The 72,089-nt window shown below is 35.9% G+C and overlaps 3 protein-coding genes across 6 annotated transcripts in view; 2 read left to right on the top strand and 1 right to left on the bottom strand.

Annotated features, from left to right (window-relative positions):
• LOC132311653 (beta-glucosidase 42-like) overlaps window positions 1-8,198 on the top strand; it is a 15,258-nt gene extending 7,060 nt beyond the window's left edge. For both annotated transcript variants that reach the window (XM_059809664.1, XM_059809665.1), the window contains 7 exons: window positions 2,416-2,531; window positions 5,658-5,896; window positions 5,989-6,023; window positions 6,127-6,229; window positions 6,890-6,998; window positions 7,676-7,885; window positions 7,988-8,198. In XM_059809664.1, the coding sequence (XP_059665647.1) occupies window positions 2,416-2,531; window positions 5,658-5,896; window positions 5,989-6,023; window positions 6,127-6,229; window positions 6,890-6,998; window positions 7,676-7,871 (798 nt within the window). In that variant the 3' untranslated portion in view covers window positions 7,872-7,885; window positions 7,988-8,198. The remainder of the gene's footprint in view (window positions 1-2,415; window positions 2,532-5,657; window positions 5,897-5,988; window positions 6,024-6,126; window positions 6,230-6,889; window positions 6,999-7,675; window positions 7,886-7,987) is intronic.
• A 1,721-nt stretch (window positions 8,199-9,919) lies between these two features.
• Window positions 9,920-25,428, top strand: LOC132311652 (beta-glucosidase 42-like). The gene is made up of 13 exons (XM_059809663.1): window positions 9,920-10,189; window positions 12,512-12,578; window positions 12,693-12,751; window positions 13,324-13,399; window positions 14,040-14,114; window positions 14,186-14,273; window positions 15,883-16,105; window positions 20,600-20,715; window positions 23,490-23,731; window positions 23,825-23,859; window positions 23,933-24,035; window positions 24,344-24,452; window positions 24,950-25,428. The coding sequence occupies exons 1-13, from the start codon at window positions 9,929-9,931 to the stop codon at window positions 25,143-25,145; spliced, it is 1,650 nt and encodes a 549-aa protein (XP_059665646.1). The 5' UTR covers window positions 9,920-9,928; the 3' UTR covers window positions 25,146-25,428.
• Window positions 25,429-26,860: 1,432 nt separating this feature from the next.
• Window positions 26,861-58,080, bottom strand: LOC132311654 (sister chromatid cohesion 1 protein 4-like). Of its 3 annotated transcripts, none has more exons than XM_059809668.1 (16): window positions 57,798-58,080; window positions 57,243-57,417; window positions 40,774-41,035; window positions 40,225-40,322; window positions 40,086-40,129; window positions 36,657-36,721; window positions 36,351-36,462; window positions 34,810-35,911; window positions 34,283-34,717; window positions 33,354-33,501; window positions 32,631-32,767; window positions 30,999-32,086; window positions 29,586-29,619; window positions 29,097-29,205; window positions 28,215-28,344; window positions 26,861-27,273 (listed from the first exon to the last, which is right to left on the bottom strand). In XM_059809668.1, exons 2-16 carry the CDS (start codon window positions 57,364-57,366, stop codon window positions 27,175-27,177), a joined length of 3,987 nt encoding a protein of 1,328 aa, XP_059665651.1. In that variant the 5' UTR covers window positions 57,367-57,417; window positions 57,798-58,080; the 3' UTR covers window positions 26,861-27,174. The 3 variants fall into 3 exon arrangements, with proteins under 3 accessions (XP_059665651.1, XP_059665650.1, XP_059665649.1); XM_059809667.1 differs by having other exon boundaries at window positions 57,243-57,420; XM_059809666.1 differs by having other exon boundaries at window positions 57,243-57,456.
• Between the last annotated feature and the right edge of the window lie 14,009 nt (window positions 58,081-72,089).

The following is a 72,089-nucleotide window of genomic DNA, read 5'->3' on the forward strand; positions in this document are numbered from 1 at the left end:
AAATAATTTATGATCAATTAGTAAAAGATAATTTATGATCAATTATTTTCTTAGCAAAATGGTGGCAGTGCACCACTGAGTCTTGGCTTGAGTTGTATGTTCTCCATCTCACTGAAGGGAGGTTAAGCCCCAGTGGGAGCACATGTGATGTGAGTGTGCATTCATATCAAAACACAAAAATGAAAAAATTAAAAAAATAGTGGCAGTGTAAGATAGGAAAACTATGTTGGATGATAGGAGTAACTAGAAGAGATAAGATGAATAATGAACTTGTGCAGGGAACACTAGGTATAGCGCCTCTGAGTGATAAAATTAGAGAAAGTAGATTTAGGTGGTATGTGATATTCAATGTAGACTCAATGGTGCACTGATCAGAACAGCTAGTTTTGTCCTTTATGACAAATGAATGCCAAACAAATTAAAAGGAAAATTCTATAGAACGGTCATTAGGCCAGATATATTATATGGAGCAGAGTGTTGGGCGTTGAAAAAGACACAAGAATGCATTCATGTTGCGGAATGAGGATGTTATGTTGGATGATAAGAGTAACTAGAAGAGATAAGATTAATAATGAACTTGTGCAGGGAACACTAGGTATAGCGCCTCTAAGTGATAAAATTAGAGAAAGTAGATTTAGGTGGTGTGTGATATTCAACGTAGACTCAATGGTGCACCGATCAGAAGAGGAAGAGTTGTTTGCCTAAAAGGTAAGTGACAAAGAGGCCAACCAAAACTTACATGGGATGAATTAATAAAGAGCAATCTTAAAATATTAAATCTAAGAGAATGCATGGCACATAATAGAAAATAATGGAAAAAGAGAATTCAGTTGCTAAGGGCAAGGATGATGATGATGATGATGATGAGCTGCAGTGCTTCGTTTGAAAATTTGTAATTTTTTGCTTTTCTTCTTTTTTTTCCTCTTCTCTATTTTCTTCTTATCACTATTCTCTAATTTTTTTTACTAAGCTTGTTATTTTCTTAAACCAAAATTTTAAAGCAGTACAACTTCTTCTTCTTTTTCTTTTTTTTTTTTTTCTGAAACCCTCCTACCCAATTCTCAACCATATGTAATTTAATTCTCAGCAACCCTTACCGTGATTTTATATGGAAGTGCTGAAATTTTGGAAGTCCTGCATCACAAATTTAATTCACTATTTCTTTCCTATTTTGTAGACTGATATTTTCCATGATTGGGAACACAATCAATTATCATTGCTACTTGATGGGGTACAGACAGGAACCCTAAATATCAATCATTCCGTCATGCTAATCATAGCAATCATTCGGTCAGAAGTAAATTGAAGCAATATAAAGCATGAACAATGGGCATCAAGAGTTTTACATAGAAAAACCAAACGGGGAAAACCATGAAACATAGTCCAGTTATATAAAAAAATCCACTGTCAGAAAGAGATATTACACTATGTTAAAGTTCACGTAACTCAGAACTCCTGATTACCTCGAGACTGACTAATCCATCAAACTAACACACACAGTCTCCAGGCACAGACTCAGATCCGTCATTAATCTGCTTCTCTAAAAGCAATTCTAATGTCTAGACTAGTCGTCTACTCCAATCTGATTAATTGATTATATGTTGTTGTTGAACTCTTCAAATCAACTCCACAGAAGTTCTGATGTCAACACACTAAAATAACACATAGCAATCTAATGCAATTGATGAATGCTAAAAGAAAAATATAAGAATGCACTCAAAAGTATGCTGCAAAACTCTCTATCTTATGTATCTCTCTATGTTTATTCTATGTGTCTTAGGGTTTGTACTTTATTATTTATAAGCAAACCAGAGTTGTCTAGAGAAGAGGATTTTAGTGTTCTAAACTGAAAAGGAAACTTACTTCCCAAGTGGCTCAATCGATTGAAGAACATGTTCATGGATCGACATGAGTCTAGTAGCCTTCAAATAGATCTGTTGATCGATCAACGTGCTTGGGAATCCTATATCTTGAAAATTTTAAGTAAAAAAGTTTCCAAAAACACTTTGACGCATGTCACTTATGATTTTCCAGATGAAGTCAGGAATTCTCAAAAGCCTAATGCATGAACAGGTGAATGCATAGTAGTGTCAATTTACCTTTATACCATTGAAGTTGAAAACTACTCTTGTGCCCTTGGTTGAAGCTTGAATTCCATCTTTGACTATGACCAAGAGGTTATTATTTGACAGCAACTTTTAAAATTCTAATTAAACTAATAATAATAAAAAAAACATTACATACTCTAGTTTTGAGTCATGAAATATGCCAAAATAAGTCCTATTTAGTATTTAACGACCACTACTTTTATTTTCTATAATCCTCATATTCACAAATAGCTATTCATGTGCTTTAGCTAGCTAAAATAAGACTTACTTCTTATTGTCATTGTTTGATGTTTGTTTGTTCATATAGGAGGAGCAAAGAGGACAGATAGGCTTGGTGGTAGATTGTGAATGGGCTGAGGCTGTGTCAGATAAAATGGAAGACAAACTTGCTGCAGCAAGGCGTATTGATTTTCAACTTGGATGGTATTCCATCTTATCCTTGGTTTATTCTCTGGTCGCTTAGCTTATTGAAAGTGCCATGGTATATATGTTTTACTTGCATTGGAGAGTTATTTTTTTGCAAAGACTGAAATTCTTTCAATACAATTCTTTGTGAAATGTAGCAGACCCCAATTCTTTCCATTCTGCTCTATTTAAGGCCATAGCCTCAGTCAATTCACATGTTATCATATATTTGTGTACTAACTCTACCTACTTTAAATTTGGTCTTCCTATTTCCCTAGCATTACCTCAATGTGGAATATGTCACTTTTCCTAGCCGGTGCACTTAAAGGTCTTCTTTGCACATGTCCAAACCATCTAAACCTATTTTCTCTCATTTTATCCCTAGTTGGTGCTACTCCAACCATCTCTCGCATGCGATCATTTCTAATTATATCCTTTTTAGTCTTATCACACATCCATCTCATCATTCGCATTTTTGCCACAAACTTTATGCAAATGTTGTTTCCTAGCTGCCCAACATTCGGTACCATAAAGTATGGTTGGTCTAATAGTTGTTTTATAGAACTCCCCTTTCAGTCCTAAGGGGATACACTTATCACACAATATACTAGATAAACTCCTCCATTTAACCTATCCTGCCTTGATTCTATGATTAATGTCTTCCCCAATTTCTCCCCAATTTTTTTGTACCTCTTCATTCTCAATCCTCACTACATCCTCATTTGTGTTTCTAGATTTACTAAAGTTACACTTTGTATATTCAGTTTTATTTCGACTTATCTTAAACCCCTTTAGTTCTAAAGCTTCTCTCCAAACTTCCAATTTGGCATTAAGTCCTCCTCTAGTCTTATCAACTAAAACAATATCATCGGCAAATTACACCATGAAATCTCATCTTGGATGTGTCTTGTCAGCTCATCCATAACCAAGAAACTGAAACACCCGAATCTTCTCCACAATCCCCACGTATATTGCATCATCTGAATCCTTCCAATAGTGGAAGGAATCATAATATGGCATCTCCTCCCAAGCACAAAGCTTGGCGATGTGACCTGAAATTGTACCCCGAGTAATCTTGGTTATACATCTCCCTAATTGAAAAATCCTTGCATTATTTTACCTTTGAAAATAAGATCTGCTTAGCGGTCTTCATAAATATATAGCCAACTACTAGATTTGATTGCATTGAATTGACTAGCCAAAACATAACCATGACGTTATTTGCAAATCATTGTGAATATGTCTTCTCTGACTCAGCTGGCTCTTTCTCATAACCAGTAATATCGCTAATCTTGCATTTTCCGCCAATGAACATCTTGACAGAGTATGCCCAAATCAAATAGTTGGAACCATCCAACTTCACTATAGTGATCTGAAGTTCTAGATTCTCTTATGAGTTGGTGAGAAAAATGGCACCACCACCCACAGAACTCGAGCCATGAGAATTAATTGTCCAGGACTCTGAAGTTGTTATTCTCTATCACAACACAGTAAATAACTCCAAAACACCACAAACAACTAATTAAAGTGTTTCCTCACTCCATAAACAATCGACATTTTTTTATTTTATTTTTTCTTAGTTGGTACTGACACACACATGCTTCCACCGAGACTCGAACCCTTTTTTTTTTTTTGATAAGTAAAATTGTATAAAAGCGCTCAAAAGGGGAGCGAATCCCAAGAAAGTACACAAGGCCACAAAGGACCTAAGCCTTCAAAGAGGCCAAAAAATCAACAATCTCCTCTAAAGATCTATAATCTCTCCCTGAAACCCAACAAAAAAAGAGTGGAAAGAATAGAGAATTTAAGAATAGAAATCGACATCTCCTGCCCTTCAAAATATCTCCTATTCCTCTCGAGCCATATACACCACCACATACACAGAGGCGTAGCCCTCCAAGCATCCCGAATGAGAGCTCCCACAAAGCAACCACTCCAGGCCTCAATCAACCCTCTTACGGAACAAGGCATAACCCATGGAAACCCAAACAAACCAATCATCAAATCTCAGTAGGCTCTAGCAATGGTGCAGTGTAAGAGAAGATGATCCACTGTCTCCTCATCGCGAAGGCACATATAGCAACGATTAACCACCGCCTGATTTCTCCTCCTCAAGTTATCCTGGGTTAAAATCTTTCCCAGAACAGAGGACTACGCAAAAAAGGCCACCTTAAGAGGAGCCTTTGAGTGCCAAACAGACTTCCAAGGAAAGTAATCCCTAGGATCATCCGTGAGGCACTTGAGAAGGACCTAACCTCGAAACACCCCCCTGGGAGTTATCAGCCCAAGTCCAACATGGCCTACCTATCCGTAGCAATCCTGAAAAGCTAAGGAAAAGCGAGAGCGAAAGGAGTATCTCCACACCAAACATCCTCCCAAAAACTAACCATCCTCCCAAAAACTAACCGAGGCTCGAACCCTTGACCTTCCTTTGGGAAGTAGGGGCCTGGTACCGCTAGGCCACTGGCGTGTTGGTAACAACAATCAACAATCGACAATTTCTCCTTAGACCATTACCAAAAACTCCAAATACAAACTTTTTGAGGAGTGTTGTCCGCTTACCTATAGCCAAACAACCTCCTCCTCAAAATTTTAAGTGGTTGTTTAATCAGGCGTTGTTGAGGAAGTGGCTGTGGAGATAAGGTGTGGAGAGAGACAAATTGTGGAGGCAGATCATAGAGAGTAAGTTTGGAGAGGATGAAACTGAAGTAGATGCATAATCAGGGAATAGTTAGGAGGTGGATAATAAGTGGGTTAATCAGGGAATGCATCCTTAGAGGTAATGTGGTGTAAGTTCAAGAGAATACAAGGACATAAGGATGTCCATGAATGTGTGGATTGAGGCCGTGAGAAATGATTGGATATTTTTTTAATAAAGAAAAGATGCAATCCCAAGATTTGGCAAATGGGAAATGGATAACAGCAGTAGCTAGGATAAGGATTTATTGAGTTGAGTTGAGTTGAAAATTAACATATGTAATTGTCAGTTAAAACTATCTGCTAATATTTCTCACTGTTGGGTAGATCTCTTAAATTTCAGATATCTCCTAGAAAAAAAGTTTTATTGTCTCAATTTTCATGAACCCGTTTCTGATTCTTATTTCTATCTCTTAACTTTTTCCTTAATTACAAGTTGTGGTGTAGGTACTTGGATCCTATATTTCTTGGTGATTATCCTGAATCTATGCGTGAAAGACTTGGAGATTGGCTTCCAAAATTCTCACAGAAAGATGTAGAGTTGCTTAGGAATTCAGTAGATTTTGTTGGTCTGAATCATTATACCTCAAGGTTTATTGTCCATGGGACAGTGAACTCAGCAGACTTTGTTGGTGTGAATTATGAAGAAAATGATTATTACAGAGCACAAGAGATGCAGAGAATTGGTAACTGTGAACACCTTCATCACTTATTTTTTTAATTACTGGTTCTTTAGAAATTCTCTTATTAGTATACTTTTTGTTTTCTATTGTCATAGCGGAATGGGAAGGGGGGGAGGTGATTGGTGAGAAGGTATGTATCATCTCCTTCTTTCTCTCAATTACATGTATGCATTTGGTTGTTTGCATAGGCACAATGAATAATTCCATTTCACTGAAAGATTTTATACATGCAGGCGGCATCATCATGGCTGTATGTACTTCCTTGGGGTATACGGAAAGTTCTTAATTACATAGCACAGAGATACAACAATCCTCCAATATATGTTACCGAGAATGGTATAGATTTCCTACAACCTTGAAAGGGAAAAAGTGGTTATAATGTCAGTTATGCCTTTCTATTAATTTTTCCTTTGTCATACATCCGTATGTTTTTTTTTTTTGAAATATTTCTAAGCTTAATTGCACATTCACACCATAAGCTTACACAAAAAATTGGCGAAGGGAATAAACTGTTCAAGTAACACTTTGAAAGGAAGATCTTCTAATTTTGATCAATTGATTGACTAGTAACTGGTGCAAAAGCACTCTGTAGGTACTTCTGCATTCTATCAGTGTGGACATGCTATACACATAAATGGCAGTTTTTGTCCCAATGCAATTGCAGAGTGTGGAGGAAAAAGTGAGACCAGATTGGTGAATTGTTTGTTTTTTCCTTTTAAAGTTACACTAACAAACTTGTGCAATTCTTTTGTTGAGAATTATTAAGGGGGTTCTACAAACTAGGAAAAGTTGTGTCATGAGTGTCACTCCCCTTTTTATAGTGGTATATATCTGGATTTAAGATGAATGGGTAAATGTCTCTTAAGTTACGTGTTTAATTGTGAGAAAATAACTTCATGCATAGGTCATCTAATTCCTAACATATGAATGCTTACAAGTATTCGTCAATATTATATTGAATTATATTTTCTAAATCCTTTTGTCCACCATCTACAGGTATGGATGATGAAGACAGTGATACTTCCACACTCTCTGAGATGTTAGATGACAAATTGAGAGTTAATTACTTTAAGGGATACCTGGCTTCTGTTGCACAGGCAATTAAGTGGGTTACTGTTACTTCTCGCCGTTTTTCATAAACTTGCATGTTTGGTATCTCCTTATTTTGAGAGTGACACAGAGAGAGGTCCATTTTCCTATTTGCTTCATTCATATATCTGTTTGCATTATGCAAATACATGCATAGACTTCTCTGTACATATAGTCATATTTATTTCTATGATTTTGAGACCCTCTACAATCATGTGAATCGCATGCCAAGTCACTGTACCTAAAAGGCCACCCCAGTACTTGTCCTTCCTATGCAACATGTTGGAAAGGAAAGACTGAAAGAGACCGAACTTTCGGTATTATTTTGCACAAAATGGCGCTACTCTTTACACCCAAACCCATGTCCTCACACTTGTGAACTCAACCTTTTTACTACTGCTGAAGGATGGGGCTCAACAATATTGTTTTTTATTGATGTTACCTTGAGCTGAAACCTTGTTCCCCAAAATGGTATGTATAGGTAGGATCAATTGTAGGTTGTGATATAGTTTCATGAATGTGGTTAAGGTAGGATGTATGATTCTACCATCAACTAGCTCTGATATCGGCTTGAATGGGTTTTTGTTTACGCGTGTGGGTGGGCAGGGGGCATGCCCATGTGTCAATATGTTGTCTTTATGATGAAATACAAGATGAAAATGAACTAATGTTGTGTGTGTAATATATGGACAGGGATGGAACGGATGTGAGGGGTTACTTTGCATGGTCTTTATTGGACAATTTTGAGTGGGCTCAAGGTTATACCAAGCGTTTTGGTTTAATTTTTGTGGACTACAAGAATGGTCTTTCTCGGCACCCGAAATCTTCTGCTTATTGGTTCTCGCGGTTCTTGAAAGGTGGAGAAGGGAAAAAGAACAAAGAAGAGTAATTGAGTTCCTTGTGGTAAGCCACGGACCAAACTTTTCATCTCGCACCTTTGTGCTGAAAGTTCCCGTACCTTTTATTTCCCTTTTTGCTCAAGTAGCTAACTTAATGCTGCTGCAGAGAAGGATATTTGGCGGGCTAGGGACTCCTCTTCATATTACGGTTTTCAATAGTTATTACTGTTGTTCAAGTCTTGTATTCTCCCGAGTACGATAGAGGATATCTTGTAAGAGGTTGTATTCTGCTACTGAAGTCCTTGTTTCGCAGTCAAGCCAATGAAACCAAGTTTGAGGACGTATGTGCTAATTTGAAATCCCTGTATTCTTTATCAGATCGATCCACTTAAGTGCCGGTATATGTTTCTGTAATGCTAGAAAAATCCTGTCTCGAACAATAATATAGTTAGATAAGTTTCAAATGTTGCCAACCACAGCCCCCGTGCGCGCGCGCGCGCACACACACGCACAGGTTACCCTCTGCTTTCACTTACTGCATCCTCTGAATTTACTTGCAGCACTGGATATTAGGCATAGCATAGCCACTGAATTGTGGCCTGATCCTGTTAACTACATATCTCAGTGTTTTTGTGCCTGAATCTCTGCATACATAAGGTGAATAATGCATGGATCGAATCAACGGACTCCAAAGCATTTACACCTTTCCAAAATGCAGGCCTTATAAAGGTTAGAATCGGAATGAATTACTCTTAAAATCCATATGAGCTGTTTGAAATCCATATAAAGCATTTATAAGACAAGAGGAAGATTTGCTTGGGCCAACAATGTAGCTTAATACTTGGTTCCCCAGAAATATTAATTATTATTATTATTATTGAAAGGTAGAAATACCAATTATTAAGCATCATTAACTCGAGGGAGGTGTTACTTGCATGCCAAATAAAACACCTCAGGTGCTCCACTCATACTTCTTGGATCCGTTAATAGGATTACAAAATTTACCTTATAATTCAATGTTAAATTAAATATTGATAATTGTTATTTTAAAATTATTGAAAGCAAACACTCATTCTTGAAGGTACTAAACAACCTTGTTTTGGTCACCAAATGTGGGCACTAAACACGGTCATTTTTGTATATTTTAAATCAATAATTTTCAAGTCATATGTGTAAGAAATGAAATGCATACAATAAATATATAACTAATAAATTTCAAAGTTTCAAATTGAAAATGAATGTGAATGGGGCAAACGTTAGAGTGGTTTATTGTGTGAGAGTCTTAAATGTTTTTTTAGGTCAAGAGTCCAGCATTTTTAGTGCACAATGTTTTAGTACTCTTTTAATGAAAGGATAATGATCCTCATTTTTAGTGCACAATGTTTTAGTACTCTTCTAATGAAAGAATAATGATCCTCTCTAGATGTGGTGTGTGATCGTCCAGTGGTAGGGCATGTGTTGTTTGTGGCCAAAGATTCAAGTTCGAATCTCCATTCTATCAGTCAGTTGCTTTAACTTCAAAAAAAAAAAATTGTTCCTCTTCAACCAAATTTCTCTTCTAAACTCGGTAAACTTCACATTAAAATCGTGCTGATGTGGCTAAATATGCACCACATGATTAAGGTCTGCATAGTTTTAGATTGGCTGGAGAGGATCCAAATCCGGAAAGAAATTACTTTTAATGAATGTTAAAAATGTTTTTGCTTTAATTTAATGTAGTATCAAAAACTCTTTGCTAGTAAACTTTGTATTAATGTACTAAATAATTAATAGATATTAAATTTTCATATTAAAAATGAATGTCAATGGGTAGACATTAAGTGTAAAATGTTTTAATTAAGCAAGAGTTTTAGGTACAATTTTTTAATTCTCTTTAATGTAGTATTGTATAAAAACTCTTTGCTCATAAGTAAATTTTGGAACTCCTTTGATCATGAGTAAACTTTAAACCAGAACATAATTCTCACTTTAATAAATTTTAAAATTAATAATCTTCAGGTAATATGTATAAGAAATGAAACGTCGATAATAAATATATCATTAATAAATATTAAAATTTCAAATTAAAACTGAATGTGAACCGTCAGACGTTGGAGTAGTTTGTTGAATGAGAGTGTTAAATGTTCTTTTTTTTTTTTTTTTTTTTTTTTTTTTTTTTTTTTTTTTAAGGGCGAGAGTAACAGTGGCAATTCCTTTCTCTCTCCTCTCCGTTTCTCTCTCTCCTCTGTTTACGAAAACAATGGCAATGGCGAGCATGAAGAAAAACGCATTGGAAGAGGAATGGAGGTCTTTCATCAAAGATAAAGAAGTTTCTCGAAGCGATTTTCCTTCGGACTTCGTGTTTGGCGTCGCTACTGCCGCTTATCAGGTAACGATGAATCCCCATCAATTTATCATTTTAGTATTTTAATACCATTTTTAGCTCTGATTTACTAATAATTATGTTTGTTTCTGTGTTTATATACCTACTATATAAGCGTTTATATATATATCTATATATATATTTGTAAAATTTTGGATTAAATGAGGTTGTCACCATCTCACGTACCATATTTCATAATCTCATTTACCTACCCTATCAATGACGGTGGTGCTCGCCTAAGGCCCCCATCCAATAAAAAGGCCCCAAAATATTATAGTTACCTTGTATATATATAGTGTATTGTAATTGTTTCCTAATTGAACAATAATTCTAAAGAATTTATCTCCTAAAATAAGCTTCTTTTTTTATCTTCTCTCTCCTTATCAATTCAGAGAGAAATTATTTATCTCTTAAAATATCTCATTTTTTTTCACAATTCCTCTCTCAGCCTCATTCACAGTTGTTTAGTAAACCAAACCCTAACCATTACACACTCAATATGGGCCCAAATATTTATATTCTTAAATAATATATTTTTTCTTTGTCATACACTTTTTTTTTTATACACACTATTTTTTACACCAACACTATATATATATTTTTGATAAGTTGCACAATAATAAATATTTAGCCGTCGTATTGGGAAGTGAATATTCTCTTTTTTTTAGATTTTATTTTATTTTATTTATTTTTTCTTATTCCTAATCCTCACGTTCATTCTCTCCTCTCTCAGCAAACTCAACAAATTACAAGTCATCTCCCTTCTCAGTCCTCTCTTATTACAACTTTACAATTTTCTTTCTTCTCGACTCAATATTTCAAATCTCAATTTGAACGCACTTTTTTTTATTGAAGAATTTGCAACAGCATTGAATTGGGGCTTTCTAAATCAGGTTATATTATTATTTTTCTTTAATTATTTTTTAGTTTTACTAACTTTTGTTATTATAAATTTGTCTATATCTATATTTTTTTTATATTTGTATATTTATTTGTGAGTTGTGAGTCTTGCGACTATTTTTATCCATATTTTTTAAAACAATGGATGATTTTTAATTAATTATTATTTAATAATTAATATATTACATATTGTGAAATGAAAAGGCCTTTTTTTTTTTTTTTTTTTCCGCCTAAGGCCCCGAGTTACATCGAGCGCCCCTGGTGCTACTTGATAATGATAGTATGCTATTTTACCATTTTTAGCTCTGATATACTAATAATTGTGTTTGTTTGTGTGTTATATACCTACCATATTAGCATTTTTATACACACACATATATATATATATTGTAAAATTGTGAGTTAAATGAGGTTGTTACTATCTCACATAAACCGTGCATGTTTCATAATCTTACTTACCTACCCTATCAATGATGGTGGTTCTACTCGGTAATAATAGTATTATTTTTTACCATTTTGCCCTTGGCATTTCAGGTTGTAGAAAGGCTGAGCTAAACCGACGTTCTATTAATTTTTTACTTACATATTTTGTCCCCATTAAGTACCTAACCCGCGGGTAAGTGGAATTATGAAACGCAGGGAGGGTCCATGTGACAAATCTTAGGGAAGACGAGAATTTACCTAAATTTTTATTGATAATGAATATGAAAAGAATTAGTCATTACAGAGTTTTATCACTATAAGCCATAAGGTAAAGGGCTTATTTGTCATGACTGTTGGGTCACTACTAAAAGATAAACAGTAGTTTAGATTTGATTTGATGAATGGGTACTAGTATTCTCTTACAAATCTGATGGAATTTTCAACCACAAGAAAAATAACTTATAAAACATGTTGTAGTTCTGTTAAGTTATTAAAATAACTTGTAAAATTTAGATCACATTTTGATGAATTAACGTGGTACTAGTATTCTTTGATGTATCTCTATGAGGCTGTCCCTGTGTCATTTGAACATGTTTTCTGTTTTGTCTGTTGTGTTTGGTGTTGTTCTGTTTGTGTTGTTTTGTTGTAGTTGACTTGGAGTCTCAGTGATCTGAGGTGTTTAGTTGGATAGGCTGTGTTGGTTTGTATGTAGTTCTGTTTACTTGGTTTTTTTCACCCCTCTTCTACTTTTTTCTCCATCAATTAATTATCTTACTTGACAAAAAGATACATGTATATATATATATAGAAACTTATATCATAAAGAAAGATATTAGTGAGTTGACTAGATTACCAGTTATACCTACTGCACAAAAGATAAATAGCAGAGGAAGTATCCATTAAAACTGTAAATAAGAACCTAAAAATGTAGGGTAACATTAAAAAAATGAAAAAATGAACTCACAAAATTCTCCATATATTTTTTTTGTTTGGGTCTAATTCTAGGTTGAAGGAGCAAGCAATGAGGGTGGTAGAGGTCCTTCCATTTGGGATGCATTTTCTCATACTGAGGGTATGCTTTCTTACATGCTCAAATCTGTTATTTCCCTTCACAGCGACGTCTCGGCTTTATATTCTCAAATTTGGTTTTGTTTCACTTGCTAATAAAACTTTCTTGTTCTATCAGGTAAAATTTGCGATGGAAGTAATGGAGATATATCAGTTGACCAGTATCATCGTTATAAGGTTATTCTTTACAAATTTGGCAACAAGCGATTACCCTTTTACTTTCATTTTTAATACATGTATAACAGTTGATTGTTAATCTTTTCTATGAGTCTTATCATTATAAAACTAGAGCAATTGTGAACTTGTATGAGGTTTTAGGGATGGTGACAGAAAGCTGTACACATTTACTTATTTATTTATGTTTAAATTCTTTCCTTCTAGTTTTTAACTTTGTAACTTCTGCCCCAAGATGTATAAATACTTATTTATACAATATATATATATATATATATATATATATATATATATATTGATGAAAACGGATTATAATGCATTTTCTGCCAGTGCAATGGCTTGTTAGCTTTTGTTATATTTACTAATGAGTTTATGATTTCAAAATGGGAATATAAGCAGTTTGATCTTGTTCATACATGGTCATTGCTGACTGTTTGCACATAAATTTTTAAAAAGGTTAGTTCAAAAAATTTAATGGTCATGAGCTGGTTAATTCTTCTGATGTCATTTTATGTCTTTTCTTTCTCCTTTCACCAAATTTCATTGTTCTTAAATAAGAAATTTACAAATTACAGGAAGACATCGATCTTATAGCGAAGTTGGGGTTTAGCGCTTATCGTTTTTCCATCTCTTGGTCTCGTATCTTTCCGGGTAATCCCCCATTTCCCCCAATACGCATGATGCAATTCAATGTATTCAATAATAGAATTGAACTCAGCTAATATTGAGGTGGATACGTTTGACAATATATCAATTATTTATGTGGAGTGAGCTAAACAAGACTATAATGATCACTTGAATATGTTGACCATTATCAACTCCCAGTTAGAAGGCAATTTCATATTTTCATGATCTTCAAGTCCTATGACCTTCCTTGTGCAAAGTTGTTAAATGGAGTTTATGTTTACCACCAGTTGTTAGCTTAATGGCATCTCCAAAAATTCAAGTCCCAATGGGGACATAGGTGCTTGTGTGCTAATATCGGAATTTATTTTTGAATGGAAGTCCATTCACACTATTTATTTTTCTTTTATTATTTATTTTTTTAACTTTTTATGAATTGAACTCTGCGGTTTTGACACTTCAAAATCACTTGTTTTCCTTCTATGCCTCTATTTTTTATATTAAAAAAAATCAGTTTATACTATCTTCGATTCTTCGTCATGTTTTTATATATCATGAAGAATTTAATTATAAATTGTGTTGTTCGTTGCCTTGCCGTGCCTTAGCTTTATTATGATGAGTTGATGACACAAGTGGACTGCTGCTTTGGTTTTCTCCATGCTTACAGATGGTTTGGGAACAAAAATCAACGACGAAGGGATCGCTTATTACAACAATGTCATTAATTACCTTCTCGAAAAGGGTATGAAGTCATTTGTACTTGATTTCCTTCTACTAGCAACAGTAAAACTAAATAGGAGCTATGTTCTGCAGGTATCCAGCCTTTTGTAACTTTATACCATTGGGATCTTCCTTTGAATCTTCACGAGTCAATGGGAGGGTGGTTAAATGAGCAAATCGTGTAAGATCCCTATTGTTGCTCGTTTTACACACTGATATTAAAAGATAATTTTAGTTCTTACTGATTCATTCTTTGATATCAATGGAATAGTTTTGTTTAAATGGGTTTTGGTTTCAGTAAGCTTTGAGAAGTGGGATGGATTTGTGGCTTAACACTTCAAACCTTACAGAAAATTTTTTTACCATATAGAACGAGAAATAAAGAATGCATCACATGCCTTTGTTGTTTGGAGCTTATGTGGTGTAGTAATAAACTTTAAAAAGGTAACAATGTCGAGTTTTTGAAGAGGTACCATAGATATATAACTTTTTGGTTGATAGATTCAGTAATTATATTGGTTGAAGAAGAGACGAAAACAACGAGTATAGCAAGGAAGAAGTTCCTTCAAGGACCCTTAAAATGGAACATGAAGATAGAATGCGCAAATGATTTTAAACTTTACTACTTTTTTCCCCTTGTGGTTCTTAGAGTGGCAAGCACAATTGTTTATTATTATTATTATTATTATTATTATTTATTTATTTATTTTTATGGACATCTGGGATTTTAAATGAGAGTTGTTGTCCCTTCAAATCAAATTTCAATCTTATATGGTACTCTTATCAATGATCAGAATGACTAATAGCTTTGACAAATTGTTCCTTAGTACACTTTTCCTCAAGTTATTGAATAGATATTTATCATGCGTTCTCAGATAAAGAGGTTTTGGAAACTCGTTTTCTGAGGAGCTGACGATTCTGAGGGAATTGGCTTACCAAGTGCTTATTAGTTTAAAAATAAATAAATAAATAAATCATGCAGGTTCTACTCCTTTTGTGAGGAACTGGGATTCTGAGAATTTTCAGAAATGTGTTTTCAGATAAAGAAAATGTTTATCCTCCTCCATGTGCTTCTTGCAATTGTGCTAATGAGTAATTCTAGTATCAACTCTCATACGAGGCATAGAAATAGAAATAGAAATAGAAATAGAAATATAGATATGATATATCCTTGTGCAACATTCAGTAAAGCTACAAGCTGTGTCCTTGTCGCAATTCTCTTTGATGGTGTTGAAGGATATAAATATTATAGTTACACCCTCTCTAAAAGCTTAAGCTTTTGGAGTAGATAGTAGTTAACATGGTATCAGAGCCAAAGGTCTCAAGTTCAAACCTCATCGTCACCTTAATTAAAAAATTGAAAAGCACGTGTTGGACCAAAAGAAGGCCACACGTGAGGGGGCCGTGTTGAAGGATATAAATATTATAGTTACACCCTCTATAAAAGCTTTAAGCTTTTGGAGTAGATGGCAGTTAGCAGGTGGAATCCCACTTTTTGTTGATTTGTCCATAGTTATACTATCGAACTTAGTATATATATATATATATATATATATATATATATATATATATATATTTTTATGTTATTTAGATAGTTTCCCTGTGGATTCTTGTTTCGCAATATTAAGTCCATAAATAGATATCTAGGCTAATGAACTCAGTTTCTCATCCCTGGTAAATTTACACTTTATTTGGTTTCCTGCAAGATACAATGCCATATATTTTACCCAGAAGATTCAATTTACTTGCATATTAATGATTAATAACTTCTATTTTTGGCAAACCTCCAGAAAATACTTCGCCATCTATGCAGAAACTTGCTTTGCCAGGTTTGGAGATAGAGTAAAGAATTGGATCACAATTAATGAGCCTCTTCAAACTGTGGTAAATGGATATATTACTGGAGTATTTGCCCCTGGAAGACTATATTCAACGACAGAACCATATTTGGTTGCGCATCACCAGCTCTTGGCCCATGCAGAAGCTGTTTCCATATACCGAAACAATTACAAGGTAGGTATGCTGTTTGTGTTTTGGAATCATTGATTACGCACTTTAGAACATAAATTATGCTAATATAATATTTAATCATCACTTGGTTTCTTAATTTCTCTATCCGGTTAGATCATAGTAAAAAATAATTTATGATCAATTATTTTCTTTAGAGCAAAATGGTGGCAGTGTACCACCAAGTCTTGGCTTGAGTTGTATGTCCTCCACCTCACCGAAGGGAGGTTAAGCCCCAGTGGGAGCACATGTCTAGTGAGTGTGCTTTCCTATCAAAACATAAAAAAAATAAAAATAAAAATATATAGTGGCAGCGTGAGAGAATTTTGGAAAATGTATATTCAAATCAATGATGCATTAATTCTAGTTAATATATAGAGTACGTAATACTGATATATAGAAGTTATATTAAAGGATACTCTAGCTTGGTAGTTTGTTTCCACTTCGTGTCCAGGGCTGAGCCGTGGGATTTGACGGCGGACTTAAAAGACCTACAGATGCTTTATACCCAATCATTCCGGATATCGTTTGCATCCTCTGTATATGTATTGCCCATGACTAAGGGATCTGTAAGTTTTTCAGGTTTTATAAACAAGCTTGCCATAGGAAATTATCAAATGTTGGGGTCATTCTAAGTTCGTCACATTCTCTCTCCTTCTCTCTCTCTCTCTCTCTAAGGAACTTCACATGATAAAATTATTGACCTTTTAGCTAAGAAGCACGGACACTCCAAAATGGGCGAAGAATCCGTGTCCGACACGGACACGCGTCGGACACGCCCCGACACGTGTCGGACACGCCAAAAAACGTGTCTGGAATTTTTTTTATTTTTTTTAATTTTCGGACACGGCTCCAACAGCTCGGACACGGCTCGGACACGGCTCAGACAACTCGGACACGGCTCAGACAGCTCGGACACGGCTCAAACACGGCTCGGACACACTTTTCTGGAATTTTTTTCTTATTTGTTAATGCTGATATGTTATTTTTTATTTTTTATGCTGATATGTTCTAGTTTTTGTTTTTTACTACCCTAAAGATGCTGATATATATATATACTAACCTAAAGATGCCACAATTCGCCGTGTCCGTGTCCTAAAGATGTTGATATATATATATACTAACATATCAGTGATATATATATATATATTCCAACCTAAACATATCCGTGTTTTTTTTTTAAAATTATTAATGCATATATATATATATATACTATTCGCCGTGTCCGTGTCCTAATTTTTTTGGATTTGCCGTGTCGTATCGTATCCGTGTCCGTGCTTCTTAGCCTTTTAGAAAGAAGGTGGTGGATCAGATAAGAAGGATTGTCGAACCTCTTCATTATTTTCTCCTTTCTATTTTTTAAATCCTAAAGGTATTTTGTCTGGGCCATGCTAGTGGCAGGTATGCTCCAGTCATTGTCGAATGTCGCGCACGTGGCATGCGTATGGGGTGCCCCTCCATAGGCCGCGACGACGTTCAATTTTGTTTTTGCCCTTTCTTCTCCGTCCGGCCTCCAAATCAAGTGATTCTTGAGTCTAACTTTGTTAATTTTTCATTGTCTATCCAATGGTGTGCTCGGTAGCACCCATATCTTTTTAGAAATTACCATTTTGCCCCTAGGGCTAAACTTGTCCGTTTTTAAAACGTCGTTTCCGCACTTTGTTTACTTTTAAGTTCCGTGGCTTCATGGGAAGTCATGCTTGTGTCTTAGGGATGACGTACATATCTCGAGACTTTGTTTCCGAGTGAAAAGACCATTTTGCCCTTGGGGGCATACTTGGTCTATTTTCAGTATTTTGCTTCCGCTTTCGTTCTCGTCGAGTTTCGTGACTTCATGGAAAGTCACCTTGGCGTCTTAGGGATTCTGTATATCCCTAGAGACCTTGTTTTTGTTTTCGCTTCCGCATTCCGGATCCGTTATCGGATTAACTTTCGGGTCACATTGACGCATCCGGGTTAGTAAAACCAGGGCCGTCACAGGTGATAACAAATCCACTGTTATGATCAAAATCCGAAGTCGTGGAATTTTAATTCATTCAAGGGACTGACGTTCTCTGTCTTTCTCATTGTCTTAACTCTCTAGTCTCATCATTCTTCCTTTCTTTCTGTTTCCTCTACAAAACCTAGATAACTGATTCACATTATCTTCGCTTTTATATAAAAAATCATTGAATACTCACATTACTTATCAAAAAAATAGTTACTCTATCACATTATTCTCGTTGATTATTGTTGACAATACAATAAACAGATTAATTTTTTTTTGAGGGATAGGATTTATTATTATTAGGTGTTTAAAGCAATAAAATGGCTTGTAATAATCTCTAATGAAGTTGATGTATAAATTGAGGAATTTAGCCGTAGTGCTTCAATCCTCAATTTAGGATTGCAGCAGGGTGGACCAAATGGAGGCAAGCTAGTTGTGTCCTTTGTGACAAACGAATGCCGAATAAATTAAAAGGAAAATTCTATAGGGCGGTTTATTAGACCAGCTATATTATATAGAGAAGAGTGTTGGGCATTGAAAAAGACACAAGAACAATGCATTCATGTTGCATAAATGAGGATGCTATGTTGGATGGTAGGAGTAACTAGAAGAGATAAGATTAATAATGAACGTGTGCGGGGAACACTAGGTATAGTGCCTCTAAGTGATAAAATTCGAGAACATAGACTTAGGTGGTATGTTTATATTCAATGTAGACCCAATGATGCACTAGTAGGAAGAGTTGTTTGCCTAGCCATATGGGATAAAGGCAAGGATGATGATGATGATGATGAGCCATAGTGCTTCGTTTGAAAGATTGTAATTATTTCGCTTTTCTTCTTAGTCCCTTTTTTTCCCCCCTATCTTCTTCTTATCACTTATCCTCTAATCTTTTACTAAGCTTGTTATTTCTTAAACCAAAATTTTAAACCAGTAAAGCAGTTTCTAAAAACTTAGTTTGTTTTCTGAAACCCTCCTACCCAATTCTCAACCATATGTAATTTAATTCTCACAAATTTAATGCACTATTTCTTTCCTATTTTGCAGACCGATATTTTCTGTGATTAACACAATCAATTAATATATGAAAATTGTAAAGACTGGAACCCTAGGCTCTAAAAAAGAGTTATTGCAAAGTCCATGATCTAGACCTCAGGAGCTACTGGATGGGGAATGACTCAAGCACGACAGATGGATTAGCTTGTCATCTTTTTTTTTTTATTTCTGCCTCTCCATGCTGAACCATGAATCGGACAACATGTTCTACTGTGGATTGTTCACCCGTGCTACTACTACCTGTCTCCACTCCTGCTGGCTAGAGAAAGCCACAGAGAAGCAGTTCACCTATTCGACCGATCAACAGAAGTTTGTTTTTCGTTAATAGACTGATTTCTCTTGTTCACAGGGACTTCCATCTCAATCAGAAGGGGAGACCTAAAGGAGGGGCAAATAGGTCTTGGTAGTAGATTTAACTAATTCTAATTACTTTTTTAATTTTTAATTAACCTACCAAATTACTATGTTAAAAGTTCACATACCTCAGCACTGCCAGTTACCTCTTGAGATTGACTGATCCATCATCAAACTAAACACATGGTCTCCGGGCACAGAGTCAGATCCATCACTAATCTGCTGCTCTAATAGCAACTTTAATGTCCAGCCTAGTCATCTACTCCAATCCGATTAATTGATTATATGTTGCTGTTGAACACTTCAAATCAACTCCACGGCAGTTATGATGTCAACACACTAAAATATCACATAGCAATCTAATGCAATTGATGAATGATAAAAAATATATAAGAATGCGCTCAAACTATTCTGCAAAACTCTTTATCTTATGAATCTCTATGTTTATTCTATATGTCTTAGGGTTTGTACTTTATTAGAGTATTTAAGAGCAAACCATAGTTGTATAGAGAATAGGATTTTAGTGTTTTAAACTGAAAATGAAACTGACTTCCCGAGTGGCTCAATCAATCAAGAAACATGTTCATGGATCGACATGAGTCTAGTAGCCTTCAAATTGATCTGTTGATTGATCGATGTACTCAGGAATCCTATATGTAGAAAATTTTTAGTAAAGAAGTCTCCAAAAACACTTTTGATGCATGTCAGTTATGATTTTCTAGATCAGGTCAGGAATTTTCAAAAGCCTAATGCATGAACACGATGAATGCATAGTATTGTCAATTTACCTTTATACCCCTAAAGTTGAAAATTACTCTTTTGCCCTTGGTTGAAGCTTGAATTCCATCTTTGACTATGACGAAGTAGTAACCATTTGACAGCAACTTTAAAAATTCTAACTAAACTAATAATTAAAAAAAAAAATTACAGACTCTAGTTTTGAGTCGTGAAATATGCAAACGTAAGTCCTATTTACCGAACACTACTTTTATTTTTATGATCCCCATATTCATAAGTATTGCTATTCACGTGCTTTAGCTGGCACTAAAATAAAAGTTACTTGTTATTGTCATTGTTTGATGTTTGTTTGTTCTTCATCATAGGAAAAGCAAAGAGGACAAATAGGTTTGGTGGTAGATTGTGAATGGGCTGAGGCTATATCAGATAAAATGGAAGATAAACTTGCTGCAGCAAGGCGTATTGATTTTCAACTTGGATGGTATCCATTTTATCCTTGGTTTATTCTCTGAGCTTATTGAAAGTGCCTTGGTTTATCTGTTTTACTTGCTTCTTTTATTTTTTTCCTAGTTTGTTTTACTTGCATTGGAGAGCTTTGTTTTTGCAAAGACTAAATTTTTTTTAATACAATTCCTAGAGGAGTGTATTTAATGGAAGTCTTTTTCAATGCTGCTGATTATACATTTTTACCAACTAAAATGCAATTATGCGGGATATTTTTCCATAACCTTGAAAGATTTTTAGATCCATATATCAATGTTTTCTTCTTTCTTTTAATGTGCTTGGCTAAAATATAACTCCCCATGTGCATATGAAGTATACATAATGTCAAGACGCTTTGTAAATATTGCCTTTTTTGCACACTCTCTGTCTTACGGTTTTCAAAACGTGTCTACATAATTAGGACCCCCCCCCCCCCCCCCCCCCCCCACCCCACAAAAGGAGATGTGGGACGTCACACATAACCAAGCTTTACAAAAACTATACACTCATATCATCCAAAAACTAATAATCCTCACAAGAAGATCTCCCTGTAACTCAACTATACAGAGAACTCACAACAATGTACAATTTCAATATCGAGATATCAATTATTGTCTTTTGTGGATAACTTGAGGCTATTGTTTTTATGCAGTTGTTTTGGTCACGTCCCCTTTTGGGGGCTCTTCTATGAATACTTATAAAATAAATATTGAGAAATTTCAATATCGAAATCTCAATTATTTTGTCTTTTGTGGATAGCTTGAGGCTATAGTTTTTATGCAGTTGTTTGGGCCACATCTCCCTTTTGGGCCACTATGAATACTTATCAAAAAAAAAAAAAAAAAGATATCCATGCCCTCAAAAGAGCACCTAAAGGCATAAAGGCACTACTTACCACGCAAAATATATTCTCCTGCCAACCTGGTAGTATTCCAAAGAGCCAATGTAACAGCCACTCCACCACATGGTATGATATTGTCTGATTTGGGGTTGATGGGTAATAGTTTACGGGTTGGTAGAGTAGAAAAAGCACTGAAGATCACTCGTAGCGAGGAAATAGACTTGTGGAGTGGTACATGGTAAAAAGACATGTACGTGGTGTTGGTACTCGACAATTGTAATCTCTCTACGTATCATAGGGGAATCTCTCTACGTATCATAGTCTCTCTACAGTCTCTCTATGTATCATAGGGGAATCTCTTTTCATCTATGGATGTAGGCCGGTTTTGGCTGAACCACGTTATATCTCGTGTTTTTGTGTGATTTTTTTTTGGCTGAACCATGTCATATCTTGTGTTTGTGTGTGATTGCTTTGTTGGCTTTCTTTCTCGTTGTTCGCTTGTTTCCGCTACCCCAACATATATACTAAAGGAGCACATGTTAAATATTACTAAAGGAGCACATGTTATTTATATGCATAAATAAAGTCAAATTTTATGATTCTAGTCCATCTATATTGGCTAATATAGCAAGTCACATCCCATGATTCTAGGCTATCATATCTCGGATAACAACATGTGTTTCATGGAATCAGAAAAGGGCATTTATAAAGGCAAGCCTAAATCTAAGGCTAAAAATATGGTAATAGAAGATGTGCAAATATACAATCTAATATCGAGCCTAGATCTAAGGGAGCTTTCTCACATAGCCTATAATTAGGCCTAAACATATGTAACAGAAGATATGCAAATATATAAGCTAATATCAAGCCTAAATCTAAGGGGGTTGTCTAACAAGGGGGGATGGGAGACGATTTTAAATGTCATTTAGTGAGTTGGGATAAGGTGTGCAAGCCTAAGCAAAGGGGAGGTTTGGATATTCGGGATCTTAAGTGGCTTAATCAGGCAGGTGTGGAGAGAGACAAATTGTGGAGGATGAAAGAAATGAATGCATAATCAGGGAATAGTTAGGAGGAGGATCATAAGTGGGGTCAAATCCTTAGATGTAACCTGTTGGAGCCTTGTCTTTTGCATTGCCCTGTAGCTCACAACTGTTGGAGCCTTATCTTTGGCATTTTCGGCGTCCATTGGGTTATGCCACGGTCCTCGAGGGGGTTGATTGACGCTTAGCGAGGCTGTAATGTGGGATCCCACGCCTATGAGTGTTGGAGGGTGGTTCCCCTTTGTGTCTAGTGGTGCTTATGGAAGGAGCAGAATAAAAAATCTTTTGAAGGGGAGGAATCTTCCTTAGGGGCCTTGAAGTTTCATAATATTAGCTTTCTTTTTAGTAGGGTTTTGGAGAGAAATTGTACATCCTGATGAGTTTATTGATTTTTTGGATTCGGTGGGTCCTTCGGACCTTGTCTCTGGCTTCGGCCTCTGTATAGCTCTTGGGACGCGTTCCCTGTTTGAACGTCTTCTAATACATTTTTCTTATCAAAAATATATATATATATATATATATATATTTCAATAGAATACAAGGACATAAGGATGTCCATGAATATGTGGATTGAGGCTGTTAGAAATGATTGGATATACAATTAATAAAAAAAGATGCAATCTTAAGTTTTAGCAAATGGGAAATGGATAACTGCAGTAGTTAGGAAAAGACTTTATTGAGTTGAGTTGAAAACTAATTTATGTAATTGTCAGTTAAAATTTCTCTATTGCATGGCCTCGCCAAACCCATTGCAGCTTGCTCACTGTTAGGTAGGTCTGTTAAATTTCAGATATCTCCTAGAAAAAAATGTGTCGTCTCAATTTTCAATAACCCGTTCTGATTCTTATTTCTAGTTCATAACTTTTCCCTTAATTACAAGTTGTGATGTAGGTACTTGGATCCTATATTTTTTGGCAATTATCCTGAAACTATGCGTGAAAGACTTGGAGATTTGCTTCCAAAATTCTCACAGAAAGATGTAGAGTTGCTTAGGAACTCTGTAGACTTTGTTGGTCTGAATCATTATAGCACAAGGTTTATTGTCCATGGAACAGTGAACTCAGCAGAGTTTGACGGTCTGAATCCTTATGAAGACAATGATTATTACAGGGCACAAGAGATGCAGACAATTGGTAACTCTAAACACCTTCATGACTTGTTTTTTAAGTTACTGTTACTTTAAAAATTCTCTTACAATTACACTTTTCGTTTTCTGTCTGTCATAGCGGAATGGGAAGGGGGGGAGGCGATTGGTGAGAAGGTATGCATGCATTTGGTTGTTTGCACACACACAATGAATAATTCCATTTCAATGATTTTTTTTATGCATGCAGGCGGCGTCATCATGGCTGTACGTAGTACCTTGGGGATTACGGAATGCTCTTAATTACATAGCACAGAGATACAACAATCCTCCAATATATGTTACTGAGAATGGTATAGACTCCCTACAACTTTGAAAGGGAGAAAGTGGTTATAATGTCAATTATGCCTTTCTATAAAATTTTCCTTTGTCATACAAACTAGGAAAAGTTGTATCATGAGGGTCAATCCCCTTTTTATAGTGGTACATATCTGGATTTAAGATGAGCGGGTAAATATCTCGTAAGTTAATCGTTTAATTGTCAGAAAATAGCTTCATGCATAACTCATCTAATATCTAACCTATGAAAGCTTACAAGTATTATTTGTCCATATTATATTGACTTTTATATTCTCTAAATGCTTTCGTCCACCATCTACAGGTATGGATGATGAAGACAGTGATACTTCCACACTCTCTGAGATGTTAGACGACAAATTGAGAGTTGTTTACTTTAAGGGATACCTGGCTTCTGTTGCACAGGCAATTAAGTGGGTTACTGTCACTTCCTGCCGTTTGCCATAAGCTTGCATATTTGGTGTCTCCTTATTTTTAGAGAGACACAGTCTCACATAGAGAAGTCCTTGTTCCTATTTTGTTTCATTCATATATCTGTTTGCATTATGCAAATACATGCAGAGACTTTTTTGTTTATCTCATTGAGCCCTGTACATATATATATATATATATATATATATATATATATATATATATATATATTTATGAATCGCATGCCAAGTCACTATACTAAAAGGCCACCCCAGTACTTGTCCTGCCTATGCAACATGTTAGGAAGGAAAGACTGAAAGAGACCTAACTTTCTGTATAATTGTGCACAAAATGGCTACTCTTACACCCAAACCCTCGTCCTCACAATTGTCTAGTATGGTTCTGCTATCATCTAGCGCTAATATCTGCTTCAATGGGTTTTTGTTTACATGTGATATGAAAATGAATAATAAGTTTTGTATATGTAATATATGGACAGGGATGGAACGGATGTGAGGGGTTACTTTGCATGGTCTTTGTTGGACAATTTTGAGTGGGCGCATGGTTATACCAAGCGTTTCGGTTTAATCTTTGTGGACTACAAGAATGGTCTTTCCCGGCACCTGAAATCTTCTGCTTATTGGTTCTTGCGGTTCTTGAAAGGTGGAGAAGGGGAGAAGGGCAAAGAAGAGTAATCGACTTCCTTGGGGTAAGCCACGGACCAAACTTCTCGTTGAAACAAGTGAAGGAAACAAATTTTGAGGTTGCAGGTGCTAATTTGAAGCCACTGTATTCTTTCTCAGATCGATCAACTTGAGTGCTGGCATAAGTTTCTGTAATGCTAGAAAACTCCTATCTCGAGCAATAAATTGGTCTAGGGATATCATAATAAAATTCTCTCTCATTTTGAGTTTCAATCTTTAAAATTCTACTCTGATTTCCTTTTTCTTGATTCGCACGTCTTTCCGGATGTGATTGGCTAGCATGAGACATTTTTGCATATGACATTGTCGTTGCTTATGGAGTGTTTTTGAGCTTCAATGGTCCTGGCCTGTAATATTTGGCAAGATTATCATCTGCTTTCTCCCCTAAGACTCAGCTCAGGTGGTTAAGGGTGGAGTTGGCACGCGCACACACATAGGTTACTGTTTTCACTTACAGCCTCCTCTCTAAATTTACTTGCAGCACTTGATATTTAGCATAGCCAGTGAATTGTGGCGTGATTTTGTTAATTATTGATCTGTTTTTTTGTGCCGGAATCACTGCCAACACAAGGTGAATAACGCATGGAAATACACCTTTCCAAAATGCAGAAGGCCATGTGAGGTTAGAAAAGGAGTGAACAACGATATTTTCAACTTCATTCCAGTCCATTTTCTATTTTGGCAGCCATTTTCGTACATAAGAACGATGATCTCCGGCTCAACCACAACACGGAGTCATCTCTTACATCCACCAACTAGGGAAAATATTAATTCCACTGGAAACCTGGTTGAACCAGTTTTTTGTATCCATTTTGAGAAGTCCAAATGCAGCATACATCATTCTGATTGGTATATCTATGGTTGAATGCTGGCATGGCTGTTGTGAGTTTTTCATAAACATGATATCAAAATGTGATGTGTGTGTGTGTGGTAGTAGTCACGAGTCTAGAAAGCACCTGGTTGAAAAAGTTTTTTGTATCCGACATATATATATATATATATAGGATTGTGAATAAATAAAAGTCTACCCATCTCAGACCTTCCCCGGCACCCATGCCTATGAGGATGCTTGGGCCAGCAGCCCAACAATTAAACATACAGACATTTAATTTTTATATATTACAAATTTACAATAATAAATAATAGGGAAGGATTTGTCTAGAAAAGTATTAGTTGTAAGATTTTTATTTCCCATCATTGTAAAATAAATAAATAAATCATCATCCCAACTTGGTTCCTCAGAAATATCAATTATTATCATTAATATTTTGAATGGTAGAAATACCAATTATTAAGCATTATTTACTTGGCACAATATTGAAGTAGTGACCAATCCAAGTTGTCCTAAAACTTGAAAATGTCTGTCCAAATAGACCCTAAAGTCCCATTACATTTATGTCAAATCAGAAATAATTCTTCAACTTATTCCAAGCTTCCACTAACATTATATATTCTAACCACTGAATTAAACTAATTTATTGATATTTTATATACATATACACAAAATGGTGGTGTTGGGGCTCCTAGATCACCCCATAATCCACCATGTGCAATCTCCCCGTCCCACATGCACCGAGAAAATTTCCCTCAGTGACCCCAAGAGGATTCAAGCTCCCAACCTCCAAGTTGAGGTAAGAATCTTTGCCAATAGGCTAGCTCACTAACTAGGAATATAATCAAGTCCAACCAAGTACAACTAATTGAAATGGTGAAACTACATAAAATTATCATCAATTGCAAATGGCAATTAATTATACAGATTTTATACATATAAATAAGGTACTTATTACAGCAGTGTTTGGACAACCGTCTTTTTTAATTTACATGAACTATATGAACGTGTAACCTCTAATTTACCAATACTACCACTTACACGAACTATGTGAGGATAAATTAGAAAAGAATGGATCAGAGGAAGAATAATACCCAAAAGAGCCCAGCATCCGCTATTTAGTAAGTAGTCCACTATCTAGTAAATACAGATGGTTTGCGGCAACCGTGTATGCCTTCCCATGAGAGATCAAAAGTCCGACTTCATCAGCTTCCCTCGAGGCTTTATATTAATGCTGTCAAATGGAGTTCCCTGTTCTGCGTGGATGTAATCTCTTGTTTTAAGAACCTGCAAAGTCAGATCAAATTAGCACCAAATATACTTCCCCCTTTCGGTGATTGGGTAATGTAGTGAAATTATTTACAACAGAAATGAAAAACAGAAACAAAAAAGATAAAGCAGAGGAGGATGCCAGTGAAGTTAACTGAAAGGAAGAATGTCAAATAGAAATGATCAAAATAGAACGATATTCATGTCACTCCATAATAAGGAAATATAATAGGAATTAACACTTGTGTGTGTGTGTGTGTGTATAAGGGGAATTAACAGTAGGTCCACTAATTATTGGTGAGGTAGCTGGACACCAGATCTAAGTAGGAATTAACACTTGTAAATACACACACACAAAAGAGGAATTATCAGTAGGTCCACTAATTATTGGTGAAGTAGCTGAAAACCAGACCTGACAAGATAAACTGCCGTTAGAAGTATCATTGTTTGGTTCCACAATAAAGCAATGACTATTGAAGAAAGCTCTTTCATATATTAATTAGTTCAGAAAAGAATCATTTTCAGTTTCTGAAATAGTAAGCAAATCAAGGTCGTTCTTTACTTCCCTTTTTGTCATTTCTTATGGGGGTAAGCAGGAACCCGAAAACACAAAACAACAATCTAACAATATTTGCAACAGAAATGCTGCTTATCACTAACATGGGGGCTGACACAAATTCAGGTTTTCCTTATCGATGTTCCCAAAGCAGAAAATAAAACCAGCGATTAAACGACCAAAACTCTGAACCAGGCAACCTAACAATAATTTGAAGCCCAAAAGTACTCAGGTCTGCAGACAGTGATAACTAACAAGATTGCTTCAACCGTCCATCTAACTGTTAAAAAGAAAGACACTGACATCCTTGAACCAAAAATGTAGTTGATGCACACAACAGTACAGCACAAAAATGAACAAATTGCTCACAGATTTGTTTCAATCCATAGAACTTCAGACATACCAATGCTTCGAAGAACATCCTTGATGCCTCCTTGCGAGTTTTACCAGTTAACAGGTTGTCCATGGGAAGGCCCTTCCTTCCATGCTCTGCTTCATTATCAAACAAAGTTTGGAGGTACTTGGCAACAGCTCTATGAAGGAAGAAAAAAGAGAAAATCAGCAATTACAAAATAGAATTGTTTTTACTTATGAATTATGAAAAGACCAAACAAGTCATCTTAAGCACTCAAAAACTGTTCACAACAGTACAGAAGGAAGAAATGCTCTGCCTCTCCACAGTCAAGATACTGATATAGTCAAAACACGTAATTAGACCCACTTTTTGTAAAGGTCTGCCTTCCAAATGGCTAGTTTAGAAGTATACCAAGTGGGATAATCAAATTTATTCCTATTCCTCCTATCAACAAACACTGCATCCCATATAAATTTCAACACCAAAGAAAAAACACTTGATCAAATTGTTGAAAATGATTCATCCAGGGACACCATTATAAGCTAAAACTAGAGATGCATAGAGTTGAATAGGCAAACCATTTGACAAATGCTTGAAAGAAACAAAGTTAAGCACACGCGCACGTGCGTGCGTGCGCACACACACACACAAAGAAAAATAAGATTTTAATAAATAAATAAATAAAAAGTCTTATCCTAAACTCCACTACTAAGTGCTAAAACAACCAATTGACCAGGTTGAAATCCGCCCATTTGATCAGGTCAACATTCATGATTCATCAATGGTTTCTTAACACACTACAGCAAACACCAGCTAATTGCAACTAAGTCATGCACAAAACAGTATTGAGATGACCTTGTTTAGTCTTCTCAGCAAGGAAAATAGCAATGGAGCACCCTTTCAAAATCAAACTGAGTGAAAAATACACACCTGGTGCGGGAAGACCATCCACTGTTCTCAAGAAAGCGGGTTTCTATGGCACTACTCATATAATTGTCATCTTCTTCAGCCACTTCATCGTCATCTACATTCAGAAACCCTGAAAACCCAGAGAAAATGACACATCAAGCACAGGAAATCTAAACAAATATATATAAATAACAGAAAATGTTATTCACGATAAAGGCAGCCTTACAACTGCCCAGTACAATTTATTTTCAAAAAATTTTAAGCGGGGGAAAAAAAAACTAAAATTGAGTTCAAGGACATCTAATTATTCTTAAAGCCACCACAGAGATTTCCATTTATCTCAAGTCTTATAGAGACATTGAAAATTTTACTGCTTATAATTCATTTAGCAAACAATCTCATGAATTGATTTTCTTTCCAAGGTTTCAATATAGGCAAAACGGCAAAAAACATCTAGGATACAAAAACATAAATAAATAATGGAGAAGGTGAAACTGAAAGAGAAGCAACCTGTATCATGTCCATCGATTGCGTAATCAAAATCCTGCACCATGAAGCCAAAATGTGCATTTAGACATTCAACATGTGGAGATTGAGGGGGTTATTGGGAAAGGGAGCTTCCTATTTCTATTTTAAAAGGAAAACAATAATGCCAAAGCAACTTTAAACCATTAAAGGAAATTTACAAGATTTTGAAATTTGCTACATCATTACAAAAACCTGCCTTTTTGCAGATTCACTACTTAAATTAGAAAAGCAAGACACCATCATATAGCAATATACCCCAATTTCTAACTATAACTTTTTCATCCGAGAGAACATGCAGAAACAGAAACACAGCCTCACAATAATGTCTCGTAATTGTATTGAAGAAATGTATGAATACTCAACACACCACTTCTTCGTGTAACATACACTTTTGAAAAAAAAAAAAAAAAGAAATCGTCATGAAAACTATAATGTATATTGTTGACCAGACACCCAAGTCCATTGGTCAAACTTCTAGAAGAGAAAAAAGTATTCAAAAGAACACACAAGACATACACGACATGGAGTTCAGAACAAGAGTTAAGCAACTGATAATGACAGAACCCCAAGGAACAAATAGACTATTGCAAAATGTCTTAGTACTTGCACTTAAATTACCCAATATTCTCAGATAAGTGAATGATGTATTATAGACAAGCGTCTAAGGGGGGTGTCATCACAGAATACATAGGAGCACCAACCTTCCACCAACATCACATACGAGAAATGACCATCTTGTGAAACCTGATGGACCCTTTTGCTGGCACAGACCCCTTTCAATACCCCAACAGTTTAGCAGTAGAGAGCGATAGCCCAATGCACGCCAGCAAAAAGAGCATGGACATTATGTTCATAGCCATCACATGATGAATACGAAGATAATTTAGTGGCACGCTTCAAACTTCAAAACATTCTAGAGTCTAGAGCTGAAAAAAAAAAAAAAAAATTTTTTTTGGGGGGGGGGGGGGGGGGGGGGAGTAACTATATCCTATTCCCCACCCCCACCCCGGCCCCCAAATGTAATCACAGGCCTTGCACAACTCTAATCAAAGCATTGGTACCCTAACAGTTTTTTCAGGGATTACAGAGATCTTAGATTCAAGTTTCCACTTCTACATCGCTTTCCCCAGTTGTTTGTGCAACTTTGCACCTTGTTTCTGTTTAGTCTGTTTGTTTGCCTCTCCATGTGCAAGACGGGGTGATGTGTTAGGGAAGATGTGAGAGACTGATGATATACATTGTTAGCCCATTCCTTAACAGCTTAAATGTGGTAGTCTTATACAATTGTCAGGAGAAAAAGATCAAATAATTCGCATGAAAGGATAACAAAAACATATCCACAATGACAAAGCAGATAATCACCAGAAAGCGAGAAAATCAAATTTTGCAACTTACACCACGATCTTCGTTGGCAGTATGATCAATCGCACTAATTTCTGCATCCATTCTACTCTGTGAATCAGCTGGTTGACAGCCTGATTCGCCATCATTTAAGGAAGCATTTTTCACATCTTCAATTAGTTCTGACGTATATGCAGAATCTATTTTAGGTACTTCACCACAGTTACCATTAGCAATAGGGTTCTTGTCATCATTGTCCAGTTCTGCAGCAAGAACTTCATTCTCATTTACAAGCCCTTGCTTGGAGATTTCCTGTACGTCATGGTCAACAGTTACAACAAACTGATTATGGCACCCGTCAGTCTGGGGAGATGAAATCGCGAGAGAAGGATCAGCACTATTGTTATGCATGGAACAATCCGTATGAATTATTGCAGGAATGTCAACTGAAGCACAACCATCAGCTTCTTCCAACAAAAACTGATTTCTAACGCTAGATTCAGTTCCAAGTACAGCAACATTGTCATCATGTTTTTCTGCATCTACAATGGCGTCGGGTCCATTCCTATTGCTGCTATCCACTATGAAAGTATCCATCTCAACATGCTGCATATCCAGCATCTCATCAGGTGACACACCTGCTGCATGCAATTGCAGAGAAACATCTGCACCACTGTTTATGTCCAGGGAAGCAAGCTGCACCGTAGAGCCAGCTGGCATGTCAAATTTATCACCAAAAACAGGATCTACCACATCAGCAACAGAGACACTCCCCCCATCAATTTCCATTTCATCTCTCTCCCCTAAAACTTCATATTGTGAACTCCTGGGATCGGGTAGAGCACTGACAGCCTTCACCTGCACTTGAGTATCACAATCCTGGGAACTTACAACATGCTCCAGACCCTGCTGGTCCAGAATCAGCACAGAAGGCTCAGCAGGTACTGCTTCCCCATCATTTCTGCCTACCATAGGTTCAGTACTCCCTTCCATTCCAGTTTCTTCGGTGACTTTCAGCCCCGTGGAGAATGCTGCATCATTAGCTGCTTCCAAAGAAGTATTATTTTCATCATTTTGTGAGACCCGTATTTCACTCAGATCATATGTTTGACTGTGCAAGGATTCCAAATCAGTTGAAGAACCTGAAAAAGAAACAATAAATCAACTCAGATGACTTACAAGAACACGAGCAGAAGTGTCATGTAAAATTATAATCTAATAAATGACCTGGCATTTAAAGAGTGTGTTATATAATTTCACAACCTGCGCAAAAGTTATTCCCACAATTTAAGAAAGATCTCCAATACATAACGGGTTGAGTGGAGCTAAAATCGTTATGGCATAAGTAAGCAAGCAGCATACATGCAAAAAGGTTAGGCTTGAGACATCCGAACAAAGTGTACAAGCAAGAAATACTACAAGCATGGTTTGATCGGAGAATATATATAAATATTCAAAGAAAATTTCATGGCCATGAAAGAGAATCAATTTCTGTTAGTGATCCTCTTCATATAGAACATAATAATTGTACAGGAACATTTAAAATTGTAATAAGCTGCCAAACCATAAATCAGAGTCCAATGGCATCAATAATTGAGTACAATGCTTCAATTACGAGGGGAAAACTGGAAGGAAAAAAAAAACAAAATCCACAGAAATGCTGAGTTTTCAGCAACATGAACTCACCGATAAATATGGATTCTCTGAAAATTTCATCTTCCAGTAACTGTTTCCGAATCATCCAAATTTCAGGGCGAGTGCAAGGAGCTTTCTTTCGTACGCGGCGTATGTCTTCAGTACTTGTCAATTGTTGTCGTATTGTACTTGGGAGCCAAAAAGGGCAATTTTGTTAGCCTATTTCAACACAAAATCAACCAAGTTCTGATTAACTGTGCTATGAAAAAGTAGTTTATGGACACTAAAGGGGGAAAAAAAAACTGATTCCACCAGATGCTACTCTGCTAATCTTGTGATTTTCAGAACATAACACAGAGCATAAATATTAGTATAAGAAATCAATCAAGACAAGTACACAACAAAACCAGAGCTATTTACATAGTTGAAACTAAAATCAGTTGATGCAGATGAAATGGACATTGAGGACCAGAGATTTCCCACATGTACGAATTTTAAGCAATCTACTGTAACTACTGTTAAATGGAAAAAATAAATAATAAAATAAAAAAGAAAAAGCAAGCACTAACTAGGATCAGCAAGGTGTGTTACACAGATAGTAGGATAGATGCAATTCTTTTTTTCTTTTTCTTTTTTAAAAAGAAGAAAAAAGAAGAGAGAAATAAAGGAAAATATAAAACATCATTTACAACAGAAACACATAAACTAAAAGAGTAAAGCTAGAAAAAACTTAGGAACCTAAATAATGCAACAATAGAAGATAATAGAACATACTCGCCATGCAAAACCATGTTATCATCCAAAAGCACCTTCCTCTTAGAAGCACTAACACGGGGTGCAGACCGAGGGCGTTTCATAGAAGTTATCTCATTCTCAGGTGGAGGAGTGAACTTCACTTTCAAAGCTGAAGATTTTCTTCCAACTGTAGCAATGATAAATAAAATTCAGTCGAAAAGACGTAATAGTGAAAACATAACCTTACAAGCCAAAGATCTACTAGTTAGTTTTGGGAACATGATGGCATGCACACACACTATGAAGCATGGATGATACAAGAGGGATACAACACTACACAAATACGACAATACGATAAATTCTTAAAAGAAAATAGAAAAAAAAAAAAAAAAGGATATGAACATGGCGAAGGCGTGAAATATTTACATCTGTATAAAAAATATATATATATATGTATTTTATGTATATATTTAAAATAATAAATAATGAATATATGTAATTATGTATAAATTTTTTAAAATATAATTGTTTGTCATTTCAGAGCATTCATTAAGACTAAAATTCGCTTATAAAAGAACATAACAAACAAGTATTTTTGTAAATCTACCAAATACTCTTATAATATTTCTTATTATATCTCAGCTGTTGAAACCTTGTAACGCTCTTCCTGATAATTATACCAGTTATACTACGAGAGCTGCATGTTAATGTCTAAAATGTGTCAGAGAGTATCTAAGAAGTATAAAAAATGTGTCCAATATATATACAAAAAAAAAAAAAAAAAAAAAAAAACAAAACAAAACAAAACAAATCATAGGTGCATTTAGGAAGTATCCAACGTGTAACCATGAGTATTCAAGGAGTATCGGAATCTAGTATGGATACTACATGAATGTAACTCCCTTATTGAAGTATCCTTGTTCCATTGCACCCCTTCCATAAAGCACAAAAAAGAAACAGTTGGATACCTAAAATGGAAGATAATAAATCATCATCATCAGGAATAGATTCCCCAGTTCTTTTGGAGAGGTCCAACCCAAAAGATTTAACTGAATTTAGACTCTGCATAGTCAGTGTACTTTCAGTGAAACTGCGTTTTTTTCCTGAAATGCTTTTGGATCCATCATCCCCCATTGAGAATGCTTCATGTGGCGTAGACTCCGGAAAAAAATTATTCGGTAGATCAGCAAACCCTTCTGGTACAGAGAGCAACTTCTCAGGTGCAGGCAGTTCAGAAACTTCAGAACTATCTAAATTTTCTAATTGAGTATCTCTTGAAGTCACGTCCACTTGATTATCTAGTATACTAAAATCTGCCTGAATGTGTTCATTTGAACCAGGTTTTGCTATGTTGTTTCCCTCTAAGACTGGTTTTATAACATCAGTTGCATGACTCCCTTCACCTGGAAAATAAGGACACGTTAAATTCACAGATTGAGGTAGAGAGTATACCTATATCTCTGGGTCAAATATTTACACAAGCTTGTAAACAAACCTTGCACCTCATTGGAAGCTTCTGAAATATGGTTTGCCTCCTTCCTTCCAGATGTCTCTACTGAGCTCAGCCCAACTTCTTCAGATGGTAAGTCAATAACAACTGGATTAATACCTCCAGGAGACAAATCCAATTGGTTCAAATGTGAATTGCAGGGCTGAAGAACATGCATGTGAGTAAATGCCATTTCTTCATGAACATTAGGACTAAAATTTTCAAAATCCTTTTGCCCCTGACAAGCCTGAGTTCCAAAGTCCTCAATATTATGTCGACTGGAGGATTCAGTATCTACTACCACAATATTGCTATGAGGGCTTGATTTTTCCACATTTCCTGCAACCTCCAGGTTTTTAGAAACAGCTGGTCTAAGTAGTGCTTGATCAGTCTCTAGCATAACTTCTTCTGGTACTGGCTGGCAGGTGCTAATTAAACTCGACTTCTCCATACTGTTCTCATTTCCAGAACCAGGGTTACTACAAGAGTCCATCATAACATGGGCTTCATCAGAGGGACATGGAGATGCTTCAATTTCACCCAACCTAACTCCTTGGGGTTCCAAACAGTCTAGATGGGCCCCATCAATAGAATGAATGACAGAATCATTGCTGTTAGCAACTCCATTCTGTAAATCCTGCACCCTGTTTGCAGCATCAGTCACAGGAATGATCTTATCTGAAAATTCTGATACTGGAGAAATGACTCTATCTATAATGGACGATGATAACAACGCTGACTGGGGATCCTCTGATGATACGTGCTCAATGTTCACAGAAGTAGGTGGAAAATCTTCTGGTAGGTTTAGTTGTCCAACCTCCTGGCCATCCGAAAGGCATCCATTCTCCTCAGCAGGCATTAGAAGAACAAATTCAGGATTCATATGACTATGAGACTCATCCACTGCATTTTTATTTCCATTAGAAAAATCTACTTTACTGGTCGCACTTTCCAAATTCTCTTTAGCTGCAAATTCTGTCATATTATGATCTTCTGATTCCAGATGATCATCATATGCTGAAGCCTCTTGAATGTTAGACAAGTTTGGTTCTTCCAGTAATCCAGGAGTACATGGAGCCTGAGCATAATTTTCAGTAGGAATTTCAATCTGCTCACAAGGAAAACAATATTCATTAAATCAAGTTAGTAACTAAATAACAAGGGTAAAACTTGGCAAATATCCATTAAGAAAAAGGATAAAATCAGAGGTGGCTAGGAAAATTTTGCTAGAAGTCCTTGATGTTTATAATGTCTCACTTGGAGACATTATATAATTTTCCACTCCCTTATTTTCTTTATTTTACTGGAACTGCTTCCATGTCTATTTTTTATTCTTTCCAGTAATGTTTACTGAGGGTATGCCCTCTGTGCACCTGCATATATTTCTTTTTCTTTTTTTATACAAAACCAATTATGAAAAAAAAAAAAGGATAAAATGAACCATAACCCAACCGCCGCCGCCGCCACCCCCCCCCCCCCCCCCCCCAAAAAAAAAAAAAAAAACTTTATACGTCAGTCATTTTTTTATTTCAAAATACAAAATTAACCTGATCTACACTGCCTGAAGCTTGCATCGGCTCTGAGTTATCATTCATCCCTTCACAGTTTTCATCTTGTTTTAAAGGACTCATTGGTTGGTCAGATGCCTGAGGATCAGCTCTGGAATTAGAAGAGATTAATGAAGTCAGAAGTTGTAGCATATCCAACTGTCGGTTGCAAGTAACTTAATAAAGTGAACAAAATTACTTTCAAAATTCTGAAAAACAAGAAGCAACAATTTAAGAGTATTATTCTTTCAAAGGGAAAGTGGCACAGAATAAGCAGATAGTAATGCCATAAATAAAAGAGGATACCCTGAACCCAACATATCTCCTGCATGTCCAGAAGCAGCTGCTGCAACGTTCTCCAGAAATAGTTCCTGTTTGCAATCAAAACAATAATGATAAAATATTAATACTCCTATAGTTATATACAAGAAAGTACTAGGCTAGTCAATTCATGATTAATATGTGCATAACACAATAAATATTATTATGTCGTATTGGAAAAGGGGGAAAGAGTTTTCTTTTATGTGGTAGATAGGTCATTGTGTCATGTTGTCATATCATATTATATTGAAAAAGACAAATTTGGTCTAAAGGGCCTTATATAGGGTGTCTTCATATGTTTAATTATATTTCCAATTTATAAAAATAAAAATAAAAAAGAGGAAAAAACCCAACCTCCTTGCCTCCCAAGGGGAGGATAGATGAGTACCGAATTTTTCTAGACAATAGGTACAATTAGTTTCTGAGTTGTCCTCCTTCGTGGGGTGGTTATTTTTGTCTTTTCACTTTTCTATCTTTTTCACTTTTTAACAAGAAACTATTTTTTGATAAGAAAATTTAATGAATAATTATGGTACTCCCCATAATTGAACCCAAGACCTCTTTGTAGAGTAACAACAATGACTACCAACTTTGCTAGCTTGCTCCTTGTAACAAGAAACTATGACCCCCAGAAATCAAGTCGGCCACCCTTTTCCCTCTCTCTGTGTGTGAATTCTAGTAATCATGGAGGGGAACTCTTTTCCTACTGCTAGCTGTTGCATTCAGTCTCAACAATGGCAACCAGAATAAACTTTTGATTCATTGGACCTTAGTTCACAAACTTAATTCAGCACTTAATTTTGCATGGATTAAGTGCTTATCCAATTAAGTGTGTTTGATAACGCAATTTGAATATCACTTAAAAAATAAGTGCCACCTAAAATGGGATAGAATTTTAAGTATCAGTGGCCTCACTTATCAATGACTGCCGAACACTTAAATTTCAATATATATATATATATATATATATATATATATATTTTAAATCACAATTTACAACTATCACTTAAAACTTTCAGTACTTAATATTTAGTTTTATCAAACAGCACCTTAATCTTTCACCAATAATGAGCCTCTGAGTAATGCAATCATAGCTTCACTAGTGGCTTTTAAGGAAGGCTCGTGAAACATGCTCACACCTGTTTATGGTGTCTATAAGTTTTCATTGGGAAAAAAAGAGTTTATGCTTTAACCACCTATGATTCAGATTAAGATTGGGAAACTTGTCATTGTGATTCACACAAACTCATAAACACACATGCACGCACACAAATTGAAAGCTGTGCCTGCCTAATGGTCCATGACAAGAAGTATTGATCTGGAGATGAGAGGGAGGAGACACGGCATGATGAAGGTGGAGACTTTTTCTTAAAATCATTCAATAACTGAAATGGCCCTCTTTAAAACAGTATGTAAGTGAAGTGGTGGTAAAAACATTGTGCAAGTGGGGGCAATGGTAGTCCTCCCCTTGAAGGAAGGGATGTCAGATTTCATCAATAAACAAAACCCCAAATAAATTATTTACAACCACTACACAGCAGGTGCTTTAACTTGATTTGGTGATTTAACCATTTGATTCCAATCAAGAAAAATGATCCAATTGAAATACAAGATGTTTAAGGGAACCAGTATTTTTCTTGAAAAGATGGATTAACTTTTCACAGTAATCAGCTTGCCCCCAATCTCAATGAACCAGTAAAAAAAATCAAATAAGCGCCCATATCTATGTCACAGACTAGAGATCAAGAGTAAAAAAGTCTATATTGATTCCCAAATCAAATTACGGAAAATTTTCTCACAAAATAGGTGAGTCTTAAATCCAGGATTTCAATGGACTTTCAAAAGATATTTTAAACAATTTCGAAGTATTAATTTTCCTTCACAGTATTTACTGATCTGACATACAATCACAAAAAATAACTCCAAATTTTTTATGAAATTTAGGGGGATATGGGATTGCCGACGGGCCACAGTCGACTATAAGCTTACAACTTCTAGACAGAAAAGGATTCAGCAAAACAATTACCCACAAGCTCGCAAAGAACCATAAACAAAATAAAATACACAAGTTGTTATCCCATTTAACATAATACATGAGCAAAATTTGCGTCAAACAGGAGTTCTGTCTGATTATGGCAGTTTTGGAAGTTGGCTCAAAATTTAAAAAACTAACTGATTTGGTCAAACAGCATAAAAGCTAAAAAATTGGCTTTCTCAATGCTAGTAGTAAATTTGACAGTTCAGGAAATTTAATAGAAAATGGAAAGCCCATCAATATCAAAAACCATGCGAACTGATAAAACCCAACTAAAAAACTAAAAAAACATAACAATAAGTTATTTTTTAATCAACAGAGATGAGTTCAAGGTAGGCTCCCTGCCCGGGTCATTTTTCCCTTTTCTTTCTTTCTTATTTTTTATTTTTTTCAGCCTGCTAAGGTCATTTGTGATGACTGCAATTTCACTGTACATGTGGTAAAAAAAAAAAAATTTAATCAGTTTTAAATATTTTCCAACAAGTCATGAAGCATTAAGCAAATTGAGAATATTGCATTTTACTCTTCAAGTTAGGATGAACCTCAAACATTACAAAAAATCTAGCTGTCAGAATTAATCAATAAAATAATATGTAAACTTTAGAAGTACTTTAAAAATTATTTACATTAAAAATCGATTACATTAAACAATCAGGAATAGTACGAGTCCAAAGTGGCACCTAATTGGAACAGCTCCACATTACCAAAAACAAAAAGCATTGTTCCCTCCATAGAAATTTGAGAAATTAATCGTGCAGTGATTAAAGTTAGTCTTTTATCATTCATCCACATATCTACTGCCCCAAGTCTATATCCCACTTCAAGGCCAAGTAAACTAACTTCTGTAGTTATCATAATAGCCTTGATCAATATGAGTTTCCGCCTCCATGTATATCGACTTCCAGTGGTTGTTTGAGAATGTGAAAAACCATACTAATGGGATATCTTTTGACCATAATTCATATAATATTCCAGTAATGCCAAATTGTTAAAATGTTAGAACTCGGTTGCTCTTAACTGTGGCCCAAAATGGGCCCATGTGAATCCCAAAGTTAGTTTGAACATGTGAGGATGAGCCACTATTGCATGTGACATGAAAGGGAACTATAGTTTTCCTCACATCTTTCCCTCTCCCTCTCTCTCTCAAACCAGAAAACTAGGCCATACCAGGATCCAATTTTTGCATCATGGGAACCAAAGAGATATATAATAAATATAATCTTTAAAAAAAAAAGTAATCAATAAAGAATACACCTCCACCATTGTCAACACATCCTGGTAATCAAATTGACCTGACATGCCAGCTAAAACTCAGTTCAATTTATTGTTCATTATATAAAATATTGGAAAAATGACGACGGTGGTAATGAGGATATTACCTCATCAAGGTCCAAACCAGAGGTGTCACCATCGCCAAAGCGCTCTAAAAAAAAGATATTAAAGATACATAACCATCAGACATGTTGCTAACCACTCCAAATTACAATCAAGCCATGTCATGCAAAAGTAAATACTGACCATCCAGTCCAAACTGGGATGTGGAGTAAACAACACCCTCCATGGTATCTTGGAGAGTAATCTGCTCCCTTGCACTGACATGGTGATCAACATAATTACTGCAACATATACAGTCAGTAAAAGACGTTAAACCAAACGGGAGAAAACAGTTAATTCTTACCGAATAGAATATTAAGTTCTCCTACCAGACATCTTAGCAAGAATTCAGTATTAACAGAATTATGTAATGGTCCTAATGGAACTAAAAACTTTTAACTGATATAATCAACTTGACCAGATGATAACTACCATCCAGCAGTTTTTTGGATAGTCTGTCCTATAAGATAAATATCTGGGAAAGTTCAGTAGTGAAGGCAGCGATCAAAATCAAATAAAGGTTGAACACTTCAAAAGTAAATTATTGAGGATGCATTAAGAGAGTCTGCTGGACCATTATATCATCAATTCCTATCACCATTTTGCACATTGTATCTCCAAACCATGATGTATAACAGCGTTTAGATTTGCTTCTAAATTTAAATTAGATCATTCAGTAGAATTGGCACAAACCCCTGAAAAATGTCATTGTCTGGCAGCTCAAAATCATCTAGATCAAAAGTCTCTGGCAAGGTGATGGAGTGATACGGTGCAGTAGATTCTTCAGGTGGTAAATCAACAGTAGTTGAGCGAAAAGCTTGCTTAACCTTGAGCAAAGCCTCACTGCAATCATCGAAAAGGTAATTCACCTTTCTAGAATATATCCTCACCACACCAAGCAGAAGATGGCTAGACAAGCGGAGTGCAATGGGTACATCAGGAAAAAGAATCGAGTCTGTTCAAAGATGAATGTCAGAAATTAGCCAAGCCAAATAGAGTATTTGCCATCAGATATAAAAATTAAAAAGGAAGCAGAATCAACGTTGGGGAACAAACTGCAGACGCAAAATCATATTTGTAGTGAGTTGCATTTCCTTAAGTACAATAAAATCAAAGAAAAACAGAATATGTGGTTTGCTTCAATTAATTCAACATGTGATAATGCTTCTATCAAAATTTCAAGGATACAATAAACAGCATGAAACCTAAAAAATATGAAAAGTAATTTCTCAACACAGCAATGGTGTACAGAAAAAAATCAGGGAAATAAATAGATAAATAAATAAAATACCCAACTACATAGCAGGAAACCCTAAAATAATATTGTCCCTCGTCATCCACCCTGAGCGCAGACCCCCACATCTAACAGGAATTCCTTTAACTTACAATAATCAAGCTCTATAAATAAATCTTAACCACTAATATGTGGTTTGCTTCAATTAATTCAACATGCGTTTATGCGTCTATCAAAATTTCAAGGATACAATAAACAGCATGAAACCTAAAAAATATGAAAAGTAATTTCTCAACACAGCAATGGTATACAGAAAAAATTCAGCAAATAAAATATATATACCTAACTACCTAGCAGCCTTAGCAGGAAACCCTAAAATAATATTGACCCTCATTATCTACCCTGACCGCAGACACCCACATCTAATCAAGCTTCCCCGAACAGATTCTGCATAATTAAAATTTTGAAATATTGGAGATTTTTTTTTTTTTTTTTTTTTTTTAAAGTGAAGGAAATTAAAATTTAATAAAAGTATTTTTTTTTTTTTTATAAGTCAAAATTAATAAAAGTATATCTTGGATAGCTGACTGAGTTTTGAGAAATAACAATTCCTTTCAAGATTGTTGAGTTTCGTGGTAAACATCTCTGATGCAATTCATTGCATACCAAGCCATGCCCAGTCTCTCATCAGGGTCAGTCCTAATTTGCATTGTTGAATTGTAAGAAACAAGAAAGTTAATGTAAGTGTAGAAAAGAAGAGTACAAGAAAATTAATTTAAGTGTAGAGAATAATACAAGAAGATGGTGTGTGTGTGTGCGCGCGCGCGCACGCTTAGTCTAAGGATTATTGCTTTTCTAGTTTTTATAGGCTTCCAAATTTATCGGAAGTGGTCATTCTCTATTTGCTTTGATGCACAGGGAGGGAATGCCCTCTCTTTATCCATTGTACTAATTGTTTAACATCTTTCAATGGAATCACCACATTTATGTTAAAAATAAAAATAAAAATAAAAACACTTCCACTTCATACCTTTTATCAACTGATTTATTAATTTAGGTAATATATTATTTAGTTCGACCAAAATCAGGCGCAAAAGGGCGCGCGCCTTGCGCTCATGAGCTGATTTGTTGAAGAAATGGTATTCAATAAGGTAATATATTATTTAATTCAAAAAAAATTAGGTGGACTGATTTGTTGAAGGAATGGTATTCATTAAGGTAATAAATTATTTAGTTCCATCACAATTAGGCCAGTTGAGTTATTGAAAGAATGGTATTCATTAAGGTAATATATTAGTTATATATTATTTAGTTTGACAACAATCAGGCTAGCTGATTTGTTGAAAGAATGGTATTCATCAAGGTAATATATTATTTAGTTCAACCACAATCAGGCAAGCTGATTTGTTATATATTATATAGTTTGACCACAATTAGGCTAGCTGATTTGTTGAAAGAATGGTATACAGCAAGGTAATACATTATTTAGTTCAACCACAATTAGGTGTGAAAGGCGCATGCCTTGCGCTCGGCGCACCTTCTACAGACCGCCTTGCCTGGAAGAGGTGCAGTTGCTGCGCCTTGAAGGTCAGGCGCGCCTGGGGGGTGCCTTTGACAACCATACTTCCCCCAATTGAAAAGACAAATTCTATAAAATAGTTACAAGGTTAGAAAAGCTTTATGGCATAGACATTGGTCAGCTAATAATTTACATCATCATAAAGTGAATGTAACCGAAATGTGGATGCTGAAATGAGAATATAACAATAAAGAGAAGAAGATGAAATTAGAGAAATCAACTAAGATGGGCGCAAAAAATGAAACAAGAGCAACGCTTTCATGTAGCTGAAATAAGAATGCTAAGATGGATGAGTGGAGTGACTAGAAGAGATAGGGTCACTAATGAAAGTGTGAGAGAAAAATTAGGGATGGCTCAAATTAGTGAGAAAATTAGAGAATAGACCTGGATGGTTTGGAAACCTACATCGGAGACCAAGAGACGCACCAGTCAAGCGAGGGAGACTGGTTGTAATAGATGGTAAGAGACGGAGAGGGCGACCAAGAATAACATGGAGGTTATTAAAAATGATTTTAAAAAGCTAAATATAGTAGGCGAAATGACATGTAATAAGAAGGATTGCAGAAAGAGAATTTATGTCGCCGACCCCCTTCATATGGGATTAAGGCAAGGATGATGATAAGAACTAACAATAAAATAACTAAATTTCATACACTGAGGGAGAAGACCGCCTTAGTGTAGAAATATAAACAATAGGACCAGCATAGAACAGCAAAGCCCACAGAGCCACAGTCGTTCTTTCTTACCATCGTTCTACTTCTTTAAGGGGGGGTACGCGCATTACCTTCTATTTCCGATCTTCTCCTCAGGAGCTGCTTAACATCATTAAGAACAGGCTTAAGGGGGCACAGTTAGGTAAATCAGTACTCATGCTTGCCCTTAGCCTGGCAGTAGAGTACAGAGAATTTGACACGAAATAATCAGGAATAGCTATTATAAATGGTGAAGGATCCAAACCTCAAATTTCTCTTTCAGGGATCACGTTGAATACAATATATCCTCCGTCATATGAGCACACGGTGGGTCCACTCTTATGGCTTCGCCCGAGTCTTCGTCCATCTTTTCCAAACCACTAGCCCTAGTCTGGACTAGGAGCCTTCTTTTTCTTAGCCCGCAGCTGACGACTTGACTTATTGAAAATCAAAGCGATCATGATCAAACTGTCCAAGGTGCAAAGTTACAAAACCAACGGGATCACCTGGGATCTTGATCAGATGTACTGATTTTATGGAGCAGAATCCGGTCCCTAATCTCATAATACCTTTCTCGATAATAGATTATATGTGGCTAGAGCTTTTCTTTCTCTTTTTCTTTTCTTTTTTTTTTTTTCTTTTTTTGATAAGTAAAATTGTATAAAAGCACTCAAAAGGGGGGAGCATCCCAAGAGAACTACACAAGGCCAAATAGGGCCTCTAGACATTCAAGAAACCCAAAAAATCAACCATCTCCTCTAAAGAACTATAATATCTCCCTACAACCCAACAAAAAATAGTAGAAATAATAGAGAACTTAAACATAGAAATAGGATTCTCCTATCCTTCGAAAGATCTCTTGTTCCTCTCGAGCCAAACACACCACCAAACACACAAAGGCGTAACAACCCTCCAAACATCCCAGACTTGGGGCCCCACTATACAACCTCTCCAAGCCTCAATACACCCTCTCGAAGATTTGGGCATGACCCACTGTTGAAAAAGAGATATTCGGTTTTAATAAGACCAGATTTTAGGGGATATGATAGGCGTGTAAATATAGATAGTCAATGACCAGATTTTAGGGGATATTTTAGTGTACAACCTGTAGCTTCTATTAGTGTACAGCCTGTAGCTTCTGTTAGTATACAGCTTGTAATTACAGCCTATAGTTTGCTGTTATAGCCTGTAGTCAGCTTGTAGTTTCCTTTTTTTTAGCCCCTTGTACTTCCTATTTAACTAAAGCATTGTAAACCATTCAAAGTAAGGCAAAATACAGATTCCTTTCAATCTTGAAATCGCCTATTTGGTATCAGAGCATCTTACCGATTCTTCTAGAAAAAAAACCCCTAGCCGTCTCTTTTTTTTTTTTATCTCTTCCAAACAACCCTAATCACCATGTCTGATGACATACCTGAGTCCAAAACCAAGACCTTTGAGTCCCAAGTCCAAAACTCTCAGACACACTCGGTCCAGATTACCACAATTCGGCTAAATGGTGAAAACTTCTTTCGCTGGTCCCAGTCCGTGCGGATGTATATCCAAGGCAGAGGCAAAATCGGCTACCTAAAACCTGAAGATCCATCCTACTCTACCTGGAGAGAATTCGATGGTGATGACCTGGTTGGTAAATTCAATGGAGGAGGACATCAGTTCTAATTATATGTGTTACCACACAGCAAAAGAACTCTGGGACAATGTCAACCAGATGTATTCAGACCTGGGAAATCAGTCTCAAGTCTATGAACTAATGTTGAAACTCGGAGAGATCCGTCAAGGAGATAATAGTGTTACAAAATATTTCAACTCTCTGAAATGTTTGTGGCAGGACCTTGATTTGTTCAGCGATTATGAGTGGAAATCGCCTGAAGACTGCAACCATTACAAAAAGAAGGTGGAAGACAACCGCATCTTCAAGTTTCTCATTGGACTCAATGTCGAGTTTGATGAAGTGAGAGGCAGAATAATTGGACGACAACCCTTGCCTTTAATCGGTGAAGTCTTCTCCGAGGTTCGAAGAGAGGAAAGTCGCAGGCTGGTCATGCTTGGAAAAAAGTTATCAAATGGTGCTGTTGAGACCTCTGCCTTGGTCGCATCTGAAGCGAATATTGGCAGGAAACATAATGAAAAGCCCCGCCTTTGGTGTGACCACTGCAACAAGCCTCACCATACCCGTGAAACCTGTTGGAAAATTCATGGTAAATCAGCGAATTGGAAGAGTAAGCAGGAAGGCAGATTCAACCGAGCCCCATCAGCTCATGAAGCCGAGGCACTTCCCTTCAGCAAAGAACAGATGGATTATCTTCTAAAATTGCTGAAATTCAATTCCTCATCTGGTACTCCTAATGCTTCTCTTGCTCAAACAGGTAACAACCCGAAGGCCTTATCTTGTCGTTCAAATTCCAGTGTTACCCCATGGATCATTGATTCAGAGGCTTCTGACCATATAAGTTTTTCTCATTTATTTCAAACTTATTCACCCTGTTCTGGCTCTGAAAAAATCAGAATAGCCGATGGTTCTTATTCTCCTATTGCAGGCAAAGGTTTGGTAAAACTTTCGAAAATTATTGATCTTAAGTCTGTCCTTCATGTCCCAAAGCTTGCTTGTAACCTTTTATCAGTTAGTAAATTGTCTAAAGACTCTAATTGTCGTGTTATCTTTTTTGAATCCTATTGTGAATTTCAGGACCAGAGCTTGGGGAAGACGACTGGCAATGCTAAGATGATAGATGATCTCTACTATTTTGAAGATGATGTTTCAAGTAATAAAAAGGCTCAAGGTTTGAGTAGTTTTCGTTCTATTCCTGTTAGAGAACAAATAATGCTATGGCATTTTAGACTAGGGCATCCTAGTTTCCCTTATCTTAAAAAATTATTTCCTTCTTTGTTTAAAGGATTGGATTGTTCATCTTTTTATTGTGAGAATTGTTTTTTATCAAAGAGTCATCGAACTGCGTATTCTCCCAAACCTCACCAAACATCAAAACCATTTTATTTAATCCATAGCGATGTTTGGGGCCCTTCTAGGATCACAACTCTTTCTGGAAAAAAATGGTTTGTGACTTTTATTGATGATCATACACGTTTGTGTTGGGTATATTTAATGAATGAAAAATCTGAGGTTGAAAAATTATTCAAGGATTTTTATATGATGATTGAAAATCAATTTCAAACAAAAATTGGCATTCTTCATACTGATAACGGCACCGAATACTTTAATGAAGTTTTAAGAAGTTTTTTAACAGAAAAATGAATTTTTCACCAATCCACTTGTGTTGACACGCCCCAACAAAACAGAATTGCCGAAAGAAAGAATAAACATTTACTTGAAGTTTCTCGTGCCATCATGTTTTCAATGAATGTTCCTAAGTATTTGTGGGGTGAAGTTGTTTTAACAGCAACATATTTGATTAACAGGATGTCTACTCGTGTTCTTAACTATTTTACACCCCTTGAAAGCCTTAAAAAAAAATTTCCTGAAACTCGGATTTATTCCAACCTGCCTTTGAAAGTATTTGGGTGCACTATCTTTGTCCATTTACCTAGTAAACTTCGGTCTAAATTGGATCCTCGGGCTGAAAAATGTGTTTTTGTTGGGTATGCCCCGAATAAAAAGGGGTACAAATGCTTCAATCCGAAAACAAAAAAAATGTTTATCAGTATGGATGTCTTTTTTCTAGAAAATCATCCTTATTTTCAGAAAACTTTTCTTCAGGGGGGAGAAAGAGAGTGAAGAAAATTTTTGGGAGATTTCTACTAATATTCCCTTACCTAAAACTATTGTCTCACACTTTATTACTCCAAACACTGATCTTTTTAAACAGGGAAATGATGTTCTAGAATCAGGAAACCCGGGGCCTCCTAGTCCTAATCTGCCAAGCCTTACTGTGTCTCCAACAGGGGGAGAAATCCTACCAACGATTCCAAAAAAACCGAATCCTGAGCTTCTGGTTTATAACAGGAAAAAGACTCATCAAAAGAGTAGAGAGCCTACTATTGTACCTGAGCAAGGCCAATCAGAGGTCCCGAGCAATGACTCCCTTAATACTCAAGGTACTCTAAATCCGAACTTGTCTACAGTTGTCCCTACTATTTCTGATCGTACAGAGTCACCTAGCCAAGTTCCTATAGACCTTGATATCTCTATAGCTGTTAGAAAAGGAAACCGAACCTGTACCCAGCATCCCATTGCCAAATACTTGTCTTATGATAAACTTTCCCATAAACATAGGGCCTTTACTTCAAATATTTCTCACTTGTTTGTTCCAAGAAACATTCAAGAAGCACTAGATGATCCGAATTGAAAATCAGCAGTGTTAGAGGAGATGAATGCTCTTAAAAGGAGTGGAACGTGGGAGATAGTTGACTTGCCCAAAGGAAAGAAAACTGTTGGGTGTAAATGGGTTTTCACTATTAAGTGTAAAGTTGATGGTAGTGTGGAAAGGTACAAGGCAAGACTTGTGGCGAAAGGTTTTACGCAAACGTACGGCATTGATTACCAAGAGACGTTTGCTCCTATAGCAAAAATAAATTCTATCTGAGTCTTATTGTCGTTGGCAGTCAATTCTAACTGGCTATTACATCAATTGGACATAAAAAATGCCTTTTTAAATGGAGACTTCGAAGAAGAAGTGTTTATGAGCTTGCCACCTGGGTTCAAAGGAAAGCACAGTCAGAGCAAAGTCTGTAAACTCAAAAAATCCCTGTACGGTTTGAAACAGTCTCCAAGAGCGTGGTTTGAACGCTTTGGAAAGGCTGTGAAGAGCCATGGGTATCATCAGAGTCAGGCAGACCATACCATGTTCTACAAACACGGTGAGGAAGGAAAAATTGCCGTTTTAATTGTGTATGTGGATGATATAATTTTGACAGGTGATGACATTGAAGAGTTGACCAGACTGAAGAAGAAACTTGCTAAAGATTTTAAAGTCAAAATCTGGGAGCATTAAAATACTTCCTTGGAATGGAATTTGCCAGGTCAAGAGAAGGAATTTTCGTGAATCAACGAAAATATGTACTTGATTTGCTTAATGAGACAGGACTACTCGGGTGTAAAACTGCTGACACTCCAATTGAAGTCAACCTGAAGTTAGAAACTGCCGAACCCGAGAATATGGTTGATCGTGAAAGATATCAGAGATTGGTGGGAAGACTAATTTACTTATCCCACACATGCCCAGATATAGCATTTGCAGTCAGTATGGTGAGTCAGTTCATGCACTCTCTTGGACAGGAACACTTTGAAGCAGTGTACAGGATTCTGAGGTACTTAAAGGGCTCACCAGGTAAAGGACTTATGTTCAAAAAACAAGGTCATTTGCAAGTGGAGGTATACACAGATGCTGATTGGGCAGGCAGTATAGTTGATGGACGATCTACCTCAGGATATTGCACCTTCATTGGAGGAAACTTAGTCACGTGGCGAAGCAAGAAACAAAATGTAGTAGCGAGGAGTAGTGCAGAAGCCGAGTTCAGATCACTCGCCCATGAGATTTGCGAAGCTATATGGTTAAAAAGACTCCTTGAAGATTTGAAGGTTACTGTTTCTCCTCCAATGAGAGTCTACTGTGACAACAAAGCTGCCATTTCAATTGCTCATAATCCAGTCCTCCACGACAGAACCAAACATGTGGAAGTTGACAAACACTTTATCAAGGAAAAGCTTGACTGTGGTATGATTTGCATTCCTTATGTCTCTACTACTGAACAAGCTGCAGACATCCTTACCAAAGGACTACAAGAGACAGTTTGAAGTTTTAAGAAGCAAGCTAGCTATGGAAGACATCAACAAGCCAGCTTGAGGGGGAGTGTTGAAAAAGAGATATTCGGTTTTAATAAGACCAGATTTTAGGGGATATGATAGGCGTGTAAATATAGATAGTCAATGACCAGATTTTAGGGGATATTTTAGTGTACAACCTGTAGCTTCTGTTAGTATACAGCTTGTAATTACAGCCTATAGTTTGCTGTTACAGCCTATAGTCAGCTTGTAGTTTCCTTTTTTTTAGCCCCTTGTATTTCCTATTTAATTAAAGCATTGTAAACCATCCAAAGTAAGGCAAAATACAGATTCCTTTCAATCTTGAAATCGCCTATTCCCACAGAACTCCAAACAAACCTACCAAGCATCAAATCCCAACAATCTCTAGCGATGGTGCAATGCAAAAGGAGGTGATCCACCGTCTCCTCATCGTGAAAGCACATGCAACAACAGTTGACCACAACCTAATTCCTTCTCCTCAAATTATCCTGAGTCAAAAACTTCCCCAAAATAGAAGTCCAAGCAAAGAAGGCCTAGATCTCCAAACAACCTTCCACGGGAAAGAAGCCCCAACCTCCTTCGTAAGACACCTATAGAAGGACCGAACATCAAACCGACCCTAAGAAGCAGGGGCCCAAACCCAACAATCAGAAACACCACCCGTGATTTCCTGACGATACAACAACTCTAAGAAACCAATGGCATCCTCAATTTCTCAATCCTGAAAATGCCTCATGAAACGAACATCCCAAGACGATCTCCCACTATCAAGCCGATAACAGTCGACCACCATGGCCTGCCTTTCCATGGCAATCCTGAAGAGTCGGGGGAAAGCGAGAGCAAGAGAGTTGTCACCACACCAAACGTCCTCCCAAAAATTGATCCTCCTACCATCCTTCAGTCGAAATCTAATGTGTTTAGAGAATCCATCCCACCCCTTCCGAATGAGTTTCCAACCCCCCGCACCCCTTGGAAAATATCCCTCAAGAGAACACCATCCTCCTCTCCCCTCCCTAAATCTACTCGCTACCACCCTCCTCCAAAGTCTATACCTCTCCACCCCAAACCTCCAAAGCCACTTCCCAAGAAGAGCCTTATTAAAAGGCACCAATTTTCGAAAACCCAAACCTCCATCCCGGATTGGACTGCAAGCCTGCTCCCAACGAACTAGATGATACTTGAACTCCTCCCCCACACCCCCCCAAAGAAAATTTCGCTACAATCTCTCAGTTCTCTTAGCCACAAAAGAGGGAATCTAGAATAGAGAGAAAATAAGTGGGGAGGCTTGAAAGGGTGCTCTTAATCAGAGTGAGCCTTCCACCCTTGGAAAGGTATTGCATCTTCCATCCTGCTAGTCTCCTCTCAAATCGTTCCATAATAGGATCCCAGCAGTCCACACACCTCGAGGATGATACAAGAGGTAGACCTAAATAAAAAATGAGAAATGGGCCAACACAACATCCAAGGATATCAGCCAACAACGCGATCTCAGGGACCTCCCCAATCGGCACCAAAATGCTCTTTCCCCACATTCACCTTCAAACCGAAGACAACTTGGAACCATATCAAAACACATCTCAAATATCTCATCTAGGACACATCCGCATCACAAAACACAAAAGTATCATCTATGAACATCAAGTGAGAGATCTCCAACTGGCTAACAACATCCCTAACCACCCTAAAGCCTCTAAGAAAACCCAAATCCACAACCCTCCTCATCAATCTACTGAGAGCCTCACCCACAAAAAGGAACAAAAAAGGCAAAAGCGGATTCCCGTCTCAAACCCCTTGAACTAGAGAAAAATCCTGTCGAAGCACCATTCACAAATACAAAGAATCGAGCACTAGAAATACAAAACTGAATCCATCTCCTCCATCTCACACCAAACCCCATCCTCTCCATCAAATAGAGAAGGAAACTCCAACTCCAACTCACATTATCGTACGCCTTCTCAATGTCCAATTTGCAAAGAACACCAAGAACCACACTACACAATCTAGAATCCACACATTTGGTAGCTATAAGGGCTAAGTCCAAAATCTGACGACCTCCAACAAAAGCATTTTGAGAGTCAGAAATAACCCCATCCAAAACTCTCCTAAATCTCGCTACAAGAACCTTGGCAATTAGCTTGTAGATGCATCCCACCAAACTAATAGGGCGAAAATCCCGAACATCGAACACCCCCTTTTTCTTCGGAATGAGAGCAATGAAAGTGGCATTCAGACTATTCTCTAAACAAACCTGACCATAAAAGGCGTGAAAGCTAGCGATCACCTCCCCTCTAACCACCTCCCAACTCTCCTGAAGGAATCTCATGGAAAAGCCATCAGCACCTGGAGCTTTATCCCCATTACAACTCTTCAAATCGGTCGAGACTTCCTCTTTAGAAAACGGCTCCCCCAACCCTGAACACTCCTCACTAGAAATAAAGTCAAACTGAAGCCCTCCAAGCAAGGGTCTCCAACCATAGGTTTCTGTGAACAGCTTCGAATAGAAATCAGCAATACCCTTACAAACCTCCTCTTCCTTACAAAACAACACCCCTTCCACGGTTCCACCCGAATCCTTCCAATATCGTTGCTCCTTCTGTGAGCATTGGCAAGTCTATGAAAGAACTTCGTGTTTCTGTCACCCTCCTTAAGCCACAACGCTCTAGACTTTTGCCCCCACAAGATCTCCTCGATGATAGCAATTTCTGCAAACTCCGCCTGGCACTCCACCCTCCTACTCCTCAGGGAGTCCGCGAGGTCGCCCTGTCCCTCCAAACAATCAATCTCAGCAATCTCAGACAAAGCTCAATTCTTACTCCATTCCAAGTTCCCAAAGACCTCTTTGTTCCATATCCTAATGTCTACCTTCAAAAGATGCAATTTTCCTGCAAGGGCATGACATGGAGTGCCAACCACCCCATAAACCTCCCACCACGCCCGGACCCTCTCAAGAAATCCCTCGGCACCAAGCCACACATTCTCGAATCTGAAAGGGGATCTTCTACTTTGCAATCCTCCACAATCCAACACCAACGGGATATGTTCAAAGATAGGATGTGCCAAAACAGCCTGAAGTACATCAGAAAACTTCTCCTCCTAATCTCCAGAAACGAGGAATTTGTCCAACCGAGAAAGAGTAGGAGGAGAGTGGCCACTGGACCAAGTAAAGGACCCTCCCTCCAAGGGCAAATCAATCAACCGAAAGTCGTCAATGAAACATGAGAAAAGTTCCATATCCAAAGTCCACCTACCCCCCGTCGATCTCTCAAAGGGAGAGCGGACAACATTGAAGTCCCCTCCAACACACCACGGCAACGACCATCTCCCACTAGCTGCCCCCAGCTCTTCTCAAAATAAATGACGCAAATTGTCCTCTGTAGGACCATAAACACCAGAAAAGACCCAATGGAAACCATCCTCCACCAAAGAGAGAACGGATGACGCTGAGAAACTCCCAACATGAGAGTCCACTTTAGAAACCCATCTACTATCCCACATAACAAGGATGCCTCCCGAGGAGCCTATAGCATTCAAAGCCAATGGGTCATGCCTCAGACTTCTCGAGGATTGCTAGATATCTGGAGGGGCCAATGGGTGGGGGCTCAAGCTAGAGACTTTTGGAGGGTGACCCCTCTTTGCGTTTGGTGGAGTCTTTGGAAAGAGCGGAACAGAAGATCTTTTGATGGGAAGGAGTCCTCTATTGGAGAGCTGAAATTTTCTATTATTTGTACCCTTTTTTGTTGGGGTTGGGGGAGGGATTATTCTTCTTTAGAGGACATTGTGGACTTTTTGGGTTCTTTGAGTTCATAGATTCTTTTTGTGTATATCTCGGGACGCGTTCCCCTTTTGAACGCTTTCTAATACATTTTACTTATCAAAAAAAAAAAAGCATTCAAAGCTAACCACTCCACACGTTTCCCACTCCAAAGGCTTCTAACAATCAAATCTGACATTGTGGCAATCTTGGTTTCTTGCAAACACACCACATGACAACCCCACTTCCAGACAACTGACTTCACCACTTTTCTTTTATCCGAGTCATTGGGACCCTGAACATTCCATGATAAGATTTGCAGCTTCATAGGGAAACAATTAAGTTTTCCTTCCCTCCACCCCTCTCCCTTGACCCCTTATTCCTCCATTCATAAGTAACATAAGAAATGGGAGTCTGCTCCTCCCTCTCACCTTTCTCTGAAGGAAATCCTCCCCTGCATCCCACATCATTGTTGTGTTGAAAATTGAGAACATCATGAAACATACTCATCACCTCACCCATCTTTCCTTCAAAAGTCACTCCCAAGAAAGCACCCACCTCCACATCCTAGTCCCTCACCCACACCTCCTCCATGCCTTCAAGTCCCTCAACGGCAACACCTCCCACACACTCCCCCTCCGGTCCCATAGCAACCAACGGATCAACCAAACCTTCATCCGGCTCAACTTCTTCCCACGGAACTATTCACATCTCCCCATCCAAAGGGTCCCGTGGTTTTCCCCTTTATAGGGTTTTACACCTAAAAAGTTGCCTCTACTCTCTATTTACTTTCTTTATCATTGTGTTTATGATTGAAACACGTTCATAACTAAATCAAGCTAAACTTGAACAAAGTAAAACTGAAAGTCGAAAAATTAGTTATTCATAACTAAGTATCCACAAAACAAACTCACACTCCCTCTAGGTCTACATTGACTCTTTTTTTTTTTTAATAAGAAAAATTGTATTAAAGAGCGTTCAAGTGGGGAACACATCCCGCAAAAGCTACGCAAGGACCGAATAGGGCCCCTATACTCTCAGTATGTCCAAAAAATCAACTCTCTCCCCCATGGATTTACAATTCCTCCCAACAACCCAACAAAAAAAGAGAACTAATAATAAAGAATTTCAACACCCCAATAGGAGTCTCCTCTCCATCAAAGGATCTCCTATTACGTTGCCACCATAAGCACCACCAAACACACAAGGGCGCCACCCTCCGAAAGTCACAGGCTTGGGAATGCACTGTATAACCTCTCCAAGCCTCTACTGAGACATAAAGCATTGGACCCCATCTACATCCAATTATTCATACACTAACGTACCATAGACTAGGGTATCAGTCTATTCCCCTCACCAACCTTAAATAGTTAGAACGAGATTTTGTTTGGTTGACTTCAGTTGAGTTGGTCCAACTCAAACACTTTCAACATTCAATATGTAATGTTGATGTATGTGAAAGAAAGAAACTAGCAACAAGTTGCCAGGATGCAATTGAGGATGTTATCTAAGCTTTAGGTAATGCTCAGAGTTACTTGTATATTGTTTTCTTAGTTTTCTGAATATATATGGTCTTTACATAGAGTTTAGAGTCACAATAATATTAGGGTTACAAGTGTTTTGAGTTTAATTTGGAAATGAAATTTCGTAGTTTCAATGAAATTGGAATATGACCAGTAGCCTTCTTCGGTCGATCGAAGTGCTCTGTCCTTCCTTCTAGGATTAGAAATGTGGGAAAAGAAACTTCCAAGCACACTTTACATGCATTCTAAAAAGGATTTTAACGCATCAGATATGTAATTTTAAATTCCCTAATTACATGAATGCACATGAACATAAAACCTAATTTTGGTGAATGCATTATTAATAGTTGCAGTTACCTTTTTGTCCTTTGATGTAGCTGCAAATTCTGTTTTGCACTTGGACTGAGATAGCACAACTAATCTAACTAACTTTTGAAAATAGAACTCAAAAGCTAAAACAAAAGTATAAATTCCAAGTTTTGAGCGAAGTTTGCCAACCTAAGTATTTTATTTATTTTTATTTTTATGAGTAACAACCATATTGACCTAACATAGATGTTTTAAAAGGGGAAAAATATATATATATATCAAGAGAATAGTTCTATGATGAGTAACTCATAAGTAACCTATATCTATTTCATTCTCAAGGTGGCTTTCCTAAATTGGCAAAACAAATGAGCCAAACTGAAAAACCTACAAGACTTTTAATGAAATAGATACAAAGCTGTTATAACATCTAAGACTGAACTTAAATAACCATAATTTCCACAGTTTTTTTTTTCGATAACTACATAATTTCCACTGTTATAGACACTCTAACCACAAGATCCTTGTTTCTATACGTAAAAAAACCATTAATCCCTTGCAATTTAGCAATTAGAACCCAACGATCTAAAATGTCTGCTTCACCAAAGTGCTAGTGAGAGCAAGAGAGGGAACAAGAGTATATCTAAAAAAGAAATACACAAGATTCCAGAGCGTGTTTTTGCTCATTTGAGCTCATTATCTTTTATACTTTTCAATTTAATTTAAAATTTTGACTGCATATTACAACACACAATAAAATACACAATGCAAATGACACACTTCAACAAATGGTGTACGTGACTCACACCTACAATCTTAGTAAACTTTGTAACAGTAAAACAAGTGTCTTCGGACCAATTTTAAAAGAAAATTTTTTTGAATGGAGTTTAGCTAAAGCATATGTCTATATATTTTACTTGTAGATCTTTCTTCTTTTTTTTTAACGTCACCAATCACAAAGGCTAGATAGCAACTTTTACATGAATAGTGCATAGCTGCTTTATAATCTAAAGATTGCCGTTAATTAGGTGAAGCCTATGTTTTTCTACATGATTCGAGTGTCGTGAGTCTCATACTATAGATTGGCTATACAAAGCAATGGTGGTGGAATATAACCTCACAAACTAAATTTGTTTTGTGCTGATTATCAGCAGAAAATGCACATGAGATGAGTGGCTTTGGATCTTGTTGATAGCATCCATCAATGGGATGAATCAAAATGGTGGTGATGACAGCGCACAGACAATGTTGATGAGACATGCAATTCAGTGCTGCGGTTACCTCCTAGTGATATTTATGATTTTGGCAACGATGGTTACAATTGGCTGCAAGATAGTGGCTGCGGTTAACCAAGTGATATTTGTCGTTTTGGCAACGATGGTTACGATTGGCTGCAAGATGGTGGCAGTACTGGCATTGATTAGGTTTTACTAAAACAGTTTCAAAAAAGATAAGCAAGGTTTAGTAATAAAGATGAGGTCCATGAGTTAATCACTTGCTAATAAACAGAAGTTATATTTAAGAGTATGTCATATTGGAGAAAAACTGAACTTTGAGAACTTCATAATCACAATACCTGTTTTGCATCAATTTGTGGCTACCTATGTATCTGGACAGATTTTCCTCATCTCAAGCAAACAACTTTGCAATATCAAAGCTGTCACAGAAATTTTCCCCTTGCTCTATCAAGGTTGTAGCGAACTAGCCAACTGACTTAATTCTCCGGAGCACTAGCTAAGCTTATAGTATTACTTCAGGCACTAAACATATTTTCTGGTGCTTTTGGGTTTGCCACAAAAATAAGGTGTGCAGATTATAGTAATTACACAGGTTGACCGTTGATGCATGATGCATATTTAAAAATAGATAACATATTAAGAAACTTTCATTTATTGCACTTTGTAGGTATGCAGGCTATACTCTAGTTTGAGTCGTTTGACGTTTGAGCTTCCAAATGGATACAGCATAAGAAAAGTTGTCAAGCTAAATCAGCTGACATATTGCCTTTTGATTTCAGCAAAACTTCAAACAATCCCACAAATAAGAAGTACAGATAATCCGTATTCGTTAGCTATTTAAAATTGGAATGTAGAAGAGTTTCTCTAAACATTACATGCTCAAGCAGTAACTTTAAAATGTAAGCAAGGAACAAGATATTCTAGAAACCACTAGCAGTCATCTAAGTTGCCATTTTTCCCCAAATACACCCTCCAAGCAAAGTACTCAAACATTAAATTTACTTTTTTATGTGAGAAATATTTTTTGAAAAATGTTGGAAGATTTAAAATAATAAAAAGAAGGTATAAAACTACTAACCAACTGAGACCCCAATATCTGTGTCAGCAACCTGATTCTTGCGCAGCTTCCGCTCTAAATGTGCCGCAATCCATATAGTCCCAAGTGGCCCCTTCTTCGCTAATATGAACTGAGAATAAAACATCTCTCTTCCCCAACAATGAAGCGGAGTATTTCATACAAGGCACCCAAAATTCTGCTGCAAAAACCCCAACTTTTCCACTATCACTCGGACCTATATAAATATATTTGTATATACACCGTTAAATCTATCCACAAATAACAAAGAACCCCCAAATTGTCAGTAAATCCCAAACCCCCACAATTCACACCAATCCCCCAAATCCGCAGCTTTTAAAAAACTGAGCTTCAACTTCAATCAAAAGCTATTGATATATATATATATATATAAGGAAGCTTGAAAACCCATTTTCTGCAACAAACACGAAAACCCTAAATTGGTTTAACTACTCGCATCACCTTCAGTTTTAACATCCAAATACCATCAGAAATGACAAATTGAGAAACCCTGACTCGATAAAACTGAAAGAAGAAGCTTGAGTTCAGCAAAATTACCAAATTGACTGAAGCCTTCGTCGGAATCAAAAGCCCAGAAATGTTCTCGGACTCGTCTTTAGAAAGAAGACAACTTTCGAAGCCCTAATACGTAAACCACAGCTTTAGGGGTTCATTTGAAAAGCAAACAGAGCTTGCAAGCTTCAGGAGATCGAAGTCGAGCAGAGTTGACGCTTTTGTGTCAGTAAATATGTGTGTGTATATATTCTGTATGTATAGAGAGAGAAAGTAGAGAGATTCTGTCTTAAAACTGTATCACGGCTCCTTTTTTCAACTTGAGATCGAGAGAAGCGCCTTGTTTTTAAGATTTTGATTTTTCGAATTTGGGAATTATCGTCTGCTCACGTGCTGTACGGTGTGGCACTGAGATGTGACCGCTGATTGGTTTGAACTTGCTGTTGATCAGAACAACTGTCGAGTTCTATATCGTTTAATAATAACTTAATGATGACTAATGACCATCGAGTAGTTGATAATTTCTATCTTTAGCAACTGACTTGTTCTTCCCCCTTCTAAAAACATTACAGTACTATGTTTGTTAATTTTGGTCGTGTATTCATTTCAGTAAAAATGACAATTTTTTTTTTCCTTTATTTTATTTTTTTTTTTCTTAGTTTGGTACTCACACACACTTATCTTTTTTAAACCTTGAACAAATCTAACCTTCCTTTGAGAGATAAAAGACTGATAGTGCTAAACTACTGACGTGTTAGTAAAAATGACAAATTTTGAAAATTTATTATATTATTTTTTTCAAAAGCAAAATATGTTTGGTAACTTATGTTTGCTAAAGTGAAAATAACATCAGGTACAGAAATGAAAATGTAAAAATAACAAAATATATGCTAAAAATAAATAAATTATAAAAAATATAAGTCACATAAAGTAGAGTGAGAACAAAAACATGTGAAAGCTCCGCGCATAAAAGCTACTCTTATTTATAAGTATTGTATAATTTAAGTTGCACTTACACTCTCTCTATTTGATATCAACACATTTATTTAACCTTTAAAACAAGAGAGGTGCTATACCATTTAGAAAATTTGAAATTTGTACATCCATTGAAATATTGAATGTTTGAAGTGAGATACAGAATGTGTGAGTCCACCCTAACAACAAATAAAAAGTGATATTTAAATTTTAAAGTAATTGTGGATTTTTTACTTTATCAATATTTTAAAGGGCAAATTTCACGAAACTCCCACTATTATCATTTTTTTAATTAAATACCCCCAATCTATTTTAGAAAAACCTTAACACTATAAAATTTGATCACATTACACCAATTAAATGACGAAATTAATCTTCTGATATACCAAATGATTTAAAAAAACAAAAATCGGTATTTTACCAATTACAGAAATAGCCTTGGTGACATTTAACTCAGCAAAGTACAAAACGACCGCGTTTTGTGTGTGAACAAGTTTCATTTGGATGGATTGGTCAATTGTGTTGAGTGTACACAGCGGAATGGTTCTAGAATATAATATGGATAGATAATTTAGAGGATTGTAAATATATTTAACTTACTCTTTTATCCAATTTCTACTTATTTTAATTTTACCGAAATAAAACTAAAATCAAACCACAAAGCAAAAATAAAGTACAAGTAAAGTAAATAGAGTTTAGATATGACACCAGGATTTTATCGAGGAAACCCCAATTAGTATAATGGACCAATTGTAACAGAAAAAACCTCGTTGGACTCTCTAGTCCTGAGATAAACGATCCACTATGTTTGAAGCAAAGTATACCAAATTTTGACTCGGTCTCACACCCTATCGTTCTACCAAAAACCAATTGCTGACAATCCCTGGCTTTGCGACCTACCGTCCAACAACTCTCGACCTCAGGCTTACTCTTGATCTCTGTAGAAGAGTTGCAGGTAGATCAGATAACACTCCGCAAATGCTCTGACCCCTTCAAAGTGTGATCGCTTCACCCCGTTTCTTTTATATCTGAATTTGACGAAGAACAAATAAAATCTGCTTTTCCGGAATTTCTGAATCTTCAATTATGCTTCAATTCCGATGAGATAGAGAACAACACTACTAAATCACTCTTGTGTTTTTGTGTGTGCTCTCAAAAATAAAATTAGAAAATCAGATTGATTTTCTGAATAAAAAATATCACTCAAAAGGCTCTCAATTAAATCTAATTTTTTTATGTAAAAGCCACACCTAAACCTATGCGTATGACAAGGTTTATATAGAGTTGAGAATCTCTTAGTCTCTCTGAAAATATGAAAAAATTCGTGCATAGGACTTAGTACACTTCTAAACCAACTAGGAAAGAAATCAAGAAAAATGAAACTGAAGTTATGTTGTGAACGGGACTTCTTGAACCGGTTCAAGGGTGCTGAACCGGTTCAAAATTGATTGTGAGAATTCGAAGACAATCTTGAAGGCCTTGAACCCGTTCAATGGGGCTGAACCGGTTCAACTCTAGCAAACTTGAATTTTCGGTTCTGAAAGGCTAAAAATACTATTTTGGTAAGTTCTGAAAATATACCAAGTGTAAAATATGTCCTAACCTTTTAGATTCCTTCCTAAAATGTTGTTTTTATCTTTTTTCAAATGATCTCAGTCATGGTTACTTTGAAAAACCTTCCAAATCCGCAGTCGCTGTCGATGCCGATATAATACCTTAAAATTACAACTAGACAAGAATTTGTTTTGACACCGAAAGTTACCAATTACAGAATATATATTTTTTTACAATCTTCCCAAAATATATATATCTCACAAATTGCATTTGTGAACAGGTTGCACTTGAATGGATTGCTTTGTTACATTTATGAACAAGTTATTGTATGAAATGTTTCATTTAAAAATTTTGTATCTATGTTGTGAAAATGTCATTTAAACTACATATGTTAACATTCAAAGTACATAAAATAATTGTAATACAACCATCTTAAGATGAGAGTACATTAAGACCAGTCTTTCTTGAAATATACAAGCCACCTTCAACTCCTAAACAAGTTAAACAACACAAAACAACTTGCAGATCCTAAACCAAACACAAAAGCACAACTACACACCTACACCTCCTCAGACGAACACAAGAACCAACAACTAGGCTATTTTCCTCCCAAAGTTGACACAAAAGTAGCAATAGAAATGATGATATAGGCTACAACAAGTTTCTTCATCAATTGAAGACTTCCTTCGATGGCAGTTAATTTAGTCTTCAAGTAAGCAATATCAATTCTATGAACTTGTTGACCAACCTCAATCTTATTCCCATTTGCATTTGAAGTTCCTATTGAAATTGGTTTACACCATTCCCAAAATCCACATCTTCTATTTTGACATCTATAGTATAGCTTTCCCATATTGTCATATTCATCGGACCCTGTTACCAAAATTATAGCTATTTTTTGGCAACCACATTCAACATCGGTATACCTTAGATCAAGACTCCCATGTCGATTGCTTGAAGAAGGCATACTTTGATTAAAATCTACAAATCAAAACAAGATTTCATTTCAATAAAAAAAAAAAAAAAAAAAAACAAAACAAAACCAACTCACAACAATAATAATTCAATGGTGGTCATGGTTGGAAACTAAGGTAGAGATTGTATTTGCGATTTGGAAAAGAAAAAAAAATCACATAATTACCTTCAATTAGGACTAGGGTTTTGATTAGGGCTTTGGTATAAGGGTTTCAATTAGGGCTAGGGTAAGAGATTACAATTAGGGCTAGGGTAAGAGATTACAATTAGGGCAGCAAATTACATTCAATTAGGACACAAAGTTACCATCAAATAGGGCAGTAAATTACCTTCAATTAGGTCTTCAAAATCACTTCGACTGATCTTTAAATGGAGGAGAGAACGACGACTTCAGATTACTTCCTCAAAACCTTCCACCTATGAACTGCTTAAAGGATTTCTTAGAAAAAAGACTCTCAACTTGCGTTGTTCTTTCAACCCTCCTATACCTTCCTTTGTGGATCACAGTAGGCGTGAAATCACAACTCCAATGAAGCTTTGCATTTGAAAATAATGAAGCTTTGCATTTGAAGGGCGAAGGTGAGATGGAAGATAAGAGAGAAGGTAAGATGAAAGAGAAAGGCGAGGTGAATAATATATATACATATACATATAATATATACACAACGTGGTCGTTTTGTGCTTTGCTGAGTTAAATGTCACCAAGGCTATTTCTACAATTAGCAAAATACTAATTTTTGCTTTTTTAAATCATTTGGTATATCAGAAGGTTAGTTTCATCATTTAATCACATAATTGGTGCAATGTGATCAAATTTTATAGTGTTGGGGGTTTTCTAAAATAGGTTAGGGGTATTTGATAAAAAAAATGATAGTAGTGGGGGTTTCGTGTAATTTACCCTATTTTAAATTTATTGTGGAGAGTGAATGAAAATATTACATATTGCTAGTAAAAATATACCTTACTTTTAATAACTAATTTTTTAGGATTAATTACAATGACACCCCCTGAGGTTTGCCACAATGATAGTTATATATAAGTTATGCCTTTTTTAAATGATGACACTCCCTCAAGTTTGATAAAATTAACAAAGACACCCCCAATAGTCTTGACACATGATAAATTGACATTATTGCCCTTTGACACGTTAAATTACCAATTTAACCAATACAACTATTTTTAGTCAACTAAGATACCCTTAAAATTGAAACTACTTCACTCATAGTAATAAAACCAAGCACCAATCTCCAATTCACAACCAGTAACACCCACCACTTCACAACCCCACTTAGCCACCACCACCTATATTATTGAATTTTTGTATTTAGCATTTTATTTCTCTGTAAAGCCCTCTTTTGTTTTTTTTTTTTTTTCCCTATAAAAATATATACATCTTTATGTGTGTGTGTGTGTATCAATTGTATAGGTTCGCTTTGTGGATTTATATCTAAAAATTTAACTATCTCTTGAAAAAGGATTTGATTATACATAACATATACATGTTGGTGGCCATCTGACCATATATAAGTTTGTGTGTGTGTGTATATATATGTGTGTGGTATGAAGGGAGAAAATATTTGATTATACATACCATATATATGATGGTGGCCATCAGACCATATGGTCCATACACACATGCGCGCGCATATATATATGTGTATGTATGTGGTATGTATATATACATACCATTGTCTAGGTTTGCATTCAAACCCTAATTGATTGGTGGCGACCAATAACCACTAAAAGACCTTTATAACTTAATTCGTGTGCCATCTTATCAACATTGTTGGCATTGGAACCGAAAGAATTAACAAGACTGGCGAAGAATCTCAGAAACAGAGGCAAAGAACAACCATGGATAAAGGCACCAACTGACGCAATTGCAATAAAAAACATAGTCCAACAAATCTAAAAATCTGAAAAGCTCACCAAACCCAGATGAAGGTGGATCAAAACCGGGCTTCTTTCCTTAAGAAACCTCCATTTTTCTTCTCTCTTGTCACTTTACTTGTTCTTCTGTGCCGTTGATAATCGACAGTGGAAATAAAGGCTGCCAAACCACCATCGCCGGTGCAATCCTCCCTCGCTTTCAACGTCAACTTCACGGGCCAAGCTGTCACCCAAGAAAATGAGTTTGCAAAAGTTGAGAGAGAAAAATGGAGGACATGATACAATCTTGATATTGATTGAAAGGCAAAAATGTCACTTCAAAATTATGATATTTTACCATTAAAATTAATTAAATATTGATGGGCAATTTTGTCTTTTCATCCATTTTAAGGCCTTGTTTGGATCAAAATTCTGGCAAAGGGGTGTCATTGTTAAAAAAATCCCAAACTTATATATGATTGTTTTTATGGCAAACCTCATGGGGTGTCACTGTAATTAACTCTAATTTTTAAATTCATACAATTAGAAAATATATACTTCATGTGGTATTTCAGATAGAACAAATATTATACTGTATTTCAGATTGAACACATTAAGGAAAGAAATGGGGAAGGAAAAAAAAACTAAAGTAATTAAGGAGGGAAATGGGAAACATTATAGAGATACAAAAACTTGACTGAAAAAAACTTCAAAAAAAAAATAAAAATAAAAAACCTTGACTGATAAATATATATACACTTTTTGATTCATCAACAACTTTGATAATAATAAAGTAATGAGTTATTGTGAATTTGTAACGTGTATTATGACTCTCGAATTAAAGTTATGTTTGCGTCTTTGTACGCTGAGATTAACTTGTGTAAGTGTGTGTTTATATAAGTGAAGATTAGGTTGTATATGTGTGAAGACATATACTTTATTGCAAAGAATCGGTATCTGATCCAATTAGGGTTCATGTATCCAGGTTTAAGATTTGATTTGTTAACAGTTTTCTATGTAAGTTTGATAGTATGAGAGATAGATTTTATTTTTTTTAGAAAGTGAGAGAGAGACAGGCAAGTTCCATGGAAGAGAGAAAAAAATGTCTTGGTGGGTGTAGAGGATGGTTTATAGATTCCAAAAAATAAAGCTTTGGGAAAGCCTGAGTGGATCAAGAGTGATCGGAAAAGTTTATCGGATTGAGGGAAGAAAGTTGTAATGGCAGGGGAGAGAATTTGGGCAGAAATGTCATAAATGCATGAAGGGGAATTGGGCTTCTAGAAAAACTATCCTTTACGTCACCCTGTCCCCCTATTTATAGGAGTCCTGGCACTAGGGTTACAACTTGGGCGGGCCCAACCCGAATTTACCCGAGCCCAGCCTGCATTTTTATGGGCTTGGACAATGATTTTTTGTTCTATGTCTGGGCCTGGGCTGAGTTTTTTGAGCCCGAATTCAATTCGGGCCGGACTCGGGTAGATATGTTATGAAGCCCGAAGCCCAACCCGAACCTGCCCGAAACGCTAAAGCCCGCCCAACCTGTTGAAAGAACCCGAACATCAATCCCGATCTCATAAGCCCGCCCAACCTGAAAATAAAGCCCGCCCAACCTGTCACATTTAGACTACTTCTAGTAATGGTAGTAGACACAAAATATGAGGACGTAAGAGATTTGAACGCTGGACCTATTAGAGGAAAGAATTAGGCATTACCATTTATGCTCTAACAGTCATTGTGAAATATTTTGCTTAGTAAAATATATAAATACTAGTAATATATACCTAATATAAAATTATAAGGAAGGCCATAGTCATCCGTTTTTCTACACTTACACTACAATCTTAAATGAAATGTCAATTATAACCTTAACTTTACAACTAAATGATTATTACTTTTTAAATGACACAATAACCCTTTCAAATTTTCTCTCCTTATATCTAATATTTATATCTTTTGTCAAGATTCAAAAAACATATATATATGAAAAAAGATGATTCAAAAAAAAAAAATTATTTGTATTGAATAAATTATCTCTTTTGATAAGATCCAAAAAATAAAAAGGTTATTTCTATTGAATAAATTATTTATTTTTACGGGCCATAAAAAAAATATCAATTTTTTTTTTTCAAAATAGGAATTATTGACTCATTATCATTATTAGAGGAATTCCTTTACTGAAAGTGATATTATTGACGATTTTAATATTTGACTCATTATTGACTCATTATTAGAGAAATTCCTCTACAAAAATTGCAATGTTTTATAATTTTTCAATACTTTGCATTTTTTTTTTTTATTTCTCTTTTTGTTTTTTTGTTTATGAGTGTCAAATAGACAGATAGATTATTAGCTTTAATCACTAATGCCTGTCAAAGTAATAGATGTATATTAATGAATAATGATTAAAGAAACAATCTTTTATATATAAAGTATAAACGAAAGGGATACACAATCTAATTATACATAAAGAGTCCTGATATATATTAATGATCAAAGACACAATCTTTTATATATAAAGTATAAACGAAAGTGATACACAATCTAATTATATATAAAGAGTCCTTACAAGTATGCAATCTAGAAAGGAGATTACAACTTTCTAAATAGTTAATTACTTTCTATTTACAACTTTCCAAATAGTTAATTACCTTCTATTTTTAAATAGGTCCTATTTTATTTTTAAATAGGTCCTATTATTATTATATTTACGTGAAGTAGTAAATTTTTACCTTCTATTTACAACTTTCTAAATAGTTAATTACCTTCTATTTTTAAATAAATTCTATTATATTTTTAAATAAGTCCTATTATTATTATATTTACGTAAAACAGTAAATTTTTATTTACCAGGATAAATAGTAAGACTCATATAATCATATATATATATATATATATATATATATATATATGTATGTATGTATGTATATATATGGTATCTCCTAATAAGCATGGCATGTCACAATGAAAACATAAATCAAAAAAAAAATAATCAAAACTGAAACATTGACTATATATATAATTATATATATATACACAATAAATAAAAATTTATTATTGTATTATTAAGGAAAGAATTAGTCGAACACTAAAAAAAAAAAAAAAAAAGAAAAAAAAAAAAAGACTGTTTTTGGTATATAGAAAGCTAGAAACCCTACGTTCCTTATATCCTTACGGACCTTACCTTACTTCAAAGGTTGCCTCACCTAAGTCCTTTCCAAAAAAAAAAAACACTCCGCCTCCCCTCTTCTCAGTTTCCACTTTCTATGCTTGTTGTTCTAGATCGGATCCCCTTTTCTCAATTTCCATCGCTTGTTGTTCTAGATCAGATTCACCGTTCGCCTCCCCCTCTCTCCCTCCAACTGCTAACTTGTAGGTATGGGTTTTGTTTTAATTTTTTTTTTTTTTTTCCTAAATCAACTAATCAAGGTTGTAAGACTGTAATTCTTGTTTTGCAATTTTTTTTTTTTTTTTTTAGGTTTTTAAAAAATTAAAACCCATGTATTTCACTTTCCAGATCCAGATCTTAGACCCCTATTCGCCACCGTCCTCTGTCCTGCCATGACTGTCGTCCTTCGTCATCGTCTGCTGTCATATCGGTAGGTATTACAGATTTTTTATTTTATTTTTTGTTTTAATGAGTTGAATCCATTACAATTTCTTGTTATTATTGTTTTGTCTTGCATATTAAAGTATAAATTTATATAAAAAACACAATCTGCTATTATTGATCTACTCTCAACTCTCAAGCTTGCCCGCCTCTCTCTCTGTAATGCTAACTTGTATGTATAGGTTTTGTTTTAATTTTTTAATTTTTTTTCTTTTTCTAAATCAACTAATCAAGGTTGTAAGACACATGCCTCAGCTTATTCCGTTCTAGCACCCATGTACTTTAATCATTCTTGGCTGAAGCGTAGTCACCCTCTCCACTGAGGTCCAGGGTCTATATACCCGGGTTATATGACACACCCAGCGAGCCCCTTCTTCAAGCCTCCATGCCACGACAGACTCTTTTTCCCATTTTTGCGATTATGGCATGCCGCGACATAATGACACATCATGATCGCTTGAGTTACGAGCTGTTGCGCACCAACATTGCAACTCCTCGATCTATGTATTAGATCATGAGAGTGATGCTAGGTGGGATAACATTATGCCACAGAACATGTTACTACCACCGAGCATCACTAACACACTCTGTTACATAGTCTCCCGTCATAGTCAATACCTCCGGAGTGAAACTCTAAACCATGGGTTCAATATATTACTTGACTTCCGCGGACATTCTATATGACTGTCTCACGAGAGTCATAGGTATATAGAGTTCCTCATCTCAGAGGCATCTCTCTAAGTTACACCAGCGATAATTGACTTATGACTCACGACTGTGTTAAGGGCCTCGTGCAATATATTACTGTACATACAACTCCCCTTTCCAATAGGATTGTCGAATAAGAGGATAACATATGTGCACTTTCCTTTTCACAGTGTCCTTCACCGAGATTCCTTCTTAATCCTTCTCGGGAAGCCAAGTAATTTATACAATGATACATGCCAAGTATAGCTTCCTCTACAAATTGCCCCCTTACGTGTGGGTTTTCTTCAAGGTATATGCACGCGCAACTTTAAATAACTTGTCACCTTGCTTGATCAATTATATAGAGTACCAGTGCTCTGTTACATAATAAAAAAATAATAACTTGTAAAAAATATATGTATATATATGTATATATATACAAGTTATTAGGAGTCTGTTTTGGTACTTGCTTATATATAGATACAAGTTATTTCATTCAATAGCTTTTGGGATTAAAATAATTATATATATATATATATATATATATATATATATATATATATATGCTTCGGGACATGATCAAGTGATAGTTTTCAAATACTAAATAGTTATAATTTCTTTTAGCAAATTTCTAAATAATAGTTACAAAATAGTTATAAATAGTTACTAAATAAGGATATCGATATGCAAAGGCAAAGTATAATTTCATTTAGCTTACCCACCTGCTAAATAGTGAACGCACTGTCCCATGTATATATACATATATTATTAAGAAACTTGAGCTTTTTGAAACTAAGGCTGACTGCACTATAACTTATATTAAATAGGTCCTCCATACAGTGTTGTACTTGAGCTGACTATTTAAAGTACAATTGGCCAGTTGTCAATACGCATGGACTACTACGTAAAGATTTGCATTTAAGACTTTTATTTAAGTGTCTAGCAGAAGAAAAGAAAATTAATCAAAAGAAAATCAAAGCAGTCAAAAGAAGATTCGTAATGCTTCACCCACTTTTAACTGCTCAACTTATCTTTGACTCAATGTTACTATTTAACTTTGTTGTACTAGCTGTGCCACTCACCTGACACACGTTATCCACCGCACACAAGCAAGATATTGCACCAACTCTACTACATGCTATCCACACACACAAATATATACACATGCGACAATCTATATCCGCGGATCACAACACTCTATACCCCCGCGATGCAAGTTAAACTATGCGACACTCCAAATATAGATACATATACATACGCGACACTCTATATCAACGACTCACAAAACTCATAATACTACCACCATACAACACATTTTTGTTATGTATCCTATACATATTCTTAGCATATAACACCTTACTCAGTAAGTGTATACACCACCCTTGACCCTCGCCCAACACCATACATCATCATTGGGTAAAGTTATACATATCAGAATATGCCAACTCCATGTATCAACCCCAAATTGTGAAACTGATCAAGAATTATATGAAGCCCTTGTATTCTCAACTTCATGACTGGTATTGCAACTTCAAGATTTAGTGCCTCATCTGGCCATCGCATAATTTTTGCTTCCCTAAGGTTGGTGCCACTCAAACTATTTATACATATACCTACTTATATTTATATATATACTGCTGGGATTTCTTTCCTTTTGTTTGCATAAGAAAATTCTCTTCCTTATACTTCTATTGTCGCTCTGGCTTCTTTATTTTTTATTTAAAGATACTCGATCTGCTGCCACTATTGCTTGTTATGTAGGAAAAAATATTGACAAATTCAGATGGCATTATTCTCTATTCTCCTCCTCCTTCTAAATGGCGACGAGCACCTTATATTAGCGACTCAGACAACCTTTGGACTGCAATTTCAGATTATGATGAATCTTCTAGTTTTTGTGAAACACTATTGTTTTTGGAATCTGAAACAACTATTTATGCCAGTGGGTGGGTTCCTCAATTCTCTATCCTTCACCTTTTGATTGAACGGGGGAATTTTTCATATTCTTTTGTGCATTATGAGAGTCATACAGTGGTACTACTTAAATGGACATCCTAGTGCGAACACATTCTTCACAACACCAGTTACTGTGCAAAATTAAAGTCTCCAAAAGTACTGGATTATATCCGTCTCTTCTATGTTTTGTCTGTGAGGCGTAACCAAAAAAACTTAGCTGTTCTTTTATCACGATGGTGTTCGGATACCCATACCTTTATTGCAGCTTGGGATGAGTTTTCTCCATCCTCAGAGGACGTCTATTGTTTGCTTTCCTTACATATGTCTGGTTCAAATGACTATCATCCAGGGCAATTGGCGGAAGATGATCGAGCCATAGTGGATTATTTGGAGAAAGCTTATTCCAAAGCTTCTAAATGGGGTACTCACTTCCGTGGTTCGACCTGCTTGAAAACTACCCCAAGCTTAACTTCCGGTAAGAGACTGTCCTATTCTCAATGGTACAGACACTTTTATCGTGATTTCGAACAAGACTCTGAGGACATTAAGTATGGTCATCGTTCACGAAGGAGTGTCCGTGGTCCTGAATATGGAAAACCGAAAGCTCTTGCGGGTTTCCTTTCGTACTGGCTTGAAGATATATTTTTGAAGGAAAACCCGAAGATGGTTTGAACTCGAGAGTATTTCCATTGGCTGCCATCCTTTCTCGTGGCACGCATTGCCTTTGGCTCCATTATTTTTTGGTACATTATACAATAGGTTGGATATGTTGAAAGATGATTTGGAACGATTTGTTGGGCGCTGTGATTTGAGTTCTTTCATTTCTTGCTCCTTTCTTACCTTATTTATATATGAACGTTTCCCAAACTATGCGCCTAATCCCACCATCTTTCATAAAAAAGATCTAGGAGACATTGAGCATAATTTTGGAATGTGGTGGAATAACTCCAAAGGCCTGCGTTCTTGTAACTTGGGGAATTATATTGATAACGTGGATAGTTTTTGTTGTCGTCCTTATTCCACATCTCATGTGGGGATCAAGTCTCCTCCATTTTACGTGGAAAAGGATTATTCCATAACCTTAAGGGTCTGTTTGGTTAGCGTCAAGTAACCAGAAAAGAAAAGGAAAATATTTAAATTTTTTGGAAGTTTGGTTAGAGGGAAAGTGAAAGTTTTGGGAAAAGTAGGATTCAAAATTTTCCACTTTCTCGCAAAAGTTGTGCACTTTATATATTACTTTCCTATTATACCCATGTTAGTTGTCTCTCTTCTTCTTTACTTAATTACACAGACTTTTTTGAAAAGGAGAGTTTATTTCTTCTGTAAATTGCTTTTTTTATAAAATTAAGTATTACTAATTAAATTGTTTGTATTTTTTTACATGTGCAACCAAAATTAATTAATTTTTTCGTTTTATTACTGAATTATTTTTTTTTCAATTTTTTTTTGAAATGTCTTAAATAAGTAAAATATATATATTTTTTCTATAATTGATAATGATTAAAAGTTATTATATATATATACATAACTATTTGTTGATAATAAGAGTGTCAGGTGAAAACTAATCTACATTATCTTAACACAATTTGTTTCATACCTAACATCAAACATTATCTTGAAATAAATAATTGATGATTCGTAAATAATTTACATAATCTGTCTATGACTTTATTTTCTCAGTGAGAAAGTTGTAATTAGATATATAATATCCAGTTACATCATTTACAAATAAATAATAAATAATAAAATTCAAACTAACATAAAGAGAAAATAAATACTTGAACTTTGATAGTCCACTTTACCAAAAACTTAATTTTCTTACCTTAAAGATCGAGAATTCAAGTTTACACAGGAACAAGTGAATATATATAGAGAGAAAAGAAATCAAATATATATAGAGAAAGGAGAAAGCAAAAAAATTGTATTATGATATCACATATTATTTTATTCCATATTTCACTATTTCCTTACTAAAATAAATAATTAAGTATAAATAATATATATCAAACATAAATTTATTTATTTTTTTACTATCTAAAATTATAAGGGTATTTTCGGTAAGTAGAATTATTTTCTTTTCATTTTCATGCTATCCAAACTAATAAAATAATGTTTTCTTACAACTTTCTTTAAAATATTTCCTGCTAACCAAATGCATGATAGAAACTTGATTTTCCTTTCTTTCACTTTCACTTTACATAAAATTTTCTGTCTAACCAAACGGAGCTTAAAGGAAGATTTGTGCATGGGTACCCTTATGTTCACTACTATTGTGTCAAAATGTTCTTTACCTTTTCTTACAGAGACTAAATCAGGTTCAGCTTCCTATAATCCTTTTCATTTTACTCGTCAATTTGGATTTGATTAGGCCATCCCGGGTTATAACAGTGATCCTGAACCATTTGAAGCTAGTTGCCTTCGATTTCGCAATAATCGTGTTGTTATCTTAAATTCATTTTAAGCACACTTTATCATTCCTGCAGATAGCCGAGGTGGTGAGTTCACTCCATCTTTCTGCATTTATCGGAGAAAAATGCTTCGAACTTTCTTAAAATTTCCTACCACCGAGCCAGAGCATAAAGCATTTTTCGTCATTTATGAAGGTGACCTTTTTCTTAAGTCTGAAAAGAAAATAAACATCCTATTTCATTCCGTGGTCTCGCTAGCCACCTTGTGAAGGTCAATGCTTTTACCAGCCTATCATCAGATGTTCT

Source organism: Cornus florida, unplaced genomic scaffold, assembly GCF_030987335.1.
Source record: "Cornus florida cultivar Cherokee Brave unplaced genomic scaffold, ASM3098733v1 CherokeeBrave_3.0.0_Hap2_Chr06, whole genome shotgun sequence".
Lineage (NCBI taxonomy): Eukaryota > Viridiplantae > Streptophyta > Magnoliopsida > Cornales > Cornaceae > Cornus > Cornus florida.

Bases quoted from the DNA above. Each gene is read 5' to 3' on its own strand.
- LOC132311652 (XM_059809663.1), top strand. From the start codon at position 9,929: ATGAGAGTGTTAAATGTTCTTTTTTTTTTTTTTTTTTTTTTTTTTTTT. The intron at 16,106-20,599 runs GTAGGTATGCTG...TCTTCATCATAG, and splicing joins TATACCGAAACAATTACAAG to GAAAAGCAAAGAGGACAAAT. The intron at 24,036-24,343 runs GTATAGACTCCC...CACCATCTACAG, and splicing joins AATATATGTTACTGAGAATG to GTATGGATGATGAAGACAGT.
- LOC132311654 (XM_059809668.1), bottom strand. From the start codon at position 57,366: ATGTTTTATTCTCAGTTCATATTAGCGAAGAAGGGGCCACTTGGGACT. The intron at 40,323-40,773 runs GTTTGTGCCAAT...TATATGTTGCAG, and splicing joins GACAATGACATTTTTCAGGG to TAATTATGTTGATCACCATG. The intron at 34,718-34,809 runs GTTTGTTTACAA...CTTATTTTCCAG, and splicing joins AGCTTCCAATGAGGTGCAAG to GTGAAGGGAGTCATGCAACT.